The sequence below is a fragment of the Amphiura filiformis genome, chromosome 6 (genome assembly GCF_039555335.1).
Source record: "Amphiura filiformis chromosome 6, Afil_fr2py, whole genome shotgun sequence".
In the NCBI taxonomy this organism is placed as follows: Eukaryota; Metazoa; Echinodermata; class Ophiuroidea; order Amphilepidida; family Amphiuridae; genus Amphiura; species Amphiura filiformis.
The window spans coordinates 53,259,126-53,313,973 of NC_092633.1; the positions used below are offsets into that span (position 1 = coordinate 53,259,126).

The window sequence follows — 54,848 nt, forward strand, 5'->3', positions numbered from 1 at the left end:
TGAAATTAGTAAATTTTTTAAACTTGATTTTTTTGTTGCATATTTGTAAGTTCGACATAAAGTCATAATTTTTTTTATTATGACTTCATGTCCTCCCATAGAGCTGCATGTTAAATGGCAAAAAAATAAGCAGTGGTTTTTTTCTCACTTTTCCTTGTTAAATTCCTTTTCAATGTACAGCAACCCTTCCCGGCAGTTATTACTAATATTATTTCAACATTTTGAATTAAAAATAACAAAATTAAAATTTTGACGGAAGTCGTACATTATGGCTTTAAAGGAGCAAGATTCATATAAAAGGGATTCTTGTTGAAAATTGAAGGACACGCTGTAATCATAAGGGCGAGTTCAATTTCAAATCTTCTGGTAGCAAAAGACTTACCGCTCCTTTTTCTATTTCCTCATCCATCTATAATGTATAATGTCACTAACATTTGAAGACAGGAATATTAGTCTTCTCGCCTCAGGAAAAAAACCTAAAAATATGTTAAATGTGATATATGGCTACCTATGTCTATAGTACTCAATGTTAAATTTGATAACCGTAGCATATAACCCAATATACGACGTGAACAATCGCTCTATTCAGTTAGTGCGTTTACTTCATACACTGGGTTATCTGGCAATTATTTATCTAGCAAGTATTTGAGTCTTTGCATTATTGCTCATGCTGTTTAACTTCAATGTCGCAGATATCGCAGATTGAATTATTTGATTGAATTGATTTGATAATGCCTCACGGTGCTCCGTATTTCTTTTTAGCTTTTGAAAAAGCAATATAATAAGTAATGCTAAAGTCTTTGGTTATTTACAATGTGGTTCCGAGTTATCTTCGAGAAATGCTTGTGAAATTATATTCTTTCAAAACGTGACTGTTTGTGCTTTCATAAATGCAAGCTATTTAACTTTGGGTGGGTAGATATTTTTCTTTTGTCCAAAATATTCAGGACCGGATTTACATTTTTGGGTCCCTGGACCAGGCCAATATTTTATGGCCCCCAAACTCACTGTGAGGAAGTGATGTGTAATCAAGTGGCCAAGATTTGGTTTATGTATGATCGATAGTGGCGTCGGATGTATTATTCAGTTAAAAATATTAAATGATGTTCGCATTTTCACAATAAGCCTGAATAAGGCAACATTATAATTAATTTGCACGACCAAACATTCAAATTGAAATTTTTCTCGCGCTTCGCGGGCTTAGGATTATAAGAACCAACAGTTTGGCTCTATGAGCGGGAAATTTCTCTGAAAGCGTAATAATAAGTAGATAGGGAGAAGTCAGTTGAATGAATTTGTTTGCCATTTCCTCTCTTAGGTCTCTTATATTGCTAGCCTATGTTTCACAAAATGGCGATTGACTTATTACCTTTAGTTTTTTGATATAACTATAGAACATCCAAAAAGTAGAAACAACAATGACTCGATATACTACATAATGGGCAATTTTGGCCCTCCTTTTCCAAAATGTTACGATTCCTTCACTCCTTCGGCGCCCCAAATGTGCAACTCTCAAAAAAAATCTAGACTAGGCAGGATTTTTCCCAAAATGTGGACCTTTTCCCTGCAAAAGCTCACTTGCATGCACAAAGTGGATTATATACGTCCAAAAATGAACTTTTGTGGGCTATTTTGACAAGTTTAGCGTGAAAAGTGGTCCCTTTGTTAATTCTTCTTTTTAATTTGGACCTTCTTTGATATTTTGAATCGGAAAAGTGGATTTGTTTTTGTGGGGGTGCATCACAAGACCCGCAACTACCCACTTTTATTTTGGTTGATACGGGCGTCCGCCCTACACTCGCTTCACATTTCAGGTGGGATGGATACAATGCGCCTAATCCCACCTCTGGCAAAGATAGACAACTGATTTGCTCCCATGAATTTTCTTCAATAAATTGAGCAAGAGGTTGGTTAGTTAATTATAATACAATAAATGGTAATAATCAACATCAAGGTAAATTTCATGCCTTAATGCTCTGCATGCTAGCCATGCGCGCGGAAAAAGTTCAAGTTTTGAAATAGAGACCTTGCGAAATGAAGTTAGAAACCACAAACTTTAACGTCTAGAGGATTATAGAGGATTATGTATTCAAAACCACTCTGCCATTAAAGCCGCTTGAAGTTAAAGTTAACGCGAGAATCTATAGTGTGCCGTAAATTATGATGAAAAACGTCATAATTTAGAACAATAGTTTGCCTATTTCCTCATAGACTACATAATTACCACTTATGTATTATCCAGTTAATAGACCAATTATTGGAAATCTAATTTGGTTGGGTAAAAAACATGCTACATGTTGCTGAAAATTATTGATTGAATTAGATCAAAATAATTTTTGTTCCAAACGTCACACTTGATATATAATTTTGTGTGTGCTCATGGCGTACACCAAATCAGCTTGCGGAACCAAGTTTTTAGCTTGACTTCAACGCCAAGGGGATAAAGTTCCCGTAAAATGGTCTGGTTTTACTTGAGCCAGCAGTATAGACGAATCCAAGTAGCCAAGTCATGGTCAGGATTTGGTCGGACATCTTTGGGTAGCCGCTAGCACCAACCTGGTGTTTTGAGCGTCCAATTGTGCAAATAAAAGCCGCCTAACACCTAGAGAAGATGCAAGGACGAGGAGGGTTAATAGAATAATAGCTAATAATATATATAATGGAGATAATCCCGTCGCATCTATTCATATACATAGTCCTTTTGTTCGCAAGTACATCAATGCATAGATACCGCGTATAGTTAATCCGATTATTATGTCACTTCAACAACGAATAGACCATGCTGTGTGTTTTGTCGAAGGGAACTGTATTGTGTTATTCTTTTGTCTACCTGTGTTTTCGCGGAAGGTGTAAAACGGGTGATGGAATGCGGTTTAAAATTTCCGGTAAGGCCGAATCATTTCACATTTTGAGTGCATTGTAGCGACGGCTACCCAACTAAAGGCTGCTAGTCAGGTGTAGGAATGCGTGTATTTGGATTCGTCTATACGATACTTCTGGAAGAGTAAAGCAGGTGCATAACATTTTTATACATAACATGTCATAGGTTGTGCCTGGTAAGAGAGGGGTAGGGAGGAGGAGAGTGAGGGCAGTGGAAGTGGACAGGGAGGTGCTTTGCTGGTAGCCAAGGGGGGGGCTCCCCCGTGGGCCAGCTTGTCTTCCTTCTTGACCCTCCCCTTTTGGATGCTGGCCGTCGTGCTATTTTACGCTTTTAGGCCTTTTTCTGCCATTTTAAGCCCATTTTGTAAAAACGTTTCCTTTGAGAATCGGCCCACGCCCTCCTAACAGAAAAACCCTGACAAAATCACTGGGGAGGGGGAAACAGGAGTGCGAGTGGGTAATTATAGGAGGGTCAAGTTTGAGAGAGCGAGTACAGATAGAGGGGAGAAGGAGGGGGGAAATAAGGAGAATGTAGGGAAGGGGAAACAGGAGGGGAAGGGGGAGAGAGATTCAGAAGGAGGGGAAAGAAATAAAGAATATGTATTTCATTAGGCTTTGCGAAGTAAATTGGAATATGAAATTGACAAAGCTGACGAGCCTTTATTAAATAGTATTATATATATAGACCTATAACTATCGTAAGAATATTAATTGAAACGTATAGGGCCTAGCTAGTTTCAAAATAATATGATAAGGAGATTAACGCCATGTTGAGTGGTATCGCGAGTTCATTCATGTTTACTCAAACGAAGCTCTTAAGGTAGAGTCTTTTGTCTTGAAGTGGGACTAATAACCACTTGACTAAACAAAAGAGAGACATTTGGATGTAGTCAGTTACAAGCTCTTACACATACCCTTCTTTTGATCGCACGTTGATACACATGTCCCGAGTTTAAGCGACAAGACGCTGTTGTTGCAGTAACCAACCATACGTTCGCGTTGGAGTACATTTGAGCAAGAAATCCAATCGATATTTCTGAAGTTGCCGTTCCAGTTAAAGTAACTTCATTCCGCAAAGTCTCTATTTTCTCAAAATATCAAGAGCTATCTTAAGAACTACTGAACCAATACTAGGCTTGTTTGTACTCATTTTAATGCATTTGTCATGACGATTCCAAATATGGTCATGAAAATTTACATTTCTGAAATTTTTGAATTTTAAATTTTTTTTTGAAACATGTCGTCTGCAGTCGACACCCGCGTGAAGAGAGTTAAACATACTCTCATAATCTCCATCTTCCTTGGAATAAGCGTGAAAACTTTAAGTGTTTTTTACTATAGTCTTAAAAGAGATTTCCTTGAGCATGTTGAAGAAAACTGCACATTTATGTTCTTTTCACACCAATGTGGCCATAATGAAAGCAAATCTTGGTCATAAATGGATCTAAAAGAAGAGGTCTAGATCAACTGCACTACATTTGTTGTCGACCTTGTCCTGATTTGATCCAAAGGATATTATCAAGCTGCATGCCCCCCCCATGATATGGCTGGCATGCCATTACAGGCTACGTCCTTGCTTTTGACTCTAGTCCCCAGCGGTGTATCTCAGCAATGGGCAGCGATAAAAAAAATGTCCCTGGTGGTCATAATTTTTGGCCCGATTAACTGGGACATTTGCGAAAACTTATATTTTAACCGAAAATCAAGGTGGTTTTGTTGTATTAACAAGGGGCAGTTATTTATATTATAAAATGTAAGATGCACAGGGTAATTTAGAACTGGCTAGTCTGGTAAATTAAAGCAGTGTGGAGCCACTCTGTTCCCCTCCCCCTCATCGCCTACCGTATCTGCTCGTCCCGAGGCTGCCCCCACGAGTGACCGAAAACCTGGGCGTTGCCAGAAAAATGAATGTTCGACTGATTACCACAAATTATACCTTTTTGGAATTTTCCGACTCCATCAGTCTAACTTTGTGGAGGAGCTTCTTTAATTTCCTAGTAATATTTGTCGGGCTGAAACTTGAAATATTTTAAGCACGGATTGTTAATTCTCACTGCACGGATTTTATTCTCACTGTACGAACGTGTCAGGAGGCACGTTAAAATAGCCCCTGCACGAAATGTCCACACGAAATGACACATAGCCCCTAACTATAATTTCCACGACTAAACTCCTACAAGACATTGTGATGTGCCTTGATTGAGGTTTTGGTTGATGAAGAGTATTTTGAGGATTCTTTTTTGGGCAAGAGAAAAGAGGTCGAAACTGAAATCGGTGGGGACTCGGCAGTTAAATTGAAAAAGTTGGAAATTAAATTAGAACTGAGGAAAATAGAAATGGAAATTTGATGTTACAAAGTATGTTAAGGTGCCTAAATTCAAAGAAAAAGATGCTGACGAGTACTTCCAACATTTTAAAAAGGTAGCTACAAATTTGAAATGGCCTAAAGAGCATTGGACCCTACTTTTACAAAGTAGTTTTGTGGGGAAGGCCAGGGAGACTTACTCAGCCATAACCAACCTAGAGCAAATCAGGGTGGTACACAAGAAGGGAGATCTCAGTCTAATTCACAGCATAGTGCTGGTGTTAGAGAGACCCCATGGAGTTCAGGTAGCAAACCAACAGGTTGGACTGGATTTAAATCCCAGTTAATTTGCAGTTTCTGTAAGAAAACAGGACATACAGTGACCACGTGTCGGACCTTAAAAGCCAAACAAGACGCACAAAAACAACAGCAAACTGCTAGTAATAGGGTGGCCACAATGCTAGCTATTGTGTGTACCCCTGCCTACATACACAAATGTATGGTGGAAATTGTAACAGATTCTGCAGCAGTTGGAAAACTTTTGGGCATTTTGAATTCCATATAATTTGTCTCCTAGTAACTTCTGTGCAAACCTGACTACCTAATTAGATAGAAAATTTTCTGCTCGTAATGAAGGTGAAATAGCATTTTTGTACGGTCACGCATAAAAAAGTTACGCACAAAATAAATTTTTGTCATCAAATAAAACTATTTTCACAAAGATGTACAATTATGCGGCTATATTCAGTTTTACAATCTAGACCCTCAGAGCAAAATCCTGTGCAAACATCAGACAATTTGGTTGTGTAGTTGAGGAAATACAGGCATTTGAAGGTCATAATTGGCACATCATAGCGCCCTCATTGGTGAAAATCACACATATTTACCTTAAAAGTCCTGGCAAAAGAGTTATTTTTGTGATTTCAGCCATTTTAAAAATGTTGTAAAGAAGCAAATATAGCAATTATGAACCTGGATTTATAATATTTGCATAAATGAACATTAAATAAACAAAAACAATACATCTCATGCCTTCTTTGGCTTTATTCCCACAATTATCGCTTCATGAATATGCAAATTTATGACAAAATCAGGATTTTCCTAAAAATGGGGTAAAAATGGCCAATTTTGTGAATCTTTAAAAGGCTGTATCTTCGCAACGGATTGTCCAATTGAGTTGATTCAAAAGCTTTTTAAAATCATTTTGCAGAAGGAACAATCCTGACAAAAAAGTAATTCCAGGGGTGGGTTTGAAATTTTCATGTGACCACCCTACTAGTAATACTGTAGGATGTGCAGTGTCACTTGAGTCAAAGAAACAAGTCAGTCAAATCAAGAAACAAGAATTCCCACAAAAGGGAGGTGACACAGACGATGTGTGTGAGGAATTTGAACCATTTGTGTTAGAGGGAGTAGTATCACTAGGTGATAATGGTAGTCCAAAGCCCATTAAGATAGTGCGAGATACATGTTGTGCACGGTCTATGATTCTGGAAGGAACTTTGCCCTTTAATGAGGATAGTTCAGCTGGTAATGCTTTGATCCAGGGTATTGGGATGGAAATACTTAATGTACCTCTCCACAAAATTAACTTGACATCTGACTTGGTTTCTGGTCCGGTAACCATAGGAGTTAGACACGAATTGCCAGTCAAGGGAGTGTCCATGTTGCTAGGAAATGATTTGGCAGGGGGGGGGGAGATTTTTCCTGACCCAATAGTCACAGATAAGCCCTGATTGCAGGAAGATACAAAGTACTGTTTCCAAAGTTATGCCATTCGGGTTGAAAACGCGCCAGCAACATTTCAGAGAACCAAATTGTGGCAGACATAGAGGGATGTGAAGCGCATGTGGTCAATTCCAGCGAAAGAGGGACAAAATTCTCTCTAAAATGTCATTAATAAAGGAAATTACGTTATTGATGGAGCATATCATGTCACGTCCAATGTGCTCTCTTTGAGCATATAGGCCTTTACTAGCAAGTCATACCAGGGGACAAGTTATGGTGACTTAAATGAATTGGCGTGGCGTTACCCACGAATTCAAAGATTAAGCACCATATATGTCATTGAATGTCCTTCCATCAAAATGAAATTATTACCGTTAGGAAGAAGTTTGCATGATCTCTCATCATATGTAAAATGATTGAGTTCCACCAAAGTTTGTGGACCCTAGAGGCCATTAAGTCAATTTGGCTAAAAATTTTGTTACCCGCGTATCAAAAATAAAATGATTGTTCTGAAAAATGTTAAGTGAATATGCCATAAATGACTATATCATGAAACGTAGTTTCGTACTATAATTCTGAGGTCCAAGTAATTATTTTATACAAATACATTTTACCCATAAAATTCCACAAAAATCATATTTGACGTTACCCACGTATCAAATGTTATCCACGAGTCCAGCAAATATAATTGCCATAACTTAATATAACATTTAATGACCTTGGGCACTGAATTTAGTTTGACAAGCGCTTAAGATTGTAAATCGTATAAATACATTCACCGCTTTAAAAAAAAATCTACGACGGTTTCAACTTTTGATACCCACGAATCCCGAATAGATGCTAACCTTGAAAAACAAGGAGAACATTTATTTTAAAATCTAAATCAGCACATATTCAAGCCATGGGTATGCTATAATTTTTACAGTACTTTTAGTTTATGCACTTACGAAACGCAAACCCCAAACGGTACTATAGCACTTATAGCTTTACCCACGAATTCGGCTTTACCCACGAATCCAAGGATTTACTCGTAAATTAGATGTTTCTTATTCATCTGAACATTTTGAAAACATGCGAAATAGGTTCCAAAACAGTTCTATTTAATAGCGTCCTCTTGAAGGTATATACAGAAGCTGTATCGTGAGGTTTTGATTGAGTAATTACCATTGTTTGGAAGTTCAACAAGCACCAAAGAAATTACTCCACAATTGAGAATGAGTGTCTAGCATTGCTAGTAGCATTGCTACATTTTGATTTGCATTTGGGTACCACATTATACCCTGTGCTTGTTTTCACAGATCACAATCCCCTCACCGTCATCAACAGGATGAAGAACAAAAACCAAAGACTGGTGAGGTGGAGTTTGACCTTGCAGGAGTACAATCTGGACATCAAACATATTAAGGGAAAAGACAATGTAATGGCTGATGCCTTGTCCAGAATTGCATAAAAACTGACAAACAAAAATTCCTTTAAAAAGGAACTTGTGTGACAAGTAGTAACTGTGTATGTTGAATTAAGCACTCAAAGTTAATATTATGTTGAAGTTGATGTAAAAGAAGAAAACATTTAAGAAAGTTTTCAGTACATTCAAACTTTCTTCTTTTAAGGGGGAGGGTGTGATGTGCCCTGAGTAATTTGATTTGAATATTTATCTATGTTTACAAAATTACATGAGTGATGACATTTTGGGGGAATTCCCCTCTTAAATTGAGCAAAACAAATTGAATGGATAGAACTGGGACTTCCCCTTTTCAGTGTGTTGCACAATTGGAAAGTCCCCTTAGATTGTACAGTGAAAACGATGTCATGGAATTCCCCTAAGAAAGTGATGTAATGAGAAAGGTTAATGTTATAATTAAGGCTTGGGAATTTCCAAGATCACATTTGGCTATTAATATTTGGGATTTCCCACGGCTTGGTATATAAGAAAAGGTAAACATAATTATTTACAGTTTATAGTGTTGATCTGGGCTAGCTAGCTAATATGTTTACAGTCCAATTCCTTCAAAGAAAGGAAATTGCTAACCAAAAATATTTTACGTAGGCCTAGTCAATGCAATACTGCCTGCCAGTGTTGGAGAAGATCTAGAATACGTCAAAGAACGTACTTCTTCCAAGAAAGGAATATATGTTCTTCTGACGATTTGCTGGAGTCTGGTTAATGGAGCAACACAACTGTCAATATAAGTGGGGACAACTGCATCACAGTCCTGCTTCCTGAAAATAGGTGAAAGGTGGAAATAGCACCATAGCAGCGCAAGGAGTTAAGTTTGGAGAAAGCAGCGCAAGGAGTTAAGTTTGGAGAAAGCAGCGCAAGGAGAAAGCAACGCCATTTTTGTGTGAGGATTTCATACGCAAGGATATTTATAAACGCAAGTGTTCACTGGACTTCGCTGATTTTCGCAGGACAAGTGAATAAGGATATATTACTTCAGTCGTCCAGAACATTGCAAGAACTTTATGATCACCAAGAAGAATGCTGGCTAAGTACTAAATAGTTAAAGAGTTATTATATTTGATTATTGTGTATGTGCATTTGTTGTCATATATTGTACCAATCATAACGTGCTTTTAATTAAAGACTTAGATTTTGTTAGCTTAATCAAACAGTTTATTTGTGTTGTGCATTCGTGTGAGTTCGTGTAAAAGGTGATTTTGGCCTTGAGTCAAGTACGACTCGTAACAACATCAACGATTGTGGAGGAGCAGTCGAGATTTTGAAGCGCCAGGTTACTGGTCAAACGATCTTGCAAATCAACGCAAAAACTAGTAACATCTAATAATGAAAAGAAAAATCGTAGCAAAGATAATTTAATTCAGTTTAGATGAAATTGTTATTTTTATTTATGATTTCAGTTGATTGTAGTCAGTCTAATGGATTAGATTGCTACTATGGAACAGGATGCCTCGCAGACTTATTCGTATGTAGTGAAAGAAGTTATTGTGTTGAGAACGTTGCAATTTGCGGTAAGTTAATTAGCACAATGGCTGTCAAAGATGATTTAAAGTGAAATCACATTAAGGTTACGCTCGGCTTTCCAATATTTGCCTTCAAATTTGATGCACCTAGCCAACTTTCTAATTATTTTTTTCCTGAAACTAAATATCGGAGGAAGACAAATCATATTGCATCAGAAAGATTATAGCGTAGGGACTAATTTCTTTTAGTATTTTAATCCAACGAATAAACGAATGTACTGTACTCTTCAAGTGTTTCAATTTTCGTTAAATTCAGTAAGCACGACGATATTTAGAAAGAAGCAAGGAAATTTTGGGGATAAGTACCGATTTTGTTGCGATTTTGAAATGTGTTACAAACAAATCAATCAAATAATGTACCTATTTATTCTTTAGATAATCTCGATTTGAAACTTACATATTCTGTAAATTTCTTTACGGATATTCAGTAAGAACTTATCTAAGACCCGTTCGGAGCTATTTAAAAAGGGCGTCATTGCGAATTGATAGCAAACCAAAAACGATCATTGGTTGAAACCGTGAGTCAAAAAAATGGGGGTTAATAACGTGGCCGCATATCCCCGTCAGCCGTCACCCGCCATTTTCAGTGAGTGTACCGGTAATTTTTTTTCTGAGTGTTCAACCTTTAATAGCTAATTGCTTATTTTCTAGACTTATGTGATAGTGATGGCTTTTGGTGTGATGTAGGAGTTGGTTGTGTGCATAATTCAATGGTATGTGATGGAATACCTCAATGTCTGGACGCCTCGGATGAATGGAATTGCTGTACGTATACCAATACTCTATTCGGCCTGTCTGTAGTATAAAGCAGAATTATTGCGGCGTTCACAGCAAACTGATTCTAGCCACATTTCGCGCCCTTGAAGCCATTATACAATGTGGATATGTGAATTTGTCAGTGTTACATGATCAAGTCAGCTTTGCTGAGGAGGCTGCAATTATGCTTCATATACATCAGACTGGATAGAGTATAAATTGAGAGATACGCAGTGGCGTGCCCGAAAACTCAAAAAAGAAAGAAGAAGAAACAATTATTCCCTGTTCTTAGCACTGTTTAAATACGTGCTCATTCGGTAAACAGTACTTATTAAACACGTCCAGTTGGGTACAGATCTAGCCCAGTCGGAGGGTGGGGGCTACCAAAGGATTACCAAATGTGCAAATCATTTAAAAAAGTTGTGGTGCACCATTTTCAAACTATTAGTGCTCGCTCTAAACAAAAGAGTTAATAGTGTACCGGTGTCCAAACCAGAAGCCAAATTTGACACTTCTTTGTATCCATAACACAAACATACAATGTAGCCAAAGTAGTAGGCAGCTTTCTTGGTTGTGGTTGTGAGTGTTGGTGGATTGTATGGGGCAAAATAAAATTTTCAATTTACCCGGTATTATCGGTGGTATATAAACTTTTTAGAAACTGTACATTTTAAGTGTTTGAGCTTCTACAAAAGGACTCAATTTTGCCCCATGATCGGTGTAAATTTTGGTGGGAAATAGGTTCCTTGCCCATTTTCTTGTTCTTTATTTTCTCGATTTGCTCTATCATTTTTGTCAGAGGGGCACTTTTCTCCTTAATTTTTTGACTTTTTGAGAAAATAATGTATATCTGCAATACGAAAGGTCAAAATAAAATATTTTCAAATGATTGACGGCTTTTCCTCCCAGCTACATACACATTAAGTACACATCATTTGATTTATTAAGTTTACTATGAGGACTCTGAAATGTCAAAGATGTCAATTTTTAATTATTTGACATACGTGAAATTTGTATTATATTTCAAATTTCAAAACATTTGGCGCGAATGAACCCAATGTGTATCAACTTTCACTTCAAATAGTATGAAACTGACCATTTTGCGAGCTTTTGGGCTGAAATAATGCTCACTGTGCAATTTGTTTCTTTGCCCCTCAGACAAAAGGTCCAGGCACGCAACTGGAGATGGGTCCCCATCTGAATAAAGGTCCAATGTTATAATCCTAAAAGGAATATTCATGCGAAGAGTTTCACAGGTCGTAACTTCCGAAGACAACATCTACCACGATTTTTTTTGTCTATGAAATATTTCAAATCATCTAAGCTTTGACAGCGCTATTTCAAAATTGTACTCAATTAGGTGCGCGGGTATTTCAAATCACTAATATGTTTGCGTGCACCAGGTCCAGGTGTAGCCACTGTGACATGTCTACTGATATAATACACGATGATATCATATTTTCTTTTTATAAATTTTACACAGACATCTGTACTGAAGCCAAAGAGATTGAACTGCAAACCTCGGAAACAAAATACTTGTCTTCTCCTGAATATCCCAATAGCTACCCCTACAACGTAGACTGCATGTGGTATTTCATTTCTAACTCAAGTCACTTCATTATTGTGAGATTTCTGGATTTATACACACCGTCTGGAGACACGATATCTGTCGGCACTGGACACGACAAAAATGAAATTGAAAAACAAAAGCTACTATTGAACAGAAAATATTTTCCGAATAGCGTGTCGTTTAGAAACCCCGTTATATGGATTCGTTTTAAATCTGATGGAAGAAGTAGCTATCGCGGATTTCTTCTCACTGTGGAAGCAACCAATGAGTCAGGTACCGGGCTTATGTGTGTGTTTGTGCGTTTGTCCGTGTTTGTTTGTCCGTGTGGAGACACGTGTAAGACCTGATAAGACCAGGTGCAAACAAAATGCTCAAGAGAGACACACAGATTTAAAGAATAAGTTAATGAAAATAATTTTATTTTATTTATAAAAACAACAGATAATTTCACATTTTAAATGGTCACTGATATGAAGCCCGTATTGGTCCATTAATACATTAATTAATATCCTGTTTGTTATTTTCTATTTTTCAAACTAGTGACATGTGAACCTCATGAGTTTCAATGCGCATCAGGGTATGGCTGCTTCGATCAGAGTCTGAGATGTAATGCATATTCACAATGCATTGATGATTCCGATGAGCTCAACTGTGGTAGGTTTCTAAAATAGTGTTTGATTTGTAAGGAATTAATGCGTTTAATGTAATTACTAATTTTAAAGTCATAGTTCATAATTTATATTATATTCATTGACGTCAAAGTCATAACCCGGTGTAACATCCTTTTAATTTCGCCATGAGATAATGTTTTTGGTAAGATCCATCAATCACGTTTTAGGGATATCTGAAATAATTATACAGTCCAAATGCAAAATTGTATAATTAAAATCAAATCGTAATACTATAGTCATGTAATAGTATCTTGTCAATATACATATCTTCAACAATGGAAAACAGCAACATTGATTACTCTGATAATCGTGATCGAGACGTGACTTTGAATCACGTCTTGAGAAGTGTTTCAAATTTGGCCTTCAAGAGATCTGATTTCGATTAGGCAAGACATTGCTAAAACACAATTAAAATGGCTTGTATCTCACATGTTCTATGCATGCTGATGGTGACTGGTGAATAACCCTTTCATATGATTGAATGAAAATAAATATCCTATAAAACATGTTTTCTAAACATCTAAAGCATATTATTCATAATTTTCCTAAGATTACTGCCACAGTCAAGAATTCAACTTGACCACTTCAAATGAGGTTACCATTCGAACTCCATTATTTGCGTCGAATTATCCTAGTGATCAGAAGTGTACATGGTTTATCACAACGTCCCATCCTGGATATATCTACATACGATTTGCGTCATTCTTGGGCTTGGAGACAGATAACGACTTTCTTGACATCGGGTATGGGACAAATATTAGTAAAGATTCTCAAGTGCTTCACCTCAGTGGTACCGTGGCTCCCAATTCACTAAGCATGGATAATGAGGCTTGGATCAGATTTACGTCCAATCAGAAGTATGGATGGTACGGATTTGAAATTATACTTGAAAGGAGAGAATCACCAGGTACGGTATAGGTTAATAAGTAATTATTTGTAAGTTAATAATTATTAGTAATAACTTAAAAGTTATTGCTGACACTGATACTGACGCCTAAGCATTGCGATTCCAAGGTATCTTCTTGTCCTCCTTTAGTCCTGATATGATGGAATATTTGCAGCGAAGCTGAATGTGCGATAAGCGTTGAGGGAACTTTGGACTAACAATTATAGATCTGCATGGCTTCTTTTGCATAAAATGTATACATTAATTGCACACATTTTCTATCAAGTTCTGATCACACTATTATTTTATTTAATCGTCTGTTCCTCTTTTACAGTGCTTTGTAGAGAAACAGAATTCCAGTGTAAATCTGGTTATGGCTGTCTAGATAAATTGCTGATATGTGATGCTCATCCACAATGTTTGCACGCATCAGACGAACAAGGATGTGGTACGTGTAATGCATATTGACGGTGTATAAAGGTTTTCCAACACCCTAGATATACATTGGTCATCCGCCAAATGGCTTCAATTGGGCCTTCGTTTTTTAATGCATCAAAATTTGACCTATTTTGTTGTGTTAGGCTACTTAACGAAACATCCTAGATTGTGCAATCCTATCTTTATTCAAGTTGTATATCAAAACGAGCATGTTAATACCTCTTTTGTCAAAATCGTCGCACTTTTTGAAAATAACTTAAGAACGGTACAGCCTAGATAGGTCATACTATACATTTTCTGAATCTTTATGAGTAGAGGAATACATTTGTATGCAATTTTTAACACTTCTCACAAATTGAACACGTTTGATATTTGACCAGGTGTAAAGTTTGATGACCTTTTACTTACAAGACTGGAACTAAGCATTATATTTTTTCTCCATGAGTCTGGGAATTTGTTTTTATTAAGCTAACCTAAGAAGAATTTATTACCAAGATTGTCACAGTTAAGGCCTGGGGTATGGGCAAACTTGATTTTAAACCAAGGATATACCAAACTGTTATCAAACTTGTGTTGTGATTGGCACTGACATGAGTTAGCTCTCTGTATAATGACCTGCTATTCAGCAAGCCGGCCAATGACTGACCTTGTTGTATGGTTGATTGGGTACTGTGATCTGTTATAAAGCATACAGTTTACGACTGAGTTGTTTAGGACCTGGTCAATACATAATCCTAGAGGGAACACAGTAGTTTGACAATGGAGTGAAATACCCATTATTGATTAGGCGCCAATCACCAAATTTGTAGATGCCTCTCTGCATACAATTTGTTTATTATTTTTTCAGATGTTTGTCAATCGAAGGTTGAAATACAAGTTTTATTCAACGATATCGTCAATCTCACCAGTCCAAACTACCCACTTAATTATCCCAGAAATTTACAATGTTTTTGGACACTATACACTGGTAACATCGAACAGTTTTTAGAAGTGCGTTTTGTCGAGTTTGACGTGGCAGAGGATTGGGATTTCTTAGCAATTGGATACGGGGAAGAGATCGAGGACAGCAGTGATACGTCAACGCGGATTGCTCAATTTACTGGTCTCGAGGCACCGAGTTACGTCATTATACGGAAGAGTGTGGCTTGGATATCGTTCTACTCACACGCTTTAGATTTCTACTTCAAGAAGTTCTTTTTACAGCTTGGTGTCAAACAAAACAACGGTAGGTATTGGCATTATATTCTTGATTTTGATCCCAAATCAACAAATGGACTGTCTAGAATCTATCGTTGTAATCACGCATAATGGCGAATAGCATACCACTATAAAACGTCCACTTCTGCATCCATGGTATTATTCTGTCTACAGAGGGTGATGTTACCGTTTTGGCCAATTTACGTGTTAAGGTAATCTGTTACCGTGTATTAGGCACAGGAATCAAGACGATATATGCCAAGTGTAAAATAATCATTCGTTCAATTTAATATTCATCGATCACCCTCTCTCGTTCCATCTGAAGTTTAGTAACAATTCATACGTTCTCTTCCAAATAGCAACATGTGATTTCGGTGAATTCAGCTGCACCTTGACCCAGATGGACCAGATTTGTTTAGATGGTTATCAGAAATGTGATGGGATACGGCACTGTCCTGACGGCATTGATGAACAAAGATGCGGTAGGAAATGTCGGAATTCATGTTCCGGTTCATGTTAATCATTGCGGATCGTGCCCATCACCATATCAACCTATAATGTTTCTCAAACCTGTCAAAGTCAAACCATCTCTAGTACTTCCATGGTCAAACTATAGGTATTTAGAGGTTTGGAATGGATAATGATCCAGATCTACCGGTACGGTACGGGTTTTTGTTCGATGGTTTAGTTAATGTTCGTAATAATATTTGTTGTTGACGAAGTAACGATACAGGGCTAGGTCAGTTTGTGATCAGTTTCCCTTTATCCATGTTTACTCATGTGACCAAGAATTGAGCTTAATATCCAGTTTTTCTAATGAAATTTACCCATGTATATTAATTATATAATATCATATATTGTTTTACAGGAGAATGTGGCGTCAGACAAATTTTCCTTAGAACAGATGACGTAACTAACTTGACTTCTCCGGGATATCCATCCAAATATAGAAATGACCTCATCTGCTCCTGGACAGTGTTCGCTACAGATGACACAAATGTCCTGCTAGAAGTAGTCTATTTCCAGATGGAACATGGATATGACTTTCTGATGATTGGAAATGGACAAAATCCAGGTGATGCGATGTCCACCTTTGCAGCCCTGACAGGAAACATTAAAATACGTACTCTAACATCTTCTGGACAAAGCGTGTGGTTGACGATTGTGACTGATGGCACGGGATCGAGGACAGGTTTTCATGTTCATATACGGCGAGTACAACACTCGAGTGGTAATCAATTTTCTTAAGAATTAAAATCCATTCAAATAAAGTAAGAGTAATTTTCCGTTTCACTGATATGTGATAACAGATTTTTTTCCATTTAACGAAGTATCATTTTGTTTCGCAGGTATCTGCTCCCAGGATGATTTTGACTGTGGCAAGGGATTCTGTGCCTTCAACGACTCACTATGTAATGGTTTCATGGATTGTGTGATTAACATGGCAGATGAAATGGAATGTGGTATATAATTAGTTAGGGGTTTGTATGTTAGTGGTAGAAGTAGGAGACGGAAGAGTACCACTTGAATATATAGTTGCTCCTGTTGTTATACAGTAAGCCAAAAATTAAGGCACCAGTTATGTTTACCCCCTGTATAACCTAAACAAAGACAGATGTGTCATAATTGGAACCAGCAGCCAATAGCTGTATCTTTTAGCTCAAATTTAAGATCTCATTCGTTGCAATTGTTCAAGAAATAAAGACACGACGATCCAAAACCCCAAGGAAGGTGCCAATTTAAAAGTTGCAGTTTCCTCTATTGCATGCGCTATTGATTTGTACACAAAGCGTTCGCGAACAAGGGAACTAGTGCCGTGCTTCCATTGATTAGCACGTTAAAACTAGCGTCATGCTTTCATTGATTAGAACACAAAAGTGCAACTTTTGATTTCGTCTCTTCAGTAGGTTTTAGATCACCGTTTCTTTAATTCCCAACCATGGTCTTGAATCAGAGCTAAAGAGTTATTAGCTGCTTGTTTTAATTTTGACATATTTGTCTTTATTTAGGATATACAGGAGTGAATACAACTGGTACGGTACCTTAATTTTTTGGCTTACTGTAGTAAGTTAGTAGCGACAATAGTTCATGTATGAAGTAGCCGGGGTCGGTGGCAGTGTTTGTGTGGTATTTGTGGTGGAGGTGATAGTAGAAGGATATAGAGCTGGAAGAGATGGAAAAGAGTTGCTACACCGTGTGTGTCATGTTTTATTTATGAATTCGTTCCTTATTTTGACAGCATCAATCAAGTGTCCTGGCTCCTACCTTTGTAATCGGCACTGGTCGGTTTCGATAACATCGTGTATATCTATGGATAAAGTTTGTGACGGTTATTACGACTGTCCAGCCGATGATGATGAAAAACAATGTGGTAAGAGAAGTATAATTATGTCACTATATAAAAAGCGTATACTTTTACGTTTCCGAGTCAGTTGAGAGTTGCTACTTCTACACAGTGGCGTGCGCAGCACATTGAAAGTGGGGGCCACGTTGTTCAGTTCCCCCGAATGGAGTCTGATTAGGACGTTTTTGCACCGTCAAAAGTGACGAATGACTGATTTCTCCGGAATGACCAACAAAAGTGGGGTGGCTGTGCCTCCCCCCTTTGCGCACGCCACTGCTTCTACGTGAACGCCAGATGAATTGAAAATCAGCCAAAGTTTACTGGTAGAGTAATTTTGAATTGATTTATAAGTTGAGCTAAGTTGGCGTTGGTGTGGAAGTTATCTTTGGCGTAAGAAATTCCAATTATGTTTTCCTTTTCAAATCCACGCCAGCAATAAAGCGATGTCCAGTCAACTGTAATTGTGAATCGGACGAAGTGGGCGATCTACAGGTGTACTGTATAGCAGGATGGACTTCTACTATGCTGTCTAACCTGGCTAGAATTACAACGTTAGCGTAAGTTGTTTTGATTCAATGGGACACTTTGAGAATTCGTTACCTATGATACAGTGTATATAATCTATCTTTTTCATGTCAATTTGTAAATCCGCGTAATTACCTGCTTAAATGAGCAATGAAAAAGCCGAACGATATTGTCATTTGTGAGCAGGTACCAATCACAACTTCAGACAATGTTTATGGCAATAAGTCGAGTATAAGTCGGGAACAAAGTACTTCAGATACCAGAAAGCTTTGAAGCAGAAAAGTGACACTGGGTGTGGTTAAAAGTTAAGAAAGAGATTAATTATTTTATTTGCGCTTCTTCTACAGCGAATTAAGCAATGGAAACATGACATTCGTGAAGCCAGGGTTGTTTAAAGGCTTACCCAATATGATGACACTGTAAGTAGATATCTGTTTTTCATTTTATTCATCGTTCTGATAATGATTGCATTATTTGGAATACGAATAAGGTTAGACATTCCCGAATAAATACCAGCAACTCTATGTTGTAAAAGTCTTGCTGTTCGTGTATTACAACTGTTGGTGTCGAGTGGTGGGTGTGGTGTGTGTTGGATGAGTGTGAGGGGGTGTGTGTGGGGGTGTGATGTGAAGGGGTGTGGGGTGAATGGGTGAGCACAAATATTTGGGGACTAAAAATATTATCTTCTTTTGCCAAAATAAACACAACTAATTCTAATACTTTAGCTATAGCTAACTGGCAATGAAAGTCGAATTTTTTGACAGGCGTTTTATGGTGTTTTCGTATGCTGTGAAAGTCAAGCTGAAAGATTTACGTATTCTACATTTTGGGAAACATATTTTCTAATATCTTTTATAAATAATTATCAAAATTAACATAAAATATTTATGAGCAAACTTATAGCCTATTCCAAGTTTTGAATGCATGAACTTTGAACTTTGTGACTGCTACTGTATAGAAATCATGCAAAATTACATGTTTTTCCCCTAAAATTGCAAAACTGTTAAAATTTGTCTTTTATTGCCAGTTAGAAGTAACTAAAGGGTTAAGATATAGCTTTGTTTTATTTGCCTAATAGGATAATATGTTTTTCTATTATTAAATAAAAATAGTGCTGTATTTTTCTGGAAAAAGGAATAGACAGCGTGGGTAGGGTTGATGTACGTGTTAAGAAAAGTAGAAACACGATTCAGAACGCCATCAATTAGCATGATATTATCCATTAGCTGGCGAAAAGCAACAAATAAACATAGTTTTCGTTATTTCTTTATTCCTCTAGTATACTTAAATATAATCGAATAGAAAAGATAGTTGCCAGAAGTTTTGACGGCTTATACAATCTCACTTGGCTGTAAGTACAATATAATAAATTGCTCAACTTAATAAGATAATAATTTACATAATGTACTAGTACAATTGAAATAATACATGGTTATACTATTGCATAAATGACGAGCCCGATACGGAAATAGCAAACAAATTAATTATTTGCATGGCAACGCCCAAATTCGTTATTTAATATCAGTGACCGTTCGAGTCGACCATGATTATAACAATGCAAGAAAATAATTTTTCAAACAAAACCATAATTTAATCTCATTGACCCCTTATGAAAGAACTAAACTCAGATAGAGATGTTGAACTCGCTGAAAAGTATATGCGTCGAAACAACACTTTTGCAAAAATGATTTTTTTTTAAATCCCTTGAAATTTAACAGGCAAAGCTTCCCTTTTGGGTTGTTTGATTGCTATGCTCCAAAAGACTACACAATATAGAATGATTGCATTCCACCTTCTTTCATCTGTCTTCTGATGTCGTGGTGTTTGCCATATCTAATTGTTCGACATTCGTTCACTCTAATTTACTTGGTTATGTTGGTACTTAAATTTACTCAGTTCTATTAAAAGCAAAAATAATGTTTGGTTTTGTATTTTGAACATTGCTCTGTATAAAAAACATGTATAATTCAGATAATAGTGACACAATAGAATCCAATGTTTTGCTTAAATTTCAGCTTGAATATTTAAGCAAATAAATTTCAGCTTGAATATACAAATCCAATGTTTTGCTTAAATTTCAACTTGAATATAATATTTGTATTATTATTTTCGATTTTTGCACGAACACCGTAATTGTGTGTATTTAAAGTCATAATATACAATCTTTTAAAATTAATTTGATGAGGTTAAAAATAGCCGGGAAAGTCACAAAAAGCCATAATGTACGACCTTTTTAAATTAATTTGACAAGCCGGGGAAAATATTTGTATTATTTTTGCACGAATACCATCATTTCGTATTTTAAAAGCCATAATGTATGATCTGTGTTAATGCATTTGACGGAGAAGGAAATGGCTGGGGAAATGCCAAGTCATACCGCATATGTTTTATTAACTGAACTCACTTTTGTTTTTGTTTTTGAGAGGCTACAGTATAGTATCGCACCTTATCCTAGTTGCAACTTCAGGCCGTCTGTTGATCTGGCGGTAATTGGTCAGATGACCAGTGTTACCAGAGGTCGTTGCTTTAGAGTCAAATTTCTTAGGAATGTTCTTGATTACGGAATTGTAGGCCCCTGCTAAATTTTGACAAACATACCGTATACGCGAAATAGAGGAAGTTCTAATATCCCCTTTTGGAGAAAATGTGCACTTTGGCGTACTTCAAAATTTCCTTCGCTCTAGGTATATAATCAGTTGCACATTGACTACGCCAAACAAATGACTGGTTCGCAAGTATCTTTCTTTAAATTCACGTAGTTAAAATTTATCTATAATTATAGTAAATCTGGACATTCACTGCCTCTAATTATAAACATTATATCATTTTACATTGCAACATATTCTGGTATATGGGGATTTCCCAATTCATAAATATAGATCTGACTGGACATATTTTTGTACACAATAGGGGATTTTTACTCTCCTGCCTAATTATGAGTTTTCCTCTTATTGCATGATTAGAACGGTGCAAATCACAACTCACAATATTTCTTTTTCCAAGTGATCTTACAGGGAACAGGATAACAAACATAGCCTTTATGAGTTTCGAAGGACTTGTATCGCTGAAGAAACTGTAAGAATTGTATGCTTATCATTATCCTAAAATACAACGAAAATTAAGTTGCTTGTAAAAATATTACCATGTGGCGGTACAGGACACGCATCACGTGATCTGCACATGCCAAACAAGGCTGACGAAACACCTAGGCTGGAAGCCTGCTCAAAATACTAGTATACATGGTAATCAGTTATAAATTAAAAACTAACATACAGTAGAGTTCGTTGTCAAGCTCCAATGGTTTTAAAATAACATAATTTTGCTTTGACAACTTATAACACGCTTAGAATTGTTTGTGAAGATTTCATGATTACGTGTTAATCCGACGTCAAAAAGGGAAATCGAGAACTTGGAGCCTGAATGTGTTGGAACCAGCAATTTGGTGCTTACTTAGATACGTGGACAATCATTTCTGGTTCTATAATGGAGGAAGTTTAAAAACTTGATCTAAACACAACAGTTACTTCTACCTCGGAATTTTAAGATGGCACGCCATCGTTCTTCATTGAGAGTGAGACCACAATATCCGGGCACAATATGTGATCTGGACGTTTGAGCCTGCTCCGTCCTTGTTGAGTGATGGTTGATACGTGTTGATGTACACTGCCTCCTTGATACAGCGTTCGAAGCACCTGTGGTCTCTTATCCAATTAAGATTGTAGGGTCTAATTTCTGACTCGTTCTTGAGTCTATCGCTGAGCTTTTAGCGGCCCTGGTTCTGTTTCTTGATCACACGATTTGGTCTGACGAGACTCGAATGACCCATATTTCTCAATACACGCAAGATTTGCTGATGATATGACAGATCTATAAAGGAAACACAATACTTATCCGTTCTTGTTGGCTCACAAAATACAAGTGATTTATTTCCTTCCTGGCACAACATATCTTATCCATCCACTAGATAGAATCTTTATGCAATCAATACGGTAGAAAAGAGGTAAATTCTCCGAAACTTATCAAAACAATCGTGTGAAACTTTCATTTCATGATTTTTGCTGATCTCTGTGATGCACAAGTGACCCAAAAATAGAGGGCGCCAGACAGGTAAATTTCCAAGTCAGAGGGTGGTGGCTACAAAGATCTTACCGAGTCTAAGTCCACACCATGTCAGGTGATTCAATGTGAATATCCAATACCGCTGATTAATGATGGAGTGCCATCTGATAATTCCGAAATATTTTTTGTGTGTGTTTGGATCAGAAGTATCAAAACGTCGATCATGAATTCTACCAACACATGAACGAATCCATGTAGTAATTTATGTTCACCGATTAATTATCATAAATCGCTCATAAGTGTTTGCTAAAAATTTTTTACAGTGTTTTCCTTGACGTACCAATTACGAAGATTGAACGAGATGCTTTTGATGGTCTGGATAGCCTGAACACTTTGTATGTAAAGATCTTTCAACATTCACAGAGATTTAATTCAATTCAATGTATATCAGACTTGTATTTAACAAACACCACAACACAAAGTTTAAATTTGTTTTGAAGGGACAAAATACGAGTCACGTTATTTTACTTTTTACTTTTTTCTGATAAAGGCAATTATTTATTTATTTATTTATTTATTTATTTATTATTTCAGGGTTCTTGTACGAAATGACCGTTCGTTGAAACCATCAAGGATAGAACATGGAGCATTCAAGGGACTTAGCAAGCTGGAAAATCTGTAAATATTTGCTTAACAACACTTTCACTCTAACACACAGGGTCTAGTTGTCCTACGATATTGGTAATCGTTCAGATATCTATAATTTGGTTCACCTCAATCTTGCCATACGGACAGGGTAGGGTATTCAAATAACCAAACAGTAAGAAGGGCAGACATTTTGTGTGTCCCATGTATGTTCCCGTCTTTTGCTCTTAAGGGTAGACGAGGTATTGTTGGTCGAAGCAACCTAAAATTTTTTTACAAAAGTGTTGTTGTTTCAGCCCTCTTTACAACGTAACTAAAGAACCGCAGCACCTATAAAAGTATATCTGTGATATTTTCATTCTTCTACACACTCGCTATGAATTGAGCAATGCACTTTTTGCCAAACCTCACTACCATTCGTAAGATGCTGTGAACTACCAAATCACAACAGTTTAAAATAATTAATAACCTTAATAGGTAGGATTGTCTTTTGTTTTACAGAGGTGCCATTCAGTTTCACTCAAAAAACCTGAAACTAGTTACAAAAACATGAAAAAGCTTGTGAACACAGGCCAAAAAGCCCAAAAATAACTAAAAAAAAACGCGGGACTCACTATCAACCTGAATTGAAGCTAAAACCTGAAGAGTGGAGTCTCTGAGTTTTAAACATTTTGATGACCCTCAATCTAATCTTACCAACCTGAGCAACCGCTTACTTATACTAACTGTAGCGCCAGTCCTTCAACCAGGTGTTACCCCTACTGCAATCTTTAGTTTTTGTTATGATTGCGTCTGTCCTCTCGGACCTCTTGAATACTCAACCATTCATTACTTGCATGTTACTTACGTCTGTTATTTTTGTTTCAAGGTACGTCGATGATCATCTACTATGCTGCCACTTTTCTGATTCTGTTAAGTGTATATCGGTGGAGCCTCAACCTCCGTTGTTCATGTGTGGACGATTGATGCAAAATACTGTACTCAGTGCCTTCATGTGGATATTAGGTTTAAGTGCATTAGTTGGAAACTTCTTCGCTTTAATATGGAGAATGAAAGAAAAGACAAAGAGTCCTATGCAATTCGTTCAATCACTTCTAATTGCCAATTTGGCAATGTCCGATTTCTTGATGGGAGTTTATATGGTGATAATTGCCTCTACCGATGCTCATTACGGCGATGACTATTTCAAATACTCAGATCGGTGGAGATCTGGAAAGTTGTGTAGATTTGCAGGGTTTTTATCTTTACTTTCAAGCGAAACATCGGTCTTCTTTTTAACTTTAATCAGCGTGGATAGATTTGTTAGCGTAGTTTTCCCGTTCAGTCGTTTTCGCTTGACGAAGACATCGGTGAAACTTGTTGGAGGTCTCCTGTGGGGCTTCGCCTTCGTCATATCGGTAGTACCAGTTGTTGTAGCTGGACCAGACTCTGACTTATATGATCTTTCTGATGTCTGCATTGGTTTGCCATTAATAACTCGTCCTACAAGTTTTGCGTTACAAGAAAGCGAAGTTGATAATCAGATGACCGGAGTATCGTTCGCACTTCCGGTACCCGATGAATCAAAGCCTGCTTGGTTCTTCTCAATCGCTATATTTTTGGGACTCAATCTGATCTGTTTTCTACTTATTCTGTTATGCTACATCGGTGTTTTTGTAAGTTTACGCAAATCAAGCAAACGGGTGGGACGAAAAAAGAGCAGTCGTGAAGAAGAGGTGCGAGTTGCAATCAAAATGGCGATCATAATTGGGACGGATTTTATGTGCTGGATGCCTGTAATCTTGATGGGTATATTTTCACAAACTGGTATAGCAGTGATCCCATTAGAAGCATATACATGGTGTGTAGTGTTTATTCTACCTATCAATTCCTCTCTGAATCCATACTTGTACACCATCACATCGATAATCAGTAAGCGAAATAATCGTGTGTCGCCGTCTGATAGCAGAACTCAGGATACAGAACTATCCGCGGTGACAAGAAACCGTCCACAGTGATAATATGGAGCTCATGGAAACCAATGTTAAATCATAACACAAGTTAAGAACAAAATAAGTGTAAAGGAAAAGTATTGTATTGTTATTTTTCGATTCATAGATATGTTGGATGATACTTGAAATTGAAATTAATTCAATTGAAAATAAGGATTCATATTATAAATGATCCAGCTGTAGATTAGAATAATTAAGTATATTTGCAAGTTTGATATTCTAAAGACCATTCCTATAATTGGCACCTTCGAGATTGGAACAACAAAATCACGTAATAGGGTAGCAAAAGCCATAACCACAGACGCACCCCTCCACACATTCGCACACATCAAAATCACCACACACTTGATCATTACCAGCGTATGATTGCAGTTCACATTAAGGGCTGGGGTATGAACGTTTGGACAGTATTTATTTTGGGACATTAGAGCACATCAGACATATCGAATTGCATTCTGAATACGAAGAATGTCATTCTGATATCAAATAATTTTGATTTTTGAAATTCGCAATTTAATACACATTTTATGGCAAATCATTAAAATTGATGTTTTTGATATTTAACAGTACTTGAAGCAAACTTTATAAATCTGATGATTTATACTTAAAGTGTATGTAGGTAGGATGAAAAGGACCAAAAAAAAAAGGTCTTTTTGGGAAAAAATCCATATCTTCAATATGAAAGGTCAAAATTTTCAATTGACCGTCGGCTTTTCCTCCTGCTACATACACTTTAAGAATATATCATTAGATTTATATAATTTACTTCGAGGACTGTTATATATCAAAAATTTGAAAAAATATCAAATGATTACAATTGGTCATAAAATTTGTATTATATTGTGATGATCAAAAAATGAAAATTATTTGATATCAGAAAGACATGCTTCGTATTCAGAATGCAATTCGATAGGTCTGATGTGCTCTCATGTCCCACAAAAAATACTGTCGAAACGCAATAAACGCTCATTTTAGATCCCTTAAGCAGTCGAATTGTATAACAAACTTGGCAATAGCGTGCGCTTTCCAGATATTGGGTCCTCTCGGGAAATTTATTGCTTTATATTCAAATTACACACATACACAAACAACGAGCTGAGGTATTATCACGACGTACATAGCTTGTAATATGATAAAAATGATATAATAAGAGTGAATAAGGCTCTTGAGTTGAAAATAATGTAACATTAAAAGCTATTAAATTTATATCACAGCAATTTACAATGTTGTACGAAGGTATGATTATTTAATACTAAAATTACCTACGATGCAAGTCTGTATTATGGCGGGTAGTAAGTTGGGTTACTATGAAGCGAATTTGAACCCGGTGTCCAGTTACCTCCAAGCGAACGACGTCCCTTTATTTTAATATTGCAACATTTACAACATTTATACACATCAGACTGTCGGAAGCAAAAGAACAATACGGCCACTCCTTGCAGACCATTACAAACACAGAAAATTAGAGAAAATACAAAATTACGCGCAAACAAGTCGATGGCAAGAAATGCTGAAACCCAGGAAGTAGCCATCAATACCGTCATCAAGAAGCCATGTCGAAATTGACGTATAAAATCAAGTCTTTCAGGTTCATCGGGGTTTGGTAATGTGTCCTTACGCAGGCGATGCATTATGATGATGAATGAAATGAAGTTATGAAGTATAATCAAACCAATTGGTAAAAACAGCCCGTAGTACAGAGTGTATCCAGGAACTAGGAAGCAGCTGTAATGAATTTAATTAGAAAGGAAAATCAGGATAATATCGGTAAAATGATGCAGTCGTCTGCTTCTTGTAGGCAACAAACTTGTATCTCATTCTCATTTGATCATCTATTTTGGTTTAATACACATATTATCTTAAAAATCAAGAGCATCCCTTACAAAAAACAAGCTATCATTAAGCAATCACGTAAGCAATCAGTAAGGCTTTTATTGCTTATTTTTTTCCAACAGAGTATTGAATGCAAATTACAAGTAATCCAAGCTTTATCAATAATCAATAAACAATCGCTAAGGCTGTATATGTGCAAAATATTTAAATGAGCGTAGCAATTGATAGCTTAGATGTGAAATCGATTGTTTAAATAAGGCATCATTGATGACTTATTTTAAGCAATTGACTGCTTAAAATAAGGAATCATTAATGGCTCATGCTATAGGGCATTTTGAACGTGGCAATGCCAAAACACCGCGTTATATCAAGAGAACTGCTAAACCCCGTGACCGATCCCCCGTCGGGTGGAGCTCCACTGGTAACAATTAGCAATCAGTAAGCAATCGCTAAGGCTGCATATGGCCGAAATATTTAAATGACCTAAGCAATAATTAATTCCTTATTAGAATGATTTGATTCCTAATAAGAATTGTGTTACAATTGTATTTTCTCTTTCAGATTCATACTGCCCTTATTGTCCAACAAACAAAAATAACACAAAGAAGTATCAAATTACACAACACAATGAGGGTACTGCAAAGAAAGGCACATGTCATACTTTCAGCTTTGAAATGTACGTCGTTTTTTATTACTTACTAGTTGTCATTTTGATAAGACTCGTAATTGAGTACAATGGTTGGGACTACTGGAATAAGTGGCACACCTGTAAAAGATAAATGGGTTTCTTAAAAATATGTTTTGATTGTGTTTCGTGTATAAATAATTTAATTATTGATATCTTTAACCTAGCCCTAGAAGCTCTCCTAGATTTCCTAGAGATTCCTTATACCAAAGCCAGTAACTTATATCACCCAAGTACCATCTGTCCAGAAAAAATGCATTTATCCCGATTCCCGAGATTTAACCTGGGTGATATTGGTTCCTGTCTGATATTGCTTTTCGCAGGCCGTAGTATTAAAAGGGGTCTATCCAGTAGGCTGTCTTAAATGGGCAAAAGAAGGATTCTCCTTACATGCGATAATATTATAAATCAAGGTGTGGATTGAACAAATACGTGTAAGGCAACCAATTCTCTTGATATTTGTTCCCCGTCGGTTCTTATTATATCTATTTTGCATGACATGCATGACAGAAACATTAAGACATTCTATTAGCATGCTATAATAGCATTTGCATTTTTGTTCGGCCAGCATTCTGCCGGACAATCATCTGTCTCGCAGATATTGAACAATTATGTCAGAAAATGAAAAAAATGCGTACAAAACTGGGCTACAAGCTTTAGAGTAAGATAGTGAACTAAGTGTCAAGTCTACTGAACCCTAACCGTACCAAACATCAAAAAACCTCAATTCAGAAAGCGTAGGCACAAGCAGGTATCCCACGTGATGCTATTGTGTCATCATGCGAACAGTCATGGCGACGGAAAGCTTGGCCGGACAAGCTACTCCCCCGTGGCAAGGTAGGCCAGTGCACGGGCGCGGCACCCCATGGGTCACGGGTTCAAAACCGCACCCGAGAAAAATGTTTTCTCTTCTTCTTCTTTATTTCTTTCCTCCTTCTTTCCTTCCCCCTCGCCAAAAAGCAACTGGGACGTTAGGGCTAATAACACCTAAATTTTCCTCCTATATGTTTACCTTGACCCTAACCGTACCAAACATCAAAAAACCTCAATTCAGAAAGCCTAGGCACAAGCAGGTATCCCACGTGATGCTATTGCGTCATCATGCGAACAGTCATATGGCGACGGAAAGCTTGGCCGGGCAAGCTACTTCCCCGTGGCAAGGTAGGCCAGTGCACGGGCGCGGCACCCGAAGGGTCGCGGGTTCAAAACCGAACCCGAGAAAATTTGTTTCTCCAATTCTTCTTTCTTTCTTTCCTCCTTCTTTCCTCCCAACTCGCCAAAAAGCAACTGGGACGTTAGGACTAATCCCGGGGGACTAATGAAATGATTAGACTTACCCCACGATAAAATAGTAGCGATGGGTATAAACCAGGTATAATCCATGTATAGTACACTAGCCAATTTATGGTATAGATATCTTGTTTGGACCGCCATCCACATCATACTAGAGAGCATGAAATAATGGAGGAGGATGGCTCCAATCTCACATGACAGGATTGGACACTTGCGATCTATCAGCACGAGAAACGCGATGGTCAGGAGTAACAGCGATAAGCAGAACTGGAAGAGTACTTGTCTTGGGGCTTTTGAGACGCATACCTTTCTTGGTTTTCTGAAAAGTAAAAAATCATCATCATAATAATCATCATTCTCATCTTTATATTATTTCATTCGAGCAAAAACATTTATTTCGAATAGTGTATCCTTATAATGGAAAGCTTATCAACTGTTTTATCATCTATGAAAAATATTAGAAATAAGACGGGCACACGGGCCAAAACGCCCATGAATGTCAATGCGGGCCCGCTGATACGCTGTCATGTGGGTCTGCATAGACGGAGAATATTTGAGTTATAGCGAGTAAAAATGACTTTGGTTTATTTAGTTTAAAAGTACATATGAGACAAAGCATTTACGCTAATAATGATCAGCCAATTCTCCTCACTTTTCCCTTCTTTAAGCTTCCGTAAACTTACTTAAACACTGTGAATATTATAAGCGTTATCCCCAGACAACCAATGGTGACATAACATCCGATTTTACTGATCCAATCCAAAACGAAGAACTGAACCTCCTTGAAAGTCTGTAATATTCGCAACATATGTTAAAAGAATGTAATGTCAGTTGAAGTTGAAAGTAACTGCTGACCCTGATGACTTGATATTGTTGTACTAGTTTTAAGGGACTCGCAAATGGCACTATACTGCCCCATCACGCAGAAACCGAGTTCTCATTTCAATATATGGTTTCAGTCAGTAGTCTACCTTAACAAAAGTGAAACGCCCCAATTTGACATCTTTAACTATAAATCCAACACTTTTGAAATCAACTATCCAAGTCAAGAGCATTGGTCAGTATCAGTTTGAGTTTGGGCATTACCGATATGTCAATATAAAAATTACGACAAGCGAGAAGTTAAATGAAAACGTTTACAATCGGGAATCAATGCGCACGTGATCAAAGGCATAACATGATATGACAATATCACAATACCGAAATGCCAGTTTTCGTCAGAAATCCTTGCCGATAAACTGACACTTTTGGCATGTCAATACTCGGCCGAAATACTTAATATTTTTATATGTGTGTCAAAAGCCTGGCTAAAACCCGATATTTTCGGTACGTCAATTTCACAATGCCCACATACCATCATTTCGTGAGAAATCATTGCCATTTTGGCAGTACATATTAGGTTATTTTATAGAGCTACTAATCAAGTTCACTCACAGCAAGAACAGCAAAGTTGGTCAAATGATCACAGTGGCATGTGACCGTGTCATCATTTGTACGATTGGCTCGACAACCTTTAGTAGACCAGCCACCATTGCCATCGTTAAATTCGAAATCCCAAAACACACAGTGATGAACCCAAGGTTGACTATATTCATCGCACCGAATTCCCTGCAAGATTGAAAAACATTTGAATTGTAAACATAATTCAACATAACCAGAGGAGCATAAAATGTACATGCTTCCATAATCCAGAAAACGCCAAGGTATGTAGGGCGAGAACCTTTTACACTGTAATTACACATATTCAAATTTATACAAATTAACCTAGAGCTATGGGGAATATGATTAAGCTTTGCGTCCTGAACCTTTATCTTGTTTATGGGAACACCGCTGCCCTGACACAGGAACAACATACCTCTTTAGCAGCTTGTTCGCTTGTGACTACTTCGACTATGACAGGCGCTCCAGATTCCTTGTCTTCTTTTATCTCACTTTTGTTACGTACACCAGCTTGTCCATTACTTGTAGTGGTTGTTTCAGGTGCTGTATGGCCACGCACATTAGCCGATATGATAACACTGTCGATGAACTCATCACTATTTTCGTTTGGAAACAGTACTGGTGTGGAGTAGCAGATGAAAATAACTTCCATTTTAGTTGAATTCTCTAAAATGTGTATCGAGAAACAAAATGATCAATGATAAAGATGGTTATCTTTCTATATTATACATGATGAACATATCTACTATTTTCAACAGACTAAGGTTGAAATAGGTCTCCTTAAATAATTATAATTTTCAGTCTATCCACGCCATAGTGAAATCACAGGTAAATTATGTATTGTAATGGTGCTAGCGTAATTGAAAACCTAGTTGACTATAAACTCGTTAAGTACGCCAGCGACCAGTGTGCCCTTTTTTACAAAAAGATTTCCTTGAATGAATACAGTCAGTGGTGTGTATGGGTGGCTCTTGGATCTGAAATCCCCGGGCCTGGTCTCTCTCTAATAACATGATTTATGTTAAGCTACTCAGTCACCCGCAATCTGAGCGTCCCCTTCCTAGAAGTTTGCCGTCCCGGGCGCGTAATTTCTTTCTGCAACCATAATGGGCCGCAATGCGATAACACATAGTACATACATGTAATTATAGGCATATGAGGCTAGATATAACACGAGTTTATTACCATTATTATTTCCTCTTACTTAATAAAATAAAAAGAAATCGATAGAATTAAAATTCTACAACGGTTTACCTGGGGTTCGAACCCACAATCTATGTACCCATAGTCTAATGCCTACACGACTGTGCTATGATTCGTTGTGCCAGAAAGGTGTTTGTTTATGTCTGATAGGCCTACTTATTGATTACGGAATAAAGTGCATACACACAATATACTATTACTAGTATATTATTAGTACTAATAAATACGAATATAATCCTAACCCTAACCCCTAACCCTAACCCCTAACCCTTACCCTAACCCTAACCATAAGACCCTAACCCTAAGACCCTAACCCTGACAATAATGAACCTTGCCTCGGACTATGCGGTTAGTGATATATTCATCGCCAATCACGATATTGAAGTAGGTTCAAAATCAGGAATGTAAAATAAAGGTAACCAAATAAAATAGCTTTAACTTTCAACAACACGGCACTCACCATTAATAGGAGAATCTGACTGGCCAAAGAAATGAGCAGGAATAAAGATGAGTCCGAGTTTATCACCATCAGATATTTCATCTACATCATCGATGAGAGAAATTGTATCATTTGTAAACTGCACAGTTGAACCAGCAGAACTGGTGACATTTGTCCGTACCATCGTGGGGTCTGTCACTGTCATATTAACACTTGACCTCTTGATTGACGAAGTTGTTGTTGATTCAATACTTGGCTCATCAATGTGTTCCAATACCACCATCCCAATACCATTATCATATGTAATCGCACCTACCACGACAATGTTGGGCAGGATAACGCGTATAGATCCTTCTTCGCGAAGTGTAAGGATTGTTTGTTTTTGTAAAAACTGTACAATGCTGGAAGTTGAGTTAGCAACGTTGGCGTCATATTTCCCAATTCTTCCTTTGGATTTCGGATTGGATGCGGGTTGCAAGCCAATAATAAGGTTGTTCGCTGATTCAATACATGACAACGACACCTTTAAATTTGGAATAAAAGACATTTTACTGAATTAATCAATTAAGAATGGTTTGCAGAAACAAGTTTCAGTAAGTTAAAAATTGTAGTTGGTTGTTGCTCGTGTCTACTTGTTCAAATGGCAAATCATAATCATTTGTGCAAATGTTCTCCGAGGCCAATTGAAAATACCGTAGGCCTACTTCCATGGGAGAGAACAGTATTCACTTGGCGAAATTTATTAAACGCTTTTTCCATACCTAGTGGAAATCAGAATCAGATTTCAACCTTCACGACAGCCACCCTTGGCCCGGACCCTTGGCGCAGGTCATATCTGTACAGATTGTGAATATCCAAACAACAGTAGGAAAATATGGGACACCCAGGGGTTTATAACACCTACTCTTTCCAAGACTATTTCAAAATTGTCACAAACCTCCCTGGCACCTTCTTGTACTTTGACGATGTTCTCCAGTATTCTTGCCACAGCACTGACATCCCCAGGTGATGCCTTGCCTGGAGGAATTCCCGCTGTTAACTCTGCCAATGTATCAGCTACCGTCTTCACATTATCACGTGTTACCGGCACCTGTTATTGTAACACCAAGATGATCATGCAACATTTGTATTGGCAATTTTTGACTCGTAGTCCCTATTGTTTAATACGATCTGTTGATTATCACTTTAACTTTACGAGCCTGCTACTCCCGGGGGGGGGGCACTCACATTTCCCAGCTATACGGGTATGTGCCGCGGCGACGACCCCTTTTTCAGAGCCACTGGCCGTTCCTTAGACCCTCTGAATTCATTGTTTGCCCGCTCTGAAGCCCCAAAATTTTCTAGCCGTTCCATAGACCCTCAGATCATCGATTTCCGCTCTCATCGGCATCTTGAGAGACGTGTTTTCTGTCCTACTATTTCAAGCCCAAAAGCAGACCCAAAAGCTACTTTTGCGAGCCCAAAAACTTCAAAGGGAATTTTCCATTAATTTCTTCCCCATTGAAACACATTGTAAGGAATAAGGTGAACTTTGGGTGGGATTTTGGGCTCCTTTAGTAGTGGCAACACTGGTTGACTGATAATAAATAAACATTGCAGCAATGCCGATCGCACATACTGCAGTTACTGTCCGTTTTCCTATACACAATACACAGTGCTCTTTCCCATTGACGCGTGACCTTTACAAATAGCCCTACGTTAACAGTATGGGGATATGACTAGTTAACGTCGCTGTGTGAAAAATAACCGGCCAATATTAAAAGTACTCTTCTAAAGTTCTAGAAAATATAGTTTTTTAACATGTCCTAAATTTTTAGCTAATTTAGATGTTTGGAAATATTCGTACTTTGGTGTTTTAGTTAATGTTATAGGTAATAGTACATTGCCTAGTTAACGTCGCTGTGTGAAAAATAACCGGCCAATATTAAAAGTACTCTTCTAAAATTCTAGACAATATAGTTTTGTAACATGTCCTAAATTTTTAGCAAATTTAGATGTTTGGAAATACTCGTACTTTGGTGTTTTAGGAAGGATATGTAAACGACAGATAACACCAAAAATATGAAGAAATTATTTCTAAACCGTGTTAAGTCAAAAATCATTATGTTGCTCATTTTCAAGAATGCTGGTTTACAAAAAGCACGACATTGTCTGATTTCGTGAACAAAGCCACACATAACATTGTTTCCTTTCGTTTCCTTTATAATCGGTTACCCAACTGAAGCTATGAATACCAGCTTTATTGTGATATCGCACATGAAAACAGTCACTTGTGCACAACCAGAGAAGATCCGATTTAATCAGTTGAGCTGTTTCAATGAGTGTTATCTTGGTTTAATAGCTTTTAATGGGGTTAAGTCCTGCAAAGGTCGAGATGAATTCTACTGTAGACATGACTGCATCATGAAGAGTCCAGCTGGTGAACATTTAGCTAGAAATAAATGATTTTGAGATCTCTTTTTGGAATAAAATTGCCAAATATGAGGAAAAGTACCTTAATAATTATGTACACATCCTTGCAGCTCTCCATAAACAATGAATTAAAAGGTAATTTACGATCTACTGGTCTAGTAAAATCGGGAGTGGAATGGCTGTCAAATTCTGCACACTTCACTCAATCATCTCATGGTATAAGCATGACAGTTCAATGTAGTCTAAATGTTTTTCTATTCGGCACTGAAAAAATAATTCTTGTGGGTTTGTTTTTATGGTGGGCTTTTGTAATGCTGCTATAATTATCAGTAGGCTAATAGCATAGATTGTAGGTCTACAGGGTCTAGTAATTTTGATTTGAATGCTGTTTTGCTTTGTTGAGGTTTCCATCGTAATGGGCCAAACCAGACCTATTTTGCATTAATGATTTTCCTGATTAATAATTTAATGCACAATTCAAAGTGAAATCGATTCCTTCAAAAATCTGTGGCAAAAACGCAACAAAATTGAACCCTGGTTTGGCCTGCGGGTTTAGTTTCCGAGATTTTTCAGATTTTGGCGGCCGATCAGTTCCCAAGACCCCCCTTTTGGCCAGTCAATCAGTTCCCAAGACCCCCCTTTTGACCGGCCAATCAGTTCCCTAGACCCTCCTTTTTGGCTGGCCGATCAGTTCCTTAGACCTCAAGTTCGAAACTGGCGGTGGCACACCCCTACCAAAAAAAAAAAATTCGAGTGCCCCCCCCCCCCCGGGCTGCTACTATGCTGGTCTAATGGTTTTGAGACATTATATTGGAAAATCTGCGATTCAATAAATATTCAACAAATAACTTGAAATATGTGAGGTAATTGATGTTGCGTACCTTTGAGAACGTCTCAAGGTCTTTGCATCCAGCGTATTCTTCAATTTCATCAGCAGAGCAGCTGTAAACAACTCCTGAGTGTAATTAATTTGATAAATGAATGAGAAGAAGAAAAAGTGTTCCCACTATTATTAGTGTTATTATTATTATTATTATTATTATTAGTGTTATTATTATTAATAAAGCCAGGCGTACTCAATATTGAACAAATCAATCAAGTTGAAGGAGAATAGAAAAAACCAATAAATTAACGAACCAAGAATAAAGAAATAATTATATTTATACCTTCACTGTCTTCAATAGTGATAACCAACTGATTCTTCCCTGGTAATATCTTTCCCTTATCAGGCATATCAAGGCTCAGGATAAGTTTCTCATTAAATTCGTAATCATCGTCATCTTCTAGATAAAATACAACTGATCTAGTCGCTTTACCCGCCTCAAATTCAACGGTGGCGGGAAGAAAACTGGAAGACCTGTAGTCTGCCCCTGGCATAGCTGTACTCTCTGGATCCACACTTAGCCCTGTTTGATTTCAAAAAGAACATTCGGTATATCGTTAATGTAGTGATGGTGATGGTGACAATCAAATAAAACTAACAAAAATGTAATAAAAAAATAATAAATAAAAATAATAATGTGAGTCCGCAAGTGACATTAATTGTGCGGCACTATTTAGTTTTACAAAGGATAGTACTTTAGTAGCGTTGGTAGTGAGAAGGTGCGTGTACTGGGGGATGGCCTGGGTGTATCTGTGTATTGTAATATATTTAATGGGGAACTTACTTGCAGATGTTCTCGCATCATATGGTCCAGTACGGTTTAAAGTCACTATCACTTCAGCATCGCTTTCTGATACGGTGAGTTTATTTCTCTCAAATCCAAATAGAGCTAGCAATGACGAACAAAAATGATTTTGACATTCATAATATTTTGGAATAAACGAGGAAATGTGACTGCGAGCCACCATCTTTCTATGGAAGAAAGTGAAATCGTTCTTTTGCGGAATCATGGCTCACTCCTATTAGAATGATTAGGCTAAACAAAAAATGTTATGTCTCAAAGCGGCAAAGCGCCCGCGCGCATTCACATCCACATCTCAAATTCATATTTATTACCACATGTACCTGGATGAAAGATTTAATCTTTACAAGCACTTTATTTAGGTTTGTTGTTTTTCATTTAAATTCAAGTTGTCACTAAAATGTTCTTGTACAGTTAAGTAACGTGAGATTCATTCTTTTTGTATCAAAATTAAATACCAAGTCTAATAATATAGAATTGCAGATTCATACGTAGTGGTAATAAAATGAAAGTAAATTAAATTAAATTTTGACACTAGTTTATTTTCGCTTACCGGGGCGCTTTTGAGGAACTTCCTCGTCATCAGCCGATGTTGTTGGCTCTAATGTATTTCTTGGAAAGGCTAGAGCCCATCAAGTCAGCGTTCAGTAGTTGCGTATACAGAGACTGGACCATCGTACGTGCTCGTGCCAAGAAAGATAAATCCAATGCGCAGGAAACTGTCTGAGTCCACGAGTAGGGCCTTTACTGTCACCTTGCCTTACATTGAAGGTACCTCGGAACGACTACGCAGAGCGTTCAATACAGCAGGTGCTCCAACTGCATTTAAACCTCATCAGACATTACGACAGACCTTAGTTGCGCCGAAAGACAAGGTCGATAAGTTGATACAGTCGGGAACAGTCTATAAAATTGCATGTTCTGATTGTCACGCCACGTACATCGGTGAGACCAGTAGGAAGCTTGAAAAGCGACTTGCGGAACACAAGTCGAAAGCAGCTGGCTCCAAATCGGCCGTGCAAGAACACGTAAAAGCGAGTAAGAACACGCATTAAATAGACTGGGACAACGTGAAAGTATTGGAGAAAGAAACAAAAGATTCCCCAGGAGGGCCCTGGAAGCCATCCAGATCAAAAAGCAAGGGCCTTAACCGAGACACAGGATTGGAACTACATGTAGATCCTGTGTGAAGCTGTTCAAACCCTGCGGCACCAAGGGCAGGACTTTTCCGACTTCGGTGACGTCGTCGAGAGTGATGTCACCTGATCAGGTTGGTCTCTAGCCGTTTCCAAGAAATACAACATCGGCTGATAACAGAGCCAACAACATCGGCTGATGACGAAGAGGTACCTCGAAAGCGCTCCCGGTATTAAGCGAAAATAAACAAGTAGTGGTGAAGTTTAATTTAATTTACTTTCAAGTCTAATACCCTATCCGTACCTTGACTTATATTCATAACCCTAACCATATAAATCAAACTAAAAGGTAGTTTTAACTTTGGTTTGAAATTTTGGTCAACTTTCATATCAACTTACCATCGACCACCAAGTCGATACGCGTGGACACACCATCAGATTCAGCATCATTTTAACCAGACATTTCAGAACCTCGGTGTGATGTTTGACGTGGTCCACAGTTAGATTGTATTGAAATTTACCACTGGTTGAGATGCAGTTCGTTTCTTCATTGGGCGACGTGAAGTTTGACTTGCAAAAATGTGAAAAGACATATTGTTTTAATGATTGTTTCTAGTGTCAAAAGTCAGGCGTGGGGAGGGGTGGCAGGGGGGGGTACGTATCCTAGGTGCCACATGGGGGGCGAAATGGAGACGGTTAATAAAAGGGGTCGACGAAAATAGAACTCAACATGAAAAAACTAAAATAGCCGTTATTGCAGTGTATTAATTGCATGTTGCTGTTTTATTATGTCAACATATCGCTATTATTGTTTAACTGGTGTTTAAAATAATTCTCGGGCGCTCTTGGCCAAAAAATGGGTCAACCCCTAACTGCGTCACTGTTAAGCCATACGAAATGGTTGAATTTGGTCAATATGATGCGCCTCCAGCGTTTGCTGGGGAGAGGTCAAAATACGCAGTGCATAATGGGAAAATGTCGACATCCAAAGCCCGCGTAATACGAATACAACACAGGAACATAATGTCATGGTGTGTTTTTTTAATGTCAATGTAATGATGATCCATTTTCTTCTATTGATCACACTGAATCCTGCGTGGAGCTGTTTTAAACATTATTATTATCCAATGGTGGATAGAGCGGCGATGTCGACCCTGACCCTGAAGGTCAAAAATTGGACAAGCAAGAGCAACCGCTGGCGGCGCACCGTGTTGTGAATCGCCAGACAGGCCTGTCGTCAGAATTCTCGCTATTCGCAATAAGGGCGCCGCCAGCGGATTTTGCGATGTAATCGTGATGTATCATGGGAAAAGGTCGACATCAAGTCCGCGCAATACGAATATTACCATGCTATTACATAGGAACACGTGACAATATTTTTTAGTTTGTCAAAATAAAGGTGTTACACGCGAATCGATACTCAATAATACTTAATAATGTGATTTGAAATGTGCACAATTAATTTTTTTCTATCGATTTGCGTGTAATACCGTTATATTGACAAACTAAAAAATATTGTCACGTGTTCCTATGTAATAGCATGGTAATATTTGTATTGCGCGGACTTGATGTCGACCTTTCCCATGATACATCACGATTTTCCCATGATACATCACGATTACATCGCAAACCGCTGGCGGCGCCCTTATTGCGAATAGCGAGAATTGATTACCATCTTGACATTTTTGTTCTTTAAATAAGTACGGTTCCCCTTTGAAGATTTCACTCCCGAGTAACAGCAAGCGGGTTTAAGTTGAATTTAAATTAAGTTAAGATTTTACATTAAGGTTACACAAAGAGACGTATAAAAAACGTATAAAAGACGTATAAAGTTGTTCTCTAAAACAGAGTTTTCTCAGTAATCAAATATCGCAGCGAGTGAAATGTTGGTGCATTGGATGTAGCTTAACATTTTTGTGTGTGTTATATACAAATTATTAGAATAAATTTGAAAATCCTTCGTTTAAAGCATTTTTACCCACCATGTTCACAAGATCAAAAACACGTTCCATGAGGTTTTTTTCAAATGTGCGCTCCGTATAAATCCACACCGAGCGATTGTTTTCTTCTTTTTCGTATTGTATTACAAATCGATCAAAGAAATAATGTTGCCATGGGGAAGAACCAAATACAGTAGGGGAAAGTGGGGTAATGCCGGACTGTGGGGAATCCCGGACACGTCGATTGCAGCTAAACGGAGAAGGGTGGCACTATTATACTACCTTAGGGTATTAGCTACCTCAAGGTGTACCTCACGTGTACTACTACCAGCGCTTTGGGTCTCGTCTTTCTTTGTAAAAAATTACGAAAAAACAGACATTGTCATTTTTGACTTTTTATCTGAAAAGTGATTTATTAGCTGGGTGACAGTTAATGCGACAAGGGACACAGATTAAGTATGGATGAAAATTATGTTTGATACTTGATTGTTAGCTGGATGTATGGATTCTGGTATCTTAAAAATGGATTACTAGAACAAGCACTGAAAAAATTAATCGAGACCGTGAGGGGCAATCCCGGACACACATGCGTCTCTATACAGATGGGGTAATGCCGGACACTTGTTATTTCGAAAATATAGACAACAACAACAGCCCCCATAGTTGTATGCTTGAGGTCACAGAAGTACCTAATACATTCAGGGGATTATCTTCCTACTCCACTTTCCCTCTTAGCAACAATCATGTGTCCGGGATTACCCCGTGTCCGGCATTACCCCAGCATTTTTGTCCATTTTGTTTTTTAATTATAACTTATTAACTATAGATGTTGAGTTATTAAAAACTGGTTACTAGTTAGAACATTACTCCTACTTTGCATTGATATGATTTTCACTGATGAACTTTGTTTAATCTTGTACCTGTGTAGCCTTAACGAAAGGTGCCCGGGATTACCCCACTTTCCCCTACCGATTAAATTTTTAAAGCCCGTTTTGGGGGAAAAATTTGGAGAATTTGCTTGAGAAAAAGCTGGTTTGTGATATCTTGATTACGAGACGTTAATTCTGAATACCTACATTATTTCTCAACATTCTGTCAATTGCTATTCCATTTGATTTTCACTCCAAATTGAAGCTAGTTTTGCAAAAAACGAGGTTTTCCTCCATCAGTTCGTTCAATATTTCAGCGCCGACATGCGTGTTTATTCTAAGAGCCATAATGCGGACGCGATTGTAATCATGTATTTTTGCATCCAATTATAGTTATATCATCCGCTTTGAGAACAGTCAATTGCGTAAGCTGATCTGTGGCCGAGTGGATAGAGCGTTGGACTGGGAATCTAATATGAACTATTTTTGTGGGTTCGAGTCTCCGTGTGGCTGAATTTTCTTTTTTTTTTTCTCTTTTCTCATTTTTACTTCCTTTCTTTCCTCTTTTCTTTCTCCTTTCTTTTTTCATTTCTTTTTTTTCATTTCTTTCTTTCTTTCTTTCTTTTCGTTCATTTTCTTTCTCTCTCTTTCTTTCTCTTTTCACTATTTCTTTATTCTTTCTTGCTCCTTTCTTTTTAGTTTTATTTGATTGATTCGCTGAGTGCAGTGAATCGTGATTGATTGTTTTCACTTTATATAATTCAGAAATTTGTAGGCCTGCTAAGTCTGTCTTGTTGATTTTCATCCCAAATTCGATTTACAAATAATTGCTTTTTGATATTGTTGTTGTTGCCTACCCTTACATTGTAATCAGGGGAATAGCATTGATTTCATCAAAGATATCAAGGCTATAAATTCAAAATCAACACATTTTCCAGGGCGTAGCTTGACGAAGTGCCCCCAATCAATTTTAAAATTTATAAAATCCTTGTGAAAATTGCCGAAAACGGCTTGTGCCACCTCCCCCGGCATCCGAGCTCCGGGCACGAGCTAAGCCAAGTTTCATAGCCTTTTCATGTCTTGACCGTGGATCGATATTCTATTGTAAGTAGGCCTACGTCCCGGTACGCTTGTTCATTTTCTGCATGGCTGTTCCTGTTATGAACTTACGCCCCCCTGAAATCAAGCGCATGAAAAACTCTCGGCTAACCTTAAGATACTGTGTTTTACTTTAGGTGCATACTTATTTAAAATAAACCCTGCGAAATAAATGGTGCGTTGTTTAATACATGTGGATACTGCATTTTGATTTTGGAAGCAGACTCATTCAAATCGTCTGCCTTCATAGTAAATGTTTTGCAATTTCTTTACAAATACTGTTCTATTTCCTGTCGCAAATCATCCATGTCTACTTCCATGTAGCACTCCAAAGAATGCACGGAACAATGTGTTCCAGAAATTTATTAGTCAGCCAGGTGACCAATGAAAGTATTAATTGGTTCAGTGAAAGATATAAATTTAATTACCTCAACATTAGATCCAAGATACCATTGGAAATCAGCAGCAGGGATGGCACCAGTTGACGCGCAATTGAAGCTGTACGTTTTATTCTGCGTTAATGAAACTGTCTCACCATCAGTAAAGACCTTACTGCCATCAGCAAATGATATGATGGGTTTACTTGGAGGTACTGTAAAATACCGGGGTAAAATGATCAGGATTATAGTAGGAAAGCATTAATCTTCAACTCAAGTAGAAAGGTATTCATAACGGGAATCTAAATACTAAAGTATTAAATCGATAAGACAAAACGTATCAACGTGTCATCATAGGTTATTTTGAACTTGGAGCTTCTGTCAGAAGTGTTTTAATATCTTATGTGATGATTAATCAGTCAGACTTCAATTCAGACCTCCATGCTCTGTCAAATGATGACCAAAGCAGGTAGTCTGTACAGCCAGCCATTACCTTGATCGGAACTGGCTGCGATGTATTTGTCATGTCCACTTTATTACCTCATACTTCATATTGCCAATGCAGTAATAGAGAACGTGGATAATATTGTTATTTTGTTTTTTCACTATCAGAATTGATATTGTAGAGTAAAATGCTTCACCCAGCGCCGTGGATGCTAGAGTATAAAATTTCACTATTTACATTGAACAACACAACTTTACAAGATGTCTCTTTTTCATTATTTTGAATAAAGCAAACATGCAATTACCAAAAGGGTATACTAGTAATCAACACTCTACACGACGCAAGGCAGTCAAAGTTTACCCCTAAGCAAAAAAACAAAAACAAGAACAAGTGAAAAACAACAGAGAAGCTAACTTATAAAAATTCATCGAAAAAATAAATCATGTACAATAAAAGTACGTACCCAGGACATCAAAAGAAACTGACTTGGTTATTTCCGTGTCTGATTGTGGATGTTTTACAACACATCGTAATTCTTTGTTGCAGTAGCCTGAAGTAAATGTGAGCGATAGGTCACTGGTAGTATCCACCAACCCACTATCAGTATGGGTGCGGATATCTGTAGTAGCAAATGTGGTTTTGTTATCTCCATCTAAGAACCACTCAATGGTTGCGGCAGGCCTTGCATTATCAGCAGTACAGGTAATGGTAGCCAGTGTCCCGGTCACAATTTGCAATTCATCAGTAACTATATATTCGCCGTTTTTTGAAATGTATGCATTGTCCGGAGGAACTGTCAATCAGATGAAACAGATTGAAAGGTTAAAATGTCTGGTATATTTTGAAATCAAGAATGTTCTCAAGTACGCATAATGCGCTGAGGGACATCCGACTAAGGCTACTGACAATAGCCTTGTAATGGACCTCTCTCTGTGTGAGTGAGCATGTATACGCCATTATGAGGTCAACGGTCATATGCTTTTAGACTGCTTGCACGAGTGAGTGCAGCTAGCCTATGCTGCACTATAGTTCGGCACATATAAAATCAGAATATTGTTGTCAGTTTTTGAGTTCAAGACGCAATGTTTTTTTCTCAAGACGCAAGCTAACGACTATCATATCCGTTGAACACATATATTCAAGTGCAAGGAACAAAATCTGGCTTCTTTAGACTAAATCAATTACGGGAGATATTCATCATTTTCTACCCCGGTATCCAAAGATTTATCGTCTGAATATCAAATCGTGCATAGTACATTCACGCGTATCGATTCCGGGTATTCATTTCAGTGTCTCTGTAGACTTCTCCGTAATCCACTTGCCCATTTTGCATACTCTGGCTATTACATTTAAGTATAAAACTCTGATTTATATTGATTTGTGTGCAACTGATAGATTTTCACATCTGTATCTGATCTTTCCAGTCACCGCACTCCCTCTGTTTGTTAGCTTCCCAAGTGGACTACTGACTTTGCCTTGCGGTGAAGATTTTTAACACGGGACTCTATGGAGAGGTAGGCCAATTTCTGGCCTAACTAAAATTGGCCATGATGTAATTTATGCATCTTTAATTGGATCTGCCTTGTGATTGGTCGCCCATATATCGCTATGGTTTAAATCTTCCGGGCCCGCGCCATTACCATTAACTACACCGTACACAACTATCTGTGGTATTTGCGGCGCTTTTGTGTTGACGCGAAAGTTAATCTCTCATCAAACATCTAGCGCGTCTTGTACTATACCATGCTGTGGTTAATGGACTGATAAACAAGTATGCTTGACAGTGTGTTTTTAGAGAGCAAAGTCCCGGGGTAAAGTTCTGCTTAAAATTCAAAGTCCATAGTCGGATTTTCGGGGTTCGCTATCAATAAACTGGTAGATTCCACTGGTAGATAACTCTTTATGACCATTTTACTATTGAATACTTTAATTTTAATAAACATCAGTATAATTTTGAGTTCAACGGAATGGGTTCATCATGAGTAATAATAACATATTTTTAATAAAATTCGACTATGGCATAGTCTAGTGTCTCTCCTGTATAATGTAATTATTAACCGGGCGATGTCGGTGTGCGACGTCGCATATTTCTGACGAGGTATTTCGTATTGGTCAATGCTGCTCCACTTTCTCAAAATGATACAGCACTCTCTAGAGTAGTGTTCACACGGTCGGACTTAAGTCACCTATTACCGGTAATAAGTCACCTATTACCGGTAATAAGTCACAATTACCGGTTATAAGTCGCTTATTACCGGTAATAACTCACTCATGTCCGACCGTGTGAACACGACTTCTGATGTGTCTAGCCTTATGGACTTGCTATCTTCTTAAGATTGCATTTTCTTTTATTGTCACGGCTTTTCATCGTTTAATCAACCATGCAACAAGCGCAATGGTTTAAATTTAAATGAACTGGCGCGCACAATAAAGCGAATTGGATACGTATCTATTAATCTATGCAGAATCCTTTGTATAAGGACTTCTGCAACTTTTGAAATCCGACCCTTTACCATTGAAATCATAATGCTGGGAATTTTGTCAACAAGATTGCAGAGCAACAAATGGTGACTCTTTCGAGTGTAACTATACTTTTTTTAGCAGTGTATAATATGTTATTTAAAGTACTTAATTAAATTAACTACATCACAAGTCTTCAAAATTATCGAGTTGAATACAGGGTGTCCCATAAAAAATTACCGAGTGAATAAAATTGTACGTAAGTCGAGAAATAGACATCATAATCAAACAATCCAAAATGCAGCGCATATCATATTTTGTTGTGCATAATACGAAAATTTTATTTGATTCGGTTGACTGGTTCCGAAGAAATGAACGATTGCATAATGCGCGCATCAATGCAGTTCATTCCAAATTTGATCAACGCCCACTATTTTCATACTCGCTCACCGCTTCCTAAAGTTTATCTCGACGGTTTATATTATTCATGCTTTCACTGAAGTTGAATAACAGTTTGTCCGAGAAAACTTTGATATCTGCAATTGGAAGCTCTCCAACTTTATACAAATATACTTTACAAAGAACATTTGAGCCAAGGATGAAAATGATCAAGTGCTAACAGCTTTACGTGTGATATTTGATACCACGCAACATTAATGTTGAAGTTTTAAAAGATTTAAACTTTGCATTACAATTTCTTGGAAATATTCCGAAAACATTAATGTGTGTGAGAAATTTTTAAGCCAGCTGGAATTCTTTATGTAGTAATTATTTATGCAACATTTATATCAACATTAACGAAAAAAGATATTTACAAATACTGAGCATCGTCTTACATGCAAGCTTTCATTTTCAAAGTCGTGCAGGTTTTCAAATTTGAACAAAATTAAATGCTTTGCAAGAAACATGTTGTTTAAAAAGAACGAAAAGGATTTCATAGAACAAAATATGAAGCCCATTGACAGTTTAACCACTTGTGCGCATTGTGTTGAATGATCTCAAACTTGGAATGAAGTGAATTGACACATGCGTTATGTAATCGCTCATTTCTTCGCGATCAGTCGACCGATTCCAGTAAAATTGGCATATAAGATGCAGAATAAGATGGGCTACACGTTGCTGTTTAGATTTTTGGATTCTGATATCTATTTTTCGACTTATGTCCAAACTCATTTGCCCGGTAATTTTTTTATGGGACACCCTGTATATACCAATAGTGGCATAAAAGTGCGGTGATTCAAGACGTTTTTCATAACATTTTAAGACACATAAAAATGCGTGTGATTCAAGACGTTTTTCTACAACATTTTAAGACGAAGAAACAATATAGCACAATGTCACTTCGTTTACCACCACGGGAAAACTCACCAGTTACATCAAGAATGACAATACCCGACACTCCAATCGGATCGGCTTCGTTACTAGCACGGCACTTGAGTATCTTTTCTTGATGTTCATCATAGTCAGCCATCAGTGTGAAGGAATCCATACTGTCAGTCAGCGAACAAGGGGTGTCATCGGATTGAGCAAGGGTTGCCTTTTCGACGTTGTCATCCAGTGACCAATGGAAGTCCGCTTCGGGAATAATTCCTTCAGCTTGACAATTGAATGTGTAGGATTGACCTTGTGAAAGTACTGCTCGCTTGCCATTTTCAATTGTTTTTAATGTTTCGGCATTTTCAGGATCTTCCAATAACATTTTAGCTTCCATAGGAGGTACTACAGAATAAACGACATTATATATTAGCACTGGTAGGGACCCTGACCCTAACTTCTAACCTTAATTCTCACCCTGGATATTAACACTATCCCTACTTTTATTTTCTAATAGAGATTTCCTAATTCCACTTGTTTTGATAATTTCTTGATCACGACACGGAGTTTTTTGTCCCCAGGGACATGAAGGACAAGAAACTATCAGGTTGGATCGAAATGATTGGTACCTATCAGTTTCAGATTATTATGGACAAGACAACCTGGTCTATCTTATAATCAGTCGAAATCGCACTTAACCCACATTCGTAATTAGTCTATATAAAACTGAATTTTTAATTCACACCAATATAAAAACTAGTGTTTTCATAAGTTAAAAACCGAAATGTGATATGGGGAAGGTTGTGGAGGTGTCGGCCGTAAGAAAACAATATTGCTCAAAAACTTAGCGGACAAGCTTAAACTATAATTAGCCGCCGATAGAGCGGGTAGAGCCTGAAGAATGAGGAAAATTAACGGGTAAAAATAAAGTAGGTGGCGGGCTGTCCCTAAAAATAAAAACCAACAAGGCCGCAAGCCCGAAAGGCATGAGGCCGGAAACCACCATAGTTGCATTCTTTACTAATATTGTTCAGGGTTGTTTAATTAATTGACTCTACATTTCTTGCTTATCATGTTCATGTCATTTTGTAGTAGTTTTAGTTGTAATGTAAGATGTAGTTAACGCTTAGAAACCTTTGTATTCAGCGTTTGATGAATGTTAATAATGTCATTATTATTATTATTATTGCCCTGCAGGGTTACAAAAAAACAATATTGCTCCAAAAACAATAGCAATCAAGCTTAAATTATATTAGCCCCCAATAGAGCTCAACTAGATACGTCCATCACTGCGCTTTATCCAAAATCGACTTTGGCATAGTCGCGAGTCGTCTAATTGCAAACGTGCAGAAAAAATGGTAATTGTGAGGGAAAATTGGCAAGTGTTGCATACTCTATTTCATCTTTACCTACTTTATTAATTACGTACCGATTACTTTGATGGTTACAGTTACGGATAAAGAACCACTATGCGAGCATTGTAATTCCAGACCACACTCTAAAAGAACCCTCCTCAAAGTCAGCATGTTGTCACTTGTAGCTGCCGATGTTCTCTCTGTTCCTCCAAGTCTCCATGAGATACTGGCTGCTGGATCAGAATGGACACACTGGAATGTATAGTCTTCCCAGCCTATGAGAAGAACCTCGTTACCATCCTGTACCAGATAGCCGTCTAAGTACATGGACAAAGTCTCTGGCGGTGAGGTCGTTTGCATATTCACGCAATGAACTAATTAGGAGAAAAAAGATGAGAAACCCGCCATATTATGCCTATATGGAAGTAGCATGCACACGAAAACTAATATATTATAGTAGTTTTAAATCAGATTAAGCACCTCTGACATAAAGGTTTTGAAGAAATTATATAAATATCAAGAATTGAACCTTGAATCTCGCATAAGTATATTGCAACGTTTACGTGAGAGCACATCAGATTGCATTCTGAATACGAGGAATGTCCTACTGATATCAAATAATTTTGATTTTTTTTTTTTTTTGAAATTCGCGATATAATACAAATTTTATGGCAAATTGTTAAAAACATTTTTATTTAACAGTCCTAAGCAAACTTTATAAATCTAATGATATGTACTTAAAGTGCATACCTGGGAGAAAGTACCGTAAAATGGGGTAACTTTGGGCACTTTTCAGAGTTTTTAAACCACTGCTTCCAAACAAAACCCATTACATTTCTAATTATCTCTTTTTTATGACATTAGGGTGCCCTTCTACACCTTGAAGTTGAAAAACATTTTTTAATAATTTTGTATGGGTGCCCTAGGGGTTAAAAATAGCCTGACCAAAGTTACCCCGCATTTGGGGCAACTTTGGTCAGAGTATTACATTCCATGAAGAAAAAATTTTTTTTTAAATTGATCTTCGCTGTATATGTGCAAGTTGTTATTTTTTTTGTGACATTTGACCCCTTGCAAAAGTAATCAGCACATATCCTCACAGATATCGATTTTTATTTTTTCTGAAAAAATGTAAAAAAATGCTCATTTTTGGTCAAAAATCCCGAGGAAATTGGACATGAGCGACTATTATTTCTTCCAAATATATTTCCTAACTCAGGTAATCTGAGTACATACAATTGATAATTGTGAGAGACGAAATGTATCCATCAACAGATAAGGAAAGGGGACGTCTTTGAACTTCAGCAGGCCTTAACGACAAACAAAAATGGTGCGAAATTCGTGAGAAAAGAGCACACAAGGTAAAAACAAGAATAAAAATATCCACTCCAAAATGAAATAAAAACAAATGATTAGCCTATTGATATGGTATGAGAGCATAGTCAGGACAATAGAAATTGTTGTAATATAAATATGCGCATACGTTCAACGTTGATGGTATTCATGATTAAATGTACCAAAAGCGTATGAAAAAAAGAAAGAAAATTTCATCAAAAAATAGCGCTAAAAATATGACTAATACAAGGTTTGCGGAACAGTAGCAGTATATGAGTGATAAGTCTCATGCTAAAATCAAACAAACCTTTGGAAATTTAAATTTCTTATATTCAATCTAGTGCCTCTCTATATGACGTGCTATTTTGATTACAAAAACATGACCTTTTTGACGAAAAAAAAGGGTTCATTAAGAAAGAAATGTTTGTGATTTCGCCACTGGGACCTCCATTTTAATAATAAGTAGTTAATTACCCAATCGAACCAGGTACCATTTATTAAATTTTGTCGTCGATTTATCTTGCTATCCCTTATTATGTAAAGAACAATGGGTGATAAAAGCCTACTAAAATTGGAGATATTCAACATGATCCCTTATCATTAATAAAAATGGTATAGGTCTACAAAGAGTATAGCATCAACGCTATGTTATCGGTTTACAAAGTTGCAAAACCGCGTCAGATTCCATACATTTATTCTCAAGATATTTAGCATACCTCAAATTTTCTTGACTACTTTTCACCATAAATCAGGCAGTGCCCATATACTACTGTGTTTATGCTAATGTCATTACATAAAGTATTCAACATCGCTATACACCAGCTCCAACAAAACCCGGAACAAGTCGCCAGGCATGTTTTTGCCTTTAAAGATATATATACACGAATTTTGACATTCTTAATTTCATGGTATTTGACCTTGGGACTGAGTGCAAGGACTATCAAATCCTTGAAAGTACTTATTAAAAAGAGTGTTGTTTAATCAATAATTAACGGTTGAACTATGATAATCACTATTCAATCCTGTGTAAGGCAGGAAACTAATTAGCACATTACTCAGACTAGTCATTTTGCAAAAATATCAAGGTATCATTTACAAAATTATCATTTACAAAATTATCCATATCTTAAAAAGTATTAATGCTATGTATATAATTTTGGTATCATTTTGAAACTTATCGTTCCCTGCTTACAGTTTTATTAAAACCATGAAATGAACTGGTTTTGTCGGAACGGGTTACATATTTGTTTTGAAAAAGAAAAGTACAAACTTATTGTAGGCTATTTATCGTAAGTAACAGTCGAGTCATCAAAGTCATGCATAAGCGGAGATACACCAGAGTTGGGGGAATTTATTGACGGTCTTTGAAAATTAACTTTGTTGAAGCTTCTACAAATCGTTCTTAAAATATGTCAGTGGTCTGATAGGCTACATTGCATAAATCTGCGGATTGTCTCACGGGAAACTTTCCTTCTTAGCTCTTCTTTTCCCCCAATAATGATTTAATATTGATTTGATATTGCATGTGATGCTTGACAAAATAGGTCTGCCGTGATAAATGTGAAATGAACCAAAACTAACTATATGTGACTCATTGCTATATTGTTTAAAAGACTTAATAATTATTTTGTGTTGAATGTGAACAACTTACATGGCATGGAAAGGTACCGCATGCAGTATTTAGCGCGTGGGACGACCGATAGGCTGTGACGTCCACATCTAGCCCTCCAAAAAGTATACAAAAAGTTCAGTTTGATGAAGGAAGTTAACCTTTGGTGCTAACATTAAATGGAGCCTAGGTTCTGGTGCTAAATGCTCAACTTTATCAGTTCAATTTTTGTTTACAGCCGGCATTTTTACCACTCGCTCCAACAGTTTAGTAATATTGCTATACACCAATGTATAAAGCCTAAATGCTGGGACTAGGGGCCTATGTATAATGTAATTTTGTCTCAGATAGGCCTTTTTCTCCCGGTTTTTTCTTATTTGTCATTTGGTTCAATTATTCTGATCACTCTTTATTTTTTTCCAAAGTCAAAACCGTCATTCCCGCAAATAACACATGCAATTTGCAGTGCATGTGCATGAAAGTCGAATACATATCAGAGGTACCGATATGTTTACTCATTATTTGAACCAGTGCATTGACGTTGAAAATGCTGCTTTGTGCCCGGGCTTTGTGCTTTTCTGTTATGCTCTGGGTTAACTTTTTTGCACCTTCCAATACATGATAATATGCCAAAACTTTTGAATAATCTGATGTATATACTAGAGGCCTACATTGGCCTTAATTAGGCTATGGGTATCATACTCGAAAAATAGTTCAATTCAACACATTATGGTAAAAACAGTGAATAGTACTTACCCGTTAATAGGAAAATCACTAGCAAAAGCTGCTTCCATAATGTCTTTGTTTTCTCCATGGCAGTTTCTTATGCTTCTGATCTTTTTACCCCAGTCGAATCCACCTAAACGTCCAATAATAATGTCTAATTTGGAGCTCGATGTGGTGCAAGGAGAAACTATAATGTACAGTCGCGAATTAGTGATGAATTTGTTTTGAAATGTAATAAACATTTAGAAAACATTCCTTTTCTGGGTCAAAACACGATAAATCTTGACAAAAAATGTGGGCACGTTCGTCAGGTGTGCGTATGGCAGTTGTCACGTTCAAGCTGTCTCAAATACACAAGGCCCGCATACATAAATCCCTGTGCAATGTACCATAAGATAGAATAACAAACGTTTTGACAATTTTTTTTTCACTTGGCTCTGACTGATCTCTTGCTGGTCCAGTTCAATGAAGCCATGACTTAGTCGTCCATTGCCGGTCTGTTAAGATGTTGGTTGAAAGAGACAAGACAAGCGAATTTATTTAATGACTAATTATATATACCCTGGAATACTTGTTGTAGAAGTTGGACATACTATAACAACAGGGCATTACTGCACGTAGTTCTACCATAATCAATTAATCATTTTCATTTGGGCATTTAACAAGTTTGAATTTGGTACGTGCAGGACATGGTACGTTTATGAAATGTTGCCAAAGTCTTTAAAGCCATGAATTTGGTCAATTATTTTTGTTGGCATTTAAATGCCTATTTGTAATGTTTACGCCGGTTTATGAATAAAACATCGCACCGTCATTATGCTTTTAGGACATAAAGATATTTTCACGACCCCTTCAACCCCGGTACCCCCTAATTTGCCTTTTTTGAGGCTCCCAATTGATTTCACCCGATCCCATGGAATTTATTTTAAAAACATGCTGTACTGATAATAGGGACTGTGCAATAATTATGACTAGACCTATACCAAGCTTGTTAAATTCTCAAAATGGTACATTCCCCCATGCCAAAAAATATACCCCCTTGCTCATATTGCTCAGCCCCTTATAGCCAAAGTCTATACCTTCATCGAGTCAGTAATTTAGATACTGTTTTTATTGTATCTCTAAATGTAATGATGAGAAGTATATTATAAGGGAGTGTTCAGAAATACTTTGGTGGGGGGGGCTGGTTTTGGTTTTCAGTGCTTTTGTGAAATGATGGCACTTAGTGTATACTTATCTATTAATTAATATAACATTAATTAATATAACTTTTATCAGAATTGTATAGGCCTATCTCTTCAAAGTAGGCTACATGTACAAATATGAATATGTACCAATCTGATCAAAATACAACTAAATCAAGAAAATATTGCAAATAAATTGGATTTCTTTGCACGTAAACTGCACACTTCAGTTTACTATTTCTCATTGCAAAATTATTTTGTACACATAGGCCCATGGGTAGATTGGGCCAAAACTGATACCTGTGTACATTTGCGTGACCAAATTAATTTATATCATTTTAGCTTTTTGCATAAATTAGTTCCAATTTTAACAATATTTGACCACTCAAGCTTCAATATGGCCAAATTCATAATAGCCACGGATCCAAATTATGCTGATGTGCCTATGAACCTCCAAATAAATCCTCTATTTCATTTATCCCTGTAAAATCAGATAAACACCCTGATTTGGGAATAAGTATAAAAGAACACTTGTATTTCATGCGCAATTGTCGAGTTTAAACATTTTATAGTTTATAGTTGTAGTTGTAGTTATAGTTATAATTGTAGTTGTAGTTGTAGTTGTAGTTATAGTTGGAATTATAGTTGAGTTTATAGTTGTAGTTGTAATTATAGTTGAGTTTATAGTTATAGTTATAGTTGTAGTTGGAGTTATAGTTGAGTTTATAGTTATAGTTACAATTATAGTTGGGTTTGTAGTTATAGTTGTAATAATATGATTACAGTAATGTTGGCTTTAGACTTAGAGCTAGAGTTATTGGATTTAGATATAGCTTCCCATAATGCATTGTTGAAACTAGGTTATAGTCATGCTAATTACCTGTTCTCTGTAGTGGAATGACTTCCCATATTGCATTAGTTGTACCCTGTATTCCCATAAATGTATTGATGAAAATATCCGGGTTGACAAACAGAAGGCCTTAACTCAAAAAGTGCCTTTTTGAGAAAAATGAGTAAAAATAATATTTTGCATTGAGATCTGACCAAGTAATATTGTGTTATAGATGCAATAGTTAGTTGAATTGAGTTAAGGCTTATGATTTTAAGAATCTGTGGATATGTTACAGATTATTTTGGTACCAAAATCTCAAAATGGCCAAAAGTGAGTTAAGGCCTTCTGTTTGTCAACGCTCGATATGTCATAGCTTCCCATTTACATTGTTGAAACTATGCTACATCTGTACTTTGTAGCTGGAATGTCTTCCCATGATGCATTGCTGTTCCCTGTATTGGATGCATTGTTGAAACTATGCTATAGCTTCTCATAATGCATTAGGGAAACTATGCTATAGTCATGGTAAGTGCCAGTACGCTGTAGTGGAATGCCTTCCCATAATGCATTGCTGTACCTGTATTGGAATGTCTTCCCATAATGCATTGCTGTTCCCTGTATTGGAATGCCTTCCCATAATGCATTGTTGAAACTATGCTATAGCTTCTCATAATGCATTAGGGAAACTATGCTATAGTCATGGTAAGTGCCAGTACTCTGTAGTGGAATGCCTTCCCATAATGCATTGCTGTACCTGTATTGGAATGCCTTCCCATAATGCATTGTGGAATGCTATAGTCACGGTAAGTGGTTGTACCATGGTATGCCTTCATATCATATATATACATTGGCTATAAGGGTGGTGCAATAATTATGTGTACCCCCGGGGGGTGAATTCTCAAAATGGTCTGCCAAAAATCGCTTGCCCCCCCTCTGGCCGTGCCAAAAAGCTTTGCCCCCCTTTCGACGTGCCAAAAACCTTTGCCCCCTTTTGATGTGCCAAAAATCTTTGCCCCCCCTTTACACATGCAAGATTTTGGGGAACCCGAATTTAAAACCTTAAATTGTCTTATCATATAGTGCGATCGCAGCGAGCAGGAAATTTTGCATATTTGAACGTGTTCCTAATGTTTTCCTACGCCTTTTTAGGGTGTAATATAGAAACGGTGCCCAAAATATCTGTGCCAAAATTGCTTGCCCCCCCCTTTCGACCTGCCAAAATCGCTTGACCCCCCTTTTGACCTGCCAAAAATGCTTGCCCCCCCTTTTGGCCTGCCAAAAATCTTTGCCCCCCTATAATTCACCCCGGGGTACACATAATTATTGCACCACCCCTAATCTGTAGTGGAATGTCTTCCGATAATAATTTATTGTTAAAATTGTGCTATAGCTTCCCATAAAACTGGGACAAAATTGACCAAAAGTTTTAGGCCACAATTTTAATTCATTCTAGTTTTGACCAAGCACTAAAATTGCAAATTTTCCCAGTAAAGATCAACATTTTGGTAGAGTGTCAGCAGGAAGATTTGGACATTTTGCCCCTCTTGGCTCAGTGGCCCGGTACGCTCCAGCAGAAGAGTTAAGTCGTAGACCATCTTTTGAAGGTGAAAAATGCACATTGTTTCATAACCACTAAGGTAAAGGACATTTTTTGTTTTAGCTATAGACCCCCCCCCCTTCAGGAGTATTTAATCATATTCGTACTTGCTCAAGTTACATTTGATGCGAATTGTATAGACAATAATAATTGTATGTGGTTTTCTTTTTATGAGCCTTTTAGTGAACATAAAATGGCTCAAAATTAGGTTATAGTGCTCTTTCCAGCCTTTTCATATCCAATGACTGTATATGTAAAATGAAAAGGTACATTTAAATAACGCTAACACCCATAGATAAAAAATACCACAATGATAAGCACCGCATATGCATGAATCCCACGTGATGCGATGACACAATCACCCTATAGTGCTATATGCTCAGAGAATCACTGGCCGAGTCAGCACAACCCCTGTGGCTACTGGCGGGCTGATCGTGTGCTTGGCACCCTAGGGATCTAAAGTTCAAATCCCGTGGAACCAAATGACTTCTTTGTTCATCTTCTCTCCTTTTTTGTTTCTTCTTTAACTCGGATTGCAAAAAGCAGTGTTCAGTGTTAGGGTTAAAAAAGAACCGCATTTAAGTTTGTAATAAAATTTGCACAA

General features: G+C 37.3%; 3 protein-coding genes and 2 long non-coding RNA genes across 5 annotated transcripts; 4 read left to right on the forward strand and 1 right to left on the reverse strand.

Moving 5' to 3' along the window:
• The first annotated feature begins 10,584 nt into the window (after positions 1–10,584).
• Positions 10,585–16,661, forward strand: LOC140154603 (CUB and sushi domain-containing protein 3-like). The gene is made up of 8 exons (XM_072177170.1): positions 10,585–10,660; positions 12,135–12,494; positions 12,762–12,875; positions 13,443–13,799; positions 14,113–14,226; positions 15,064–15,441; positions 15,773–15,895; positions 16,282–16,661. Exons 1-8 carry the CDS (start codon positions 10,606–10,608, stop codon positions 16,659–16,661), a joined length of 1,881 nt encoding a protein of 626 aa, XP_072033271.1. The 5' UTR covers positions 10,585–10,605.
• Positions 16,662–16,765: 104 nt separating this feature from the next.
• On the forward strand, positions 16,766–18,308 carry LOC140154279 (uncharacterized). Its single transcript, XR_011859290.1, has 3 exons — positions 16,766–16,876; positions 17,653–17,784; positions 18,191–18,308. It is a non-coding gene; the product is annotated as an uncharacterized lncRNA (long non-coding RNA).
• A 321-nt stretch (positions 18,309–18,629) lies between these two features.
• On the forward strand, positions 18,630–22,734 carry LOC140155610 (uncharacterized). Its single transcript, XR_011859407.1, has 4 exons — positions 18,630–18,701; positions 19,562–19,633; positions 21,286–21,357; positions 22,665–22,734. It is a non-coding gene; the product is annotated as an uncharacterized lncRNA (long non-coding RNA).
• Positions 22,735–22,941: 207 nt separating this feature from the next.
• LOC140154280 (G-protein coupled receptor GRL101-like) lies at positions 22,942–25,354 on the forward strand. The gene is made up of 2 exons (XM_072176865.1): positions 22,942–23,019; positions 23,855–25,354. The coding sequence occupies exon 2, from the start codon at positions 23,937–23,939 to the stop codon at positions 24,981–24,983; it is 1,047 nt and encodes a 348-aa protein (XP_072032966.1). The 5' UTR covers positions 22,942–23,019; positions 23,855–23,936; the 3' UTR covers positions 24,984–25,354.
• Positions 25,355–25,961: 607 nt separating this feature from the next.
• Positions 25,962–47,321, reverse strand: LOC140154604 (uncharacterized). The gene is made up of 15 exons (XM_072177171.1): positions 47,036–47,321; positions 45,661–46,011; positions 42,296–42,625; positions 41,546–41,602; positions 35,950–36,054; positions 35,449–35,688; positions 35,164–35,237; positions 32,808–32,960; positions 31,892–32,393; positions 30,644–30,894; positions 30,223–30,396; positions 29,472–29,578; positions 28,833–29,107; positions 27,510–27,576; positions 25,962–26,702 (listed from the first exon to the last, which is right to left on the reverse strand). Exons 1-15 carry the CDS (start codon positions 47,319–47,321, stop codon positions 26,258–26,260), a joined length of 3,417 nt encoding a protein of 1,138 aa, XP_072033272.1. The 3' UTR covers positions 25,962–26,257.
• Positions 47,322–54,848: the final 7,527 nt, after the last annotated feature.

Bases quoted from the DNA above. Each gene is read 5' to 3' on its own strand.
- LOC140154604 (XM_072177171.1), bottom strand. From the start codon at position 47,321: ATGCAAACGACCTCACCGCCAGAGACTTTGTCCATGTACTTAGACGGC. The intron at 30,397-30,643 runs GTATGTTGTTCC...TCAATCTTGCAG, and splicing joins GCGAACAAGCTGCTAAAGAG to GGAATTCGGTGCGATGAATA. The intron at 27,577-28,832 runs GTAAGTCTAATC...TATCTTTTACAG, and splicing joins CGCTACTATTTTATCGTGGG to GTGTGCCACTTATTCCAGTA.
- LOC140154603 (XM_072177170.1), top strand. From the start codon at position 10,606: ATGGTATGTGATGGAATACCTCAATGTCTGGACGCCTCGGATGAATGG. The intron at 12,495-12,761 runs GTACCGGGCTTA...TTTTCAAACTAG, and splicing joins GGAAGCAACCAATGAGTCAG to TGACATGTGAACCTCATGAG. The intron at 12,876-13,442 runs GTAGGTTTCTAA...AATTTTCCTAAG, and splicing joins TTCCGATGAGCTCAACTGTG to ATTACTGCCACAGTCAAGAA.
- LOC140154280 (XM_072176865.1), top strand. From the start codon at position 23,937: ATGTGTGGACGATTGATGCAAAATACTGTACTCAGTGCCTTCATGTGG.